At 40.3% G+C, this 63,231-nt stretch overlaps 1 protein-coding gene across 1 annotated transcript; it reads right to left on the reverse strand.

Moving 5' to 3' along the window:
- Positions 1-21,489: 21,489 nt before the first annotated feature.
- LOC128662760 (serine/threonine-protein kinase par-1-like) lies at positions 21,490-39,412 on the reverse strand. The gene is made up of 3 exons (XM_053716698.1): positions 39,135-39,412; positions 38,655-38,940; positions 21,490-21,576 (listed from the first exon to the last, which is right to left on the reverse strand). The coding sequence occupies exons 1-3, from the start codon at positions 39,410-39,412 to the stop codon at positions 21,490-21,492; spliced, it is 651 nt and encodes a 216-aa protein (XP_053572673.1).
- Positions 39,413-63,231: the final 23,819 nt, after the last annotated feature.

Genomic DNA, 63,231 nt, shown 5'->3' on the forward strand with positions numbered 1-63,231 from the left:
TATTTTGCTAGTGTATTTTTTTTTCATTTTCTATCAGGCCTGTGTCACACAGCATATACTCTGGTTCATTGCTCTGTGCCAGCCACCAGTGTTAATATCCGTTTGTAACATTATTTTAAATTTAAAAAAAAAAATATTTTGCTAGTGTAATCTAATTACATTTACTATCAGGCCTGTGTCTGTCAGGCTCACTCAGCATTAATATACCTCATTTTCTTTCAGTCTTTTGGTTAATTGGTCTGTGCCAGGCAGCCACCCAGCACTCATATCTTCTTCACCTTAATTTAAATATAAAAAAAAAAAGTTTAAATTTGTTTGATAGTGTAATCTAATATAATATTCTATCCGGCCTGTGTGTTTTGCTGACATACAGAGCCTACTGTGTTTACTTGCTGCCCTCCCTAGTCTATGAGCCACGACTCATATGTGTTTAACCTTTTTTTAATTCCCCCCCACAAAAAATAATTTCAATCATTTTTCTAGTGTAATCTAATAGTATTTTCTATCAGGCGTGTGTGTATCTGACTTACAGAGCCTACTGTTTTTAATAGCTGCCCTTCCAAGGCTATCAGCCACGACTCATATGTATGTGCTTAACCTTTGTTACAAACTGCTGTTTGTAACTGGCCCTTTAAATGAAAAATTGCCCTGCTTCCCTGGATTTTGGAGAAGCCTATTTGCCAGCCTCCTTCCACATGACTATGGCCCCTGGAAGATTGTGCCCCTGAGGACATATTGACTTTTGTTGGGTGTGTGTGGCCCTTTAAGAACCATCTGGGGACATATTGTGACTTTAATGAACAATGCCCCTTTAAGACTATGTCCCCAGACCTGTGAAATGACTTGTCCCTGGCTTTCTCCCACTTGGTTCAGTTTCATTGTGTGCCATTAAGAGTTAAATTTTGTTCAGCTTCAAGAAACCTATTCTAAATACAAGTCTGCTGGGATTAGCTCTAATTAGGTTTAGTGATCAACTTTCCCATTGTCTAATCAGACTAGTATTGATAAGGTGGACTGCATTGTTTTATTGTGTGTAATGTTATCTGCTGAAGTAAATGTTGTGGCCTGTCAAAGGGAGTGTCTCTATCTAATATCAAATGTGTGATGGGGGATTTTATGCCTCCCCCTGAGAGTGTCCTGTTTGCATGTAACCTCAATAAAAGCAGGCTGTGTGCTCCAGCACATCAGACCTATTTTCTGTCCCTCTAACTTGCAGCTTTGACTCATGTTTGTAGGGGACAGCTTCAGCTAATATCACTACAGGGATTGCTGACTATGGTGCTGATGATTCTTTGGTGAGCGCTAGGAGCATCCTTTTCTACGGTCCAACTTCCAGCCAGCCTGGAGGCAACCGTAACATTTGGCGGCAGCGGTGGGATTAGCGTCCTAGCGCAAGGAGCAGCACCACAACAGCACTGGTATCGTAGGAAAGTTATTGAGGGCAACGCTAGCCACTGCACAGCGTCCCTACCTACAGCAGCATGGAGCTGACAAGATACTGGTCAGAACCCTGTGAAGAGCACCTCAACCTGATCCGTCGCTATGAGGGCGCGGATTTCGTTCCAGAGGTAAAGAGGCGGCTAGTCCGATATGGTCCAGACCCTGCGCAGGAGGTAGTCAGTCGCCTCATCCGGGAATTGGCTACTGAGAACGAAGCAGCACGAGCCTTTGAGCGCCAACTGTGGAGTTTGAGGGTATGGACACCTGGTCTCTCTCCCCAGCCGCAGCATGTTCCACAGGGAGAGGAGAGCAGCGACCTCCCTCCCCAGCGGCAGTATACCGTGCAGAGGGAAGAGACAACCAGTCCCCTTCCCCAGCCAGAGATACCAGAGGCAGCAGGCCTCATAGACTGGTCCTGGGAGGACCCCCAGCAGGCAGGTGGAGATGGGACCGCAGTCTCTCTACCGGCCCTACAGGGATGCTGGGCAGGCGGCCCAGATCCCCAGCGACAGACCCAGCTACAGGGAGGGGAGAGCATCGACCTCCCTCCCCAGCCGGAGTGTGCCTTCCAGGGAGAGGAGACAACCGGTCTCTCTCCCCAGCCGCAGCATGTTCCACAGGAAGCGGAGAGCATCGACCTCCCTTCCCAACGGCCACCGGAGTATCAGGAGGAGGAGGTAAGCCAATCTCCCCCTCCCCAGCTAACTCCTAACTTGGGCCCAGGGTTAACAGTGGAGATGTTAACCCCCACTGACCCCCACGTTCCCTTTGCCACCGGGCAGGACTATGCCCCAATTCCCCCAGCAGAAGAGCTGGCATCAGAACAGAGCGCTGCTGGCCTCTGCCCTACAGACCCCCTTGTTACAGGACTGGCCTGCAAACCCCTCACCCCAGCAGAAGCGCTGGCACCAGGGCAGAGTGCCGCTGGCCTCTGCCCCACAAGTACCATCAGCTATTTGCCCAGCTGCGCCAGGAAGGCCGAGGATGCTGCACTTTCATCCTGCAACCTGGAACTTACAGGCCAGTACTACGTATTGTGGGGGGGCTACTTTGCTGCTAGCGATTATTTGTGGGTGGGTTGCGAGACTAACTTGGGCACTGACCGGCAGAAGGTCAGGTGCCTGGTTAGTCTCCCTCCAAAAGGGGAGATATGTTACAAACTGCTGTTTGTAACTGGCCCTTTAAATGAAAAATTGCCCTGCTTCCCTGGATTTTGGAGAAGCCTATTTGCCAGCCTCCTTCCACATGACTATGGCCCCTGGAAGATTGTGCCCCTGAGGACATATTGACTTTTGTTGGGTGTGTGTGGCCCTTTAAGAACCATCTGGGGACATATTGTGACTTTAATGAACAATGCCCCTTTAAGACTATGTCCCCAGACCTGTGAAATGACTTGTCCCTGGCTTTCTCCCACTTGGTTCAGTTTCATTGTGTGCCATTAAGAGTTAAATTTTGTTCAGCTTCAAGAAACCTATTCTAAATACAAGTCTGCTGGGATTAGCTCTAATTAGGTTTAGTGATCAACTTTCCCATTGTCTAATCAGACTAGTATTGATAAGGTGGACTGCATTGTTTTATTGTGTGTAATGTTATCTGCTGAAGTAAATGTTGTGGCCTGTCAAAGGGAGTGTCTCTATCTAATATCAAATGTGTGATGGGGGATTTTATGCCTCCCCCTGAGAGTGTCCTGTTTGCATGTAACCTCAATAAAAGCAGGCTGTGTGCTCCAGCACATCAGACCTATTTTCTGTCCCTCTAACTTGCAGCTTTGACTCATGTTTGTAGGGGACAGCTTCAGCTAATATCACTACAGGGATTGCTGACTATGGTGCTGATGATTCTTTGGTGAGCGCTAGGAGCATCCTTTTCTACGGTCCAACTTCCAGCCAGCCTGGAGGCAACCGTAACAACCTTTTTCTTTAAATTCCCAAAAAAAAGTCTTTAAATCATTATGCTAGTGTAATCTAATTTTATTTTCTATCAGGCCTGTGTCTAACTGTCTATCTGACTTACACAGCATACTGTTGTTAATTGCTGCCCTACGTAGCAGCCATCCAGTGCGACCACTCAGAGTCATATGTGCATTGCACTTCTTAACATAAATTTAATATTAAAATCTAAAATTTTAAAATATTTTGCTAGTGTAATCTAACTTAAAAAATTCTTGATTCTTCCTCAGTTTGCTCGTGCCCTAGAATTGCACTTTTCTACTGCCTTCCAAGCCTGTGTGCCAGGCCTACTTGAAAAATATTTACACCAATCATATTTGTTGTCACAGTATTCTTAGTAATTAAAAATTAAAAATTTTGGTAATAGTTGTTGTGAATCCTCAGTTTGCTGGTGCCAGTGAATTGCACTTTCCTCCTGCCTTGCAGCCTGCTGTGTGCCAAGCCCACCTAGCCAATTATTGCCAGCAATATTTCTTTTAACAGTATTGCAAAAATTGTCAATCATCACTGTTTTGACTGTCAGTATTCAGTCTCCTATTGTCCTTGAATTGCATTTACCTCCTGCCTGCCAGCCTTTTGTGCCAGGCCGTCTTGCCAACTATTTACACCAATCATAATTGTTGTCACAGTATAGTTACTAATTAAAATTAAAAAAAATTTGATTGTTGATCTTAATCCTTAGTTTGCTTGTGCCATTGAATTGCACTTTTCTACTGCCTGCCAGCCTGTGTGCCAGGCCCAACTATCCAATTAGTGCCAGCAATCATATTTCTTTTAACAGTATTGCAAAATTTGTCAATCATCACTGTTTTGACTGTCAATCTGCAGTCTACTAGTGCCCTTGAATTGCATTTTCCTCCTGCCTGTGTGCCAGTCCCAACTAGCCAATTAGTGCCACCAATCATATTTATTGTAACAGGATTGGAATTTTTGTTAATCATAACTGTTTTGACTGTGATTCTTCAGTCTCCTAGTGCCATTGAATTGCAGTTTCCTTTCTCCCAGCGTGTGTGCCAGACAGGCCCATTTGCCAACTAGTGCCAAACAATCATATTTGTTGTCACAGTACTTGTAATATTTTAAAAAATTAACAATTTGTGATTTTTAAAACATCTGTCTTTTTTGTTGTTGTCAGTCTCACAGCGTATACTGTGCCCACTTTCACAGTGCCACCACTCAATTGGTGTAATAGTATTGTTAGTGTCCATTTTGAAAAAAATGACAGGCAGAGGCAGGCCACACCGCAGGTTCCGTGGTCGTGGTGCTGTGATTCCTTTCGACCCTACAAATATGCACATTGTTCAGACGCCGGGTGCCAGAGGGGACGCTAAAACTTCTGAGGAGGACCTAGTTGAATGGCTAACACAGGACACCCAATCTTCTTCAGCTTCCGCTGCTAGTCCTCCTAACCTTGACGCACCATCTAAGTCCAGCTGTGCTTTGGGCAGGTCTCAAGTGACCAGTGCCACTCCCCCGCCTGTCGCCACCACCAACACTAGCACCACAGCCGCTTCACTTGATCTGTCACAAGAGTTATTGACACATCATTTGGAAGAAATGAGTGATGCGCAACCATCATTGACAGAGGATGTAGATAATAGTGATCAGTCTCAGTCAGGCAGCATTACCGACATGGAAGTATGGTGGGATGATGATGATGATGTTGTACCCGCTGCTGCTTCCTTTCTTGATGTTTCAGATACAAGTGAAGCGGTTGATGATGATGTGTCGGTGGATGTCACGTGGGTGCCTGCTAGAAGAGAAGAAGAAGAGGGGGAAAGTTCAGATGGGGAGACAGAGAGGAGGAGGAGACGATTTGGAAGCATGGGGAGGTCATCTCAAGGAGCTAGTGGCACAGTCAGACAGGGGTCAGCCAGACAGCACGCCGATGCCCATCAACGCATGCTGTTGCCACCACCAGAATGCCGTCATCACAGAGCTCAGAAGTGTGGCATTTTTTTGTGTGTCTGCCTCTGACAACAGCGATGCCATTTGCAACCTGTGCCAAAAGAAACTGAGTCGTGGGAAGTCCAACACCCACCTAGGTACAACTGCTTTGCGAAGGCACATGGTCTCCCATCACAAACGCCGATGGGAAGAACACATGAGTAGAAGCAGCACACAAAGTGAAAGCCGCCCTCCTCCTCCTGCTCCAGCATCTTCAGCCACGTCAACCAGTGCTGTCCTCCTTGCCCCCTCTCAACCATCCTCCACTCAGTCTCCCTTACGTAGCAGTTCCTGGTCATCTGCCCACAGTCAGGTGTCTGTCAAGGACATGTTTGAGCTTAAGAAGCCAATTTCTCAAAGTCACCCCCTTGCCCGGCGTCTGACAGCTGGCTTGTCTGAACTCTTAGCCCGCCAGCTTTTACCATACAAGCTGGTGGAGTCTGATGCTTTCAAAAAATTTGTATCTATTGGGACACCGCAGTGGAAGGTACCTGGCAGAAATTTCTTTTCACAAAAGGCAATCCCAAACCTGTACTCTGTTGTGAGAAAGGAAGTTATGGCATGTCTGGCACACAGCATTGGGGCAAAGGTCCATATGACCACAGATAGCTGGTCTGCAAAGCATGGTCAGGGCAGGTATATCACCTACACTGCGCATTGGGTAAACCTGCTGACTTCTGACAAGCATGGAATGCGTGGCTCTGCAGAAGAGTTGGTGACACCGCCACGACTTGCAGGCAGGCCTGCTGCTACCTCCTCTACTCCTCCTACTCCATCCTCTTCCATAACCTCTTCCTCGGCTGAGTCCTCTTCAACTTCTGCGTCTTGCTCCACATCTATGGCACCCCCCCAGCTCCCCAGGTACTATGCTACATCCCGGGTACGGCAGTTTCACGCCGTCTTGGGGTTGACTTGCTTGAAAGCGGAGAGTCACACTGCACCAGCACTCCTGACCGCCCTGAACGCACAGGTGGATCAGTGGCTGACTCTGCACCAACTGGAGATTGGCAAGGTTGTTTCTGACAATGGAAGTAATTTGGTGGCGGCATTGAAATTAGGCAAGTTGACACATGTGCCGTGCATGGCACATGTGTGTAATCTAATTGTACAGTGATTTGTCCATAAGTACCCAGGCTTACAGGACGTCCTGAAGCAGGCCAGGAAGGTGTGTGGCCATTTCAGGCGTTCCTACATGGCCATGGCGTACTTGTCCGATATCCAGCGTCGAAACAACCTGCCAGTGAGGCGCTTGATTTGCGACAGCCCGACACGGTGGAATTTAACACTCCTAATGTTTGACTGCCTGCTCCAACAAGAAAAAGCTGTTAATGAGTATTTGTATGACCGGGGTGCTAGGCCAGCCTCTGGAGAGCTGGGGATATTTTTTCCAAATTACTGGACGCTCATGCACAATGCCTGTAGGCTCATGCGTCCTTTTGAGGAGGTGACAAACCTTGTCAGTCGCACAGAAGGCACCATCAGCGACATCATACCATTTGTTTTCTTCCTGGAGCGTGCCCTGCGAAGAGTGCTGGATCAGGCAGTAGATGAGCGTGAAGAGGAAGCGGAAGAGTTGTGGTGTCCATCACCCCCACAAACAGCCTTATCAGCATCGCTTGCTGGACCTGCGGCAACGCAGGAAGAGGATTGTGAGGAAGAGGAGTCAGAGGAGGAATGTGGCTTTGAGGAGGAGGAGGAAGACCGAGCACAACAGGCATCCCAGGGTGCTCGTTGTTGTCACCTCTCTGGTACCCATTGTGTTGTACATGGCTGGGGGGAAGAAGATACCATCAGTGAGATCAGTGAGGAGGAGGAATGGGACATGATTAGCTCGGCATCCAACCTTGTTCAAATGGGTTCTTTCATGCTGACCCTCATATAAAAAAGCTGAAGGAGAACGACCTGTACTGGGTGTCCACGCTCCTCGACCCCCGGTATAAGCATAAAGTGCCTGAAATGTTACCAAATTCCCGCAAGTCGGAAAGGATGGAGCATTTTAAGAATAAATTAAAAACTATGCTTTACACAGCGTATAAGGGTGATGTCACAGCACCACGGGAATGTAACAGGGGAAGAGATGAAATTAATCCTCCTCCTCCCATGACCACGGCGGCAAGGACAGGACGCTTTCCTGACGTCTTGTTGATGGAGGACATGCGTACCTTTTTAACTCCCATGCACCATCAGAGCCTTTCGGGATCCAGCCTTAGAGAAAGACTCAATCGACAGGTAGCAGACTACCTAGCTTTAACTGCGGATCTCGACACTCTCAGGAGCGATGGACCCCTTGACTACTGGGTGTGCAGGCTGGACTTGTGGCCTGAGCTATCCCAATTTACAATGGAACTTCTGGCCTGCCCCGCTTCAAGTGTCCTGTCCAAAAGGACTTTCAGTGCAGCAGGAGGTTTTGTCACTGAGAAGAGAAGTCGCCTAGGTCAAAAAAGCCTTGACTATCTCACTTTTATAAAAATGAATGAGGGCTGGATCCCGAAGGGACTGACATTGGGCGATACATTTGAATAAAAAAGGCCTGATGATGAGATGAGCTGGCTTGAGCTACAACTGGTACACAGGCTGGCCTTTTTTTTTTTTATAAGCCGGAGGACTTGCTTGACTTATCCGCCAACAACTAGTGTTCAAGCCACAAGCTTTTAGGGCGCTTTATAAATGTTTTACAAACATCAATTTTTCTGGCCGCTGCTACAGCAGTTGCTACAACAATACCCACATTTTTCAGTCATTTGTACATTCCTAATTTTTCTGCTGCAGCTCTGTGGGTACAAAACTCAAATAAAAAAAATAAGGCACATGACACTAGTGATTAAACTGTTACGAATTGTACAACTTAGCACACCACTCATATCTGGTGGACCATTACATTGAACGCAAAATGCCACAAATTTGAAGGAGGAGGACTGACCAAGCATCTTTATCCGTCTCTTGGTTGCTCTAAATTATCTCCATGTTCCATCTATGCCATACCTGTACTCTATTGTGCAAAAGGGTGGCATATGTGGTGTTTCATGCTGTTGTGCCTGTTGCGGGTCGTGGCCCATGGTATAAAAAGGCTGAAGGAGAACGACCTGTAATGGGTGCCCCATCAAATTTTTAGAAAAATGTTCCTGGTTCCTCTCAATTATCTCTGGGTTTCTAAAATGAATGCCATACCTGTACTCGCTTGTGCAAAAGGATGGCATATGTGGTGGTGTTTCCTGCAGTTGTTTCTGTTGAGGGTGCTGGACCCTCTTATAAAAAGGCTGAAGGAGAACAACCTGAAGTGGGAGTCCAAGCATGGTTTTTGGGGCTATTTCACTGTTCCAAACAATTATCTGTGGGTTTCTAAAATCAATGCCGTACCAGTACTCTATTGTTCAAAAGGATGCCATATATTCTCTTTCCTGCTGGTATTTTGTTTGAGGGTCCTGGACCCTCTTATAAAAAGGCCTAAGGAGAAAGAGGTGTACTGGGTGTCCACTCAATTTTTTTTTTCTATTTCACATTTGACCAAAATTATCTCTGGGTTTGTAAAATCAATGCTGTACCTGTACTCTATTGTTCAAAAGGATGCCATACGTCCTCTTTCCTGCTGGTGTTTTTTTTGAGGGTCCTGGACCCTCTTATAAAAAGGCTGAAGGAGAACGAAGTGTATTGGGTGTCCATCGAATCATTTGTTTGATTCAAATTCCCGGTTGTAACAAATTATCTCCGGGTTTCTAAAATCAATGGCTTTCCTGTAATCTAATTTTCAAAAGGATGCCATATGTCCTCTTTCCTGCTGCTGGTTTTGTTGAGGGTCCTGGAGCCTCTGCTAAAAAGGCCTAAGGATAAATAAGTGTACTGGGTGTCTAATCAATGTTTTTTTAGATTTCACGGTTGCAACAAATTATCCCCGGGTTTCTAAAATCAATGCCTTTCCTGTAATCGATTATTCACAAGGATGCCATATGTCCTCTTTCATGCTGTTGTTTCTGTTGAGGCTCCGGGAGCCTCTTATAAAAAGGCCTAAGGATAAAGAAGTGTACTGGGTGTCTAATCAATGTTTTTTCAGATTTCACGGTTGCAGCAAATCATCCCCGGGTTTCTAAAATCAATGCCTTTCCTGTAATCTATTATTCACAAGGATGCCATATGTCCTCTTTCACGCTGTTGTTTCTGTTGAGGCTCCGGGAGCCTCTTATAAAAAGGCCTAAGGATAAAGAAGTGTACTGGGTGTCTAATCTATGTTTTTTTTAGATTTCACGGTTGCAACAAATTATCCCCAGGTTTCTAAAATCAATGCCTTTCCTGTAATCTAATTTTCAAAAGGATGCCATATGTCCTCTTTCCTGCTGCTGGTTTTGTTGAGGGTCCTGGAGCCTCTGCTAAAAAGGCCTAACGATAAATAAGTGTACTGGGTGTCTAATCAATGTTTTTTTAGATTTCACGGTTGCAACAAATTATCCCCGGGTTTCTAAAATCAATGCCTTTCCTGTAATCGATTATTCACAAGGATGCCATATGTCCTCTTTCATGCTGTTGTTTCTGTTGAGGCTCCGGGAGCCTCTGATAAAAAGGACTAAGGATAAAGAAGTGTACTGGGTGTCTAATCTATGTTTTTTTTAGATTTCACGGTTGCAACAAATTATCCCCGGGTTTCTAAAATCAATGCCTTTCCTGTAATCTATTATTCACAAGGATGCCATATGTCCTCTTTCATGCTGTTGTTTCTGTTTAGGGTCCTGGAGCCTCTGCTAAAAAGGCCTAAGGATAAATATGTGTACTGGGTGTCTAATCAATGTTTTTTTAGATTTCCCGGTTGAAACAAATTATCCCCGGTTTTCTAAAATCAATGCCTTTCCAGAAATCTATTTTTCAAAAGGATTCCATATGTCCTCTTTCCTGCTGCTGGTTTTGTTGAGGGTCCTGGAGCCTCTGCTAATAAGGCCTAAGGATAAATAAGTGTACTGGGTGTCTAATCAAGTTTTTTTAAGATTTCCCGGTTGCAACAAATTATCTCTGGGTTTCTCAAATCAATGCCTTAAATGTAATCTATTGTTCAAAAGGATGCCATATGTCCTCTTTCCTTTTTTTTTTTTTCTCTGTATTTTTGTTTATTTTAGAAAATGTAATGCACTTATAGGTTCACTAAGATTATGACTTTGTTAAAAAAAAAAAAATAATTTAACTTGAGTTACTAACTGAAGCATGACTTCAGGAGTCAGGTGTGGTCCTAGGTAGTGGTTGTTAGCAGATTCTTTTTAATGCAAATTGCAATTGCCACAGCGTGCATAAGTTGTGCGTCACTAGTCTCCAAATAAAGTTCGCTTAGGTAGCGTCCACAACCCTCGGTTCAGATGGACGAAATAATCCCCCAGGGTCAAACACTCCCCCACGGCTGTACTGTACCTCATCTAGTCGGCAGCTATGACTGAAGCTCCAGCCCACTCCGTGTCTGTCAAGTAGTCTCGCGCTAGCCCGAGCCGTAAGCACAAGGTAAGGAAGCTGCTTTCTGAGGGGGCTGAAAGCCTCTAACTGTTCAGGTTCCAATGGAGGGGTAAAGCCGTACTGAAGGAATGATGGTTTGGGCCACAGGTATCGAGAGCAGGCACCTTAATGATCTCGGTCGACCAATTGGCCCATGGGTCCAGGCTGTTATTCACGTTGAGCTGCAATGCCTGTAGCGCAATGTCCTTGACAGTCTTCTCCTTCTTTGGTTCACCGTAACATGTGTGAAAGGTGTCAAAGCTTAGTTTAGGTAGATAAGCCCCAGATGCATCCCCGGTAAGAGAAAAGATGGTCGGGAGATGTGTAAACAAGGGCTGTGGCTCCCAAACACTGTGGGGTGCTCCAGTGGCGTACGGCCCTCTGTCTGTCAGGGTAAGCTGCGACTTGCTGCCAAAGTATCTGGTGTTCCACTCCTCTTGAAGGGCTCACCCCCGCACACTCAGCGCCTATATGCACCGCAGCTCCCTGCTCCCAGTGAGCTGCTTGCTCCATCGCCTCTTCTGTATGTGGGCCGGTACCATCTTCTGACAGGGTCAGACGGATTGTGTCAACTTTGTAGATTTCAGGTGCCTGGGTCGAGTGCTTGTGTGGTTCAGGCAAAGGTTGTGCTCCTCTTACTGCTTTAGCGCAAGCCCCCTTTAGGGATGTGAATTCCTCCTGTAGTGCTTCATGCAGGCTGAGGAAGTGCACATCTAGCATGGCTTTCACTTTATTCAGGATTAGTTTGGTGTCCAGCGCCATATTGGAAAGACAAAATACAGGTCTCCGTACCCGTTGATATAAGGGGTGACTAGTGCTTTTCCTTCTCTTTGTCAATAGTTGTGATTAACGAGTTGTCCAGTTACTATAGAACTGGTTTGATAACCCAGGATCCTGGGGGGGTATATTGGCGGCAGCTTTGACAGCACTATTAGGCTAGAGAGGCCTCTCAGTCTCGCGGCTAGCTGTAACACAGTCAGCTGAGGAACATAGGTAAGCCGATATGAGTAAGGTATCTCCAGGCTCCTCTTGGATAGCCCCAGAAAGTGTGACTATGAATCCCAAAAAGAAAATTAAATTAAGGTTGAAAACTAACTCCAAAGTAACTTGTAAGACCTGGAGCTCCTCAAACACACGTCCTACCGCAACAGCTATAGGCTCCGCCCCTCCAAATCTTACCTTTTTAATGCCAATTGATATTGCCACAGCTGGAACAACAGTAAATAACATGTGCGTCACCACAGTCTCCGAAGCTGTTGTCGGATGTATACAAAAACACTGATAAAGTATTCCTTTCGGGGCGCAAAGAGATGGCTACCGGAAGACTTCCCAAGAGTCGCTGTCTTGTGTTTCTGGTGATGTTGGAGACATCTGGGTAGTGTACAGGGAGGCCCAAAATCCTCTCCATCTCTGTGCACCACAGGACAGGACGTCCTTGTCATCCATATGCACATGAAATTGCTTGCATTTTCCTTGCTTCAAGAAGTTCAGCTTTTGTGGTGATAGTACAGAATTAAATAAACTTTGGTTTCCTACCATACTCAAGACAATCTTGTAGTTCAAGCTTCGGACTTGCTGTGGGAAACAGTGGCCTGTCCATACCAGGAAGATGATTTAGACAGAAGTAACGAGCTCTGATTGCAGGTGACACATGTTTATCGTCAATCATCAAAGGGGTTGCGTGCAGAATATGGCTGATGGCCCCTTATTCACATGTTTGTCCAGAGCCACAACATTTGCAAACAGCCAGAAGAAAGGTCGGTTCTCACCAGCCTTAAGTTGAGCTTCATTTACCAAATGCTGATATTCAAAAAATAGACAAACAGTGCCTTAAAAAACACATTTGCGATATGGATTCACCAGAGCAAGGTCATTGCAAGTACTTCCCACGATAACAAAATTAAAATGCCACAACTCCGCAATCTTCCCCTTCACATTATTATTGTCACACTTCATTGTACTCCTATGCCCTGCTCCCTGCTCTTGTTTTTGTTGAGGGTCCTGGAGCCTCTGCTAAAAAGGCCTATGAATAAAGAAGTGTACTGTGTGTCTATTCAATTTTTTTTAGATTTCCCGGTTGCAACTAATTATCTCTGTGTTTCTAAAATCAATGCCTTTCCTGTAATCTATTATTCAAAAGGATGACATATGTCCTCTTTCATGCTGTTGTTTCGGTTGAGGCTCCGGGACCCTCTTATTAAAAAGGCCTAAGGATAAATAAGTGTACTGGGTGTCTAATCAATGTTTTTTTCTATTTCCCGGTTGCAAATAATGATCTGTGGGTTTCTAAAATCAATGCCTTTCATGTAATCTATTATTCAAAAGGATGACATATGTCCTCTTTCATGCTGTTGTTTCGGTTGAGGCTCCGGGACCCTCTTATTAAAAAGGCCTAAGGATAAATAAGTGTACTGGGTGTCTAATCAATGTTTTTTTCTATTTCCCGGTTGCAACTAATGATCTCTGGGTTTCTAAAATCAATGCCTTTCCTGTAATCTATTATTCAAAAGAATGACATATGTCCTCTTTCATGCTGTTGTTTCGGTTGAGGCTCCGGGACCCTCTTATTAAAAAGGCCTAAGGATAAAGAAGTGTACTGGGTGTCCAATCAATGTTTTTTTCTATTTCCCGGGTCATATAAATGATCTCTAGGATTCTAAAATCAATGCCTTAACTGTAATCAATTGTTCACAAGGATGCCATATGTCCTCTTTCATGCTGTTGTTTCTGTTGAGGCTCCGGGAGCCTCTTATAAAAAGGCCTAAGGATAAAGAAGTGTGCTGGGTGTCCAATCAATGTTTTTTTTTTATTTCACAGTTGCAAAAAAATTATCTATGGCTTTGTAAAATCTATGCCTTACCTGTCATCTATTGTTCAAAAGGCTGTCATATGTCCTCTTTCCTGCTGTTGTTTTTGTTGGGGGTCCGGAACACTATTCTAAAAAGGCCGAAGGAGAACGACCTGTACTGTACTGGGTGTCCAATCATGTTTTTGTTTTCAATTTCACGGTTCATAATAAATATTGCCGTGTAACTAAAATCAATGCCATACCTGTACTCTGTTGTTCAAAAGGATGGCATATGTGGTGTTTCATTCTGTTGTGGTTGTTGAGGGTCGTGGCCGTGGGACAGCGTATAAAACGGCTGAAGGAGAACAACCTGTACAGCCTTGCTCCTCTTTTTAGGCAGGCCAGCTCTTTGCATACATGCCCACAGACTCTGTAACGCATGCCTCTTTTAGGGAGAGGTGCAGCCATAATGCAGGGTCAGAACCTCTGCCTGCAACTGTTATACTCGATTTTGCGTAAGGAAGTAACCTTACCATGGTTCCCTGCACGCACGTATTGTTGTTATATTTTGGTGAGGGTAATCATGATGGCCATGTAGACCACCACCACTAAGAGTCCTGGAAGTAACATGGATGAGATGAAAGAGCTAAGAATAGTAGAACTTGAAACAACAGAGTTAGCCATGGGTGTTAGTGCAAGACCGCTTGGCTTTTTTTTGGCTTTGGGTGCGGCTATTCATGCAGGCCATATAGAGCTGCCACCATTCGGTGTTGTATCAGGTATTAAACTAATAAGAACAGTACTACCAAAATACAGCCAATGAAGGGCCTTATGAAGACTGAGCCAAGGTTGGATTGTAGTATTTGGTAAGGCTAATCATGATGGCCATGTAGACCACCACCAAGAGTCCTGGAAGTAACAGGGATGATGAGATGAAAGTGCTAAGAATAGTACTACTTGAAACAACAGAGTTAGCCATGGGTGTTAATCCAAGACCGCTTGGATTTATTTTTATTGGGTGCGGCTAATCATGCAGGCCATATAGAGCTGCCACCATTCGGTGTTGTATCAGCTATAAAAATAATAAGAACTGTACTATCAAAATACAGCCAATGAGGGGGCGGAGCCTGGCTGTGTTGGAGAATGGCCGCAGCTGAGTAGAGCTCCTGAGCCAAAAGCTGGTCAAATGCCCTTATAAGCCTATAAATGAGCTAAATTAAGCAAGAATATACCCTAACTGAGCCGAGGGGAATATCCTTCATTTATTTATTTCTGCCGATATTTGTGCTGAGGGGTGAGGAGTGTGCGCCATTACGGCTTCAGATTGCAGGCCTAAACTAAATTCTGAGATGCGCCAGAAGCTGAGCAAGCCACTGCCCTGAACATTGTACCGCTTTCACTGTACACTAGTGCAATATACCTACGGATCTCCGGCCACAGCATCGAGCCTTCAAACGCTGACTCGCTCCCAAACGGAGCAACGCACGGAGGAAACATCCAGTACCAACCCGCAGCAGGCCTAGCGTGCGGCTCCGGAGTCAGATCAGTGCAACCACGCGGCGAACCTCTATCACAGCAGCAACCGGGTAAGCCATAAAAGACAAAATCTGAAGGAATTTTTTAAAAAACCCGAAGGCGGCATACTATACATCCACACAGTGAAAGTGGGGGGTGTGGTAAAGAACCGATAGGAGGGCAATTGTCACTGAGGACATTAATAGTCACATTAACGCTTCCTGATACAAGCAAGTGAGACATAGGAAGCAGCCTGTTTTTGTGTTTTCTCTGACCGGGTGGCCTTCATCGATCAGCACATGTGAATAACATTAACACCACACTGCAGGCTTCTTTTATCATATGCACTGGGGGAGAAACTGTATATTTGAGACGCACATACTGTGGAAATTTACTCTGTCTCAAAATCCTGCTGGAGACAGGCCAAAAGGCAATAAAATAAAGAAATTAAATTAATAAGCAGTGATTACACAGGTTGTTACAAAAAGCCCAAAAGACTACTGACATCCCTGATTTGCTTGTTTGAACACAAGTCTGGTTATAAGATCTTTTCCTGGACACAATGGCTAATAAAAAAGCTGGTTTGGGCGACAAGGGCTCAAAGACTAGGAACATGAACCATTACCTAAAAGGCCCAGAGTCTCAATCTTCTACAGACCTTATACCCCCAAATGATCCCCTAGCTGTGGAACAAGACCACTCTCCCACGGGGACTTCCCCTCCTGCACAGTATGTCACAAAAGAAGATTTAAAAACCCTCTCTTCTAAACAAGATATTAAAGATGTTGTGTGTGAGATTAAAAACTTATTTTGAGAGCTGCGCAAAGATGTGTCAGATCTGACCCAAAGGGTCACAATTATTGAGCACGCTCAGAGCACCATGCAAGACCAAATAAAGGAGACAATTCCCCAGGTGCAGCAAAACACTAATACAATACACAGCTTGCTAGAAAGGATTGAGGACTTGGACAACCGCGATAGGCTGAATAACCTACGAATTAGGGGCATACCGGAAAGTGTTAATCCCACTGCTTTGCAGGGATATCTACAAGACCTATTCAGGGTTATTAAGGGCACCCCTATGTCACCAGAAATTGTCATAGAACGAGCTCATAGGGCTCTGCGCCCTAAGCCCTCAGCAAAAGCACCGCCTAGAGATGTGATCCTTAAACTCCTGAACTTTAGGGACAAGGAGGAAATTCTCAGACACAGCAGGAACAAGCAGCCAATTCAACATGTGGGCATCACTATACAAGTGTTTTCAGACCTTTGCCCTGCGACCCTTCAGAAACTCCGTGAAATGAAATTCCTCACTACTACTCTACAGCACAACAAAATCCAATACAGATGGGGTTTCCCAACCTGCATCGTGGCCGCCAATAATGGAAGCACGGCCATTTATAGAACCATTGAAGACTTGGAAGCCTTTTGTAATGCACTGGGAGTAACAGTCCCAGATTATGAGGATATACAACAACCTGGGAAGCCACAGGAAGATGTTCAGCAACAGTAATAGCCGGAGAGGACTGGTAATACTACTGTCTGGTTAAACTTTGATTTTTCCTTTATATAGGATCTGTAGAGATGGACTGCCTAATAACCCATACTTATACATAGTTCCTCAACAGGTAGAAGGGTAAGGGTTTTTATTTCTATGTCTATAGTATGTGATATTTAGATAAGTTTGCCTTTCATATGTTGTTTGTTTAAACACACCACTAATTGATCACATATGATGTATCTGTAGGCAATAGGACACCATCTAGCAGCCCTGTTCACACCTGTGTTGATATTCAAGGGCAATCCTAATTCCCCCCATTGTTTTAACATACTCCCCCCCCCCCTCGGTTCACTTATTATATTTTAATATACCTTAAAATACTTGTTTGTTAACTGGTATAGATGCCACTTTACAGTTTTCACCTATATTATAGCTCATCTACTTTTATGACTAGACCAGCCATAGGCACATTCCCCTTAGAGTTTGTATTACACAAAAGTTTTACTGTTGTTCTGCTTGTTCCACAAGAAACGTTATAGCTATATCTAAATTTGCCTTATCTGTATATGGTAAATAATCCACTTTGTATACCTGACCAGTGTTCAGACACGTTCTCTGTCTAACTTTTTCTCCATCACACTTCACTAACTTCTCCTCCTTTCTCCTATCTACTTACCCTCCTCTACACTCTCTTTGCTCATGTTCTACCTTTCTTCCCTTCCCCCTCCTCCTCTATACTCCCTTCTTTTTTGCCTACTCCCCCCTTACTTTTTTTTTTTTTCTCTCCATTATGGCACCCCGGGAAGAGACCCAAGGGTCCACCCGACTAAATTTGTTACTATAAATGTAAAGGGACTAAATAGTCCTAGGAAAAGATCCATAGTTACCAGGGAGTTGCATCGTTTACAGGGGGACCTATTTTTCCTCCAAGAAACCCACTTCGCCAGGCACAAAGAGCCAAAATGGCATGATCGCAGACACCCAGTTGCTCTCTTCGCATCTGGGCCTCACAAACACAGTGGGGTTGGAATTCTCATACATCACAGGGTCCCATTTCAAGTACAAACAGTGGAGCGGGATAGAGCAGGTAGATTCCTTATAGTGGTGGGACTCTTGTATGGCAGACTGGTTACACTGGTGAATGTTTACGCGCCAAACACGGCACAGCACATTTTTTTCAGGACACTCTCCACAAAGCTTCTGGAAATCTCCAGGGGAATAGTGATCCTGGCAGGTGATTTTAACGCGCTACTTGTCCCTAAAATGGACACCTCCAATGGTGTATCGAGTGTATCACATCATATTCTCAAACATATCAACAACACCATGAAAACACATTTATTACATGATATATGGCGCACAATGCACCCAGCAGAGACAGACTTCACTTACTATTCTAGTCCACATTCAAAATACTCACGTATCGACTACCTTTTCACAGACTCACAGGGCATAGAGTATGTCACACATAGCGATATCTCATCTATTACATGGACAGACCATGCACCGGTCTCATGCCTAATGGACTGGCCGGATACTCCGGCAACCCCCTATCTATGGCGTCTAGATGACACATTGCTGTCCTGCCCGCTTGTAGTGGAGGACATCAACACTAAGATGACAGAATATTTCACCTTAAACATGTCCGAGGACCTTGCAATGACCACGGTGTGGGAGGCCCACAAAAGTGTTATTCGGAGAATCCTAATAGATCACAAAAGTAGAATGGTGAGGCAAACTAGGGAAAAATACAATAACACTCTCAAGCAGATAAGGAGACTAGAAGAGCAACATAAAAAGTCCCTGGCTGATACTGACTTACTGACAAAACTAATCCAAGTAAGAGAGGACTTTAAGCAGCTCCTACAGGAAGAGAATCAAAGAAAGGCATTGCTTCTGAAACAAACATACTTTGAGGGTGGTGATAAAGCAGGGAAATTACTAGCTAGAGCCCTCAAGCGCTCCCAACTAAAATCATATGTATACACGATCAAAGATAAAGATGGCAGGACTCAAAAAGACAGCACAACCATAGCGGAGTCCTTCCGCAATTATTATAGCAAATTATACAACCTAAAGACTTCCCTGACATCCCCTACTCTATTGGACAGGCAGAAGACTACTAAAATAACGGAGTACTTAGCAGAAACACGCATGAACACTTTGACGAAAGAGACTGTAGATTATCTTGAGTCCCCCCTTACACAAGAAGAGATACAATCCGCATTGTTAGATCTGCCAAATGGGAAAAGCCCAGGTCCAGATGGGTTTGGAGCTAGATACTATAAAACTTTCCTACCTATCCTCCTCCCCTACATGCAAGCTCTATTTACTAATACCTCAGAAACGGAGACGTTGCCTGCTTCAATGCTGACTGCATATATAACAGTAATACCAAAACCAGGCAAACCCACAGACTTACCTCAGAGTTACAGACTGATTTCGCTACTAAACACTGACGTAAAGATACTGGCCAAGACCCTAGCAAACAGAGTGAATGGCATCCTCCCTGGACTGATTTCTCAGGATCAGGTGGGGTTTGTCCCTGGGAGGGAGGCGAGAGATAATACTTTGAAGGTTCTACAGCTAATTGAATACTCTAAAACTAACACCATTCAGCTTGCATTACTGTCAACCGACGCCGAAAAGGCGTTTGACAGAGTTAATTGGCAATTTCTTAGAGGTACAATGGAAAAGATAGGCTTTGGGGAAAAATTTTTGAGAATGGTTTTTTTTCTCTATATTCCACACCCAATGCTAGAGTTAAAGTGAATAACATTCTCTCGTCCCCCTTTGAGATCTCAAATGGCACTCGGCAGGGGTGCCCGCTGTCGCCCCTGTTGTTTGCTATATCGGTTGAGGCGCTGGCGTGTAATATCAGGGCCAACTGCCTGATTCGGGGAGATCAGATAGACGGTAATGAGTACAAAATTGCAATGTATGCAGATGATCTCATGTTTACCATCACTGAGATAGAAACTTCAATTCCTGCTTTGTTAATTGAATTTCGGAAATACGGGGAAGTATCATATTTTCATCTTAACAACACCAAATCTGAATTACTAAGCATTACGTTGTCCCCGAAAACTTTGCAATGGCTTAAAACTTATAGCCCATTTGTCATTAATTCTACCTCACTAAAATATCTGGGGGTAAAGCTCTCAGCCAAGGTTACAGATATATTTGAGGCCAACTATGTAGCTCTCAGGAAAGAGATTTCTAACGACTTATCTACTTGGACACATAAAACAATTTCATGGCTAGGGAGAAAAAATGTTCTCAAAATGAATGTCCTTCCCAGAGTACTATATGTCTTACAGACTCTGCCAATCCCTCTTCCACACTCCTTTCTTCCATCTCTACAGAGGCTGTTGGAGGAATATGTATGGAAAGGCATCAAACCTCGGGTGAATAGAAAGACAATGTACCTCCCTAGGGAGGCGGGGGGGCTAGGGCTCCCAGATATACTCTGTTACAGACGGGCGGTTCTTCTTCAGAGGGTAGTGGAATGGTGCCATAATGATCCCCAAAAAGATTGGATAAAGCTGGAAACTAGTATCCTTCGACTGGAGAATCTCGCCTCCCTCCCTTGGACTGACAAAAAATTTAGGACAGTGTTGATAGCCAGTTACCCCATGATTGGCGTAGTATTAGATGAATGGGACAGGACTGTGCAAATAGACTCACATATATCCACTGTGTACTCACCGTTGACCCCAGTCTTTGAGAACCCGGGAATCCCGATACAAGCCCAACTTACGACTGAACACACTCACCCCACACATAAGCTGATCGGACAATTTGTAGCCAATAGGACTATGAGAACTAGAGAGGACCTGCTAGCTAATGAACCCTTTCTTGAGGTCCCTTGGTTTGTGTATTTACAAATCAGTCATTATATTACAACACATAGACACAAACAATCATTTTTGCGAGATCACACGCCTTACGAGGGGCTTTGTACACAAAAAGCTATCCCAAGACACTTAATTTCAAAGATCTATCGGCTTCTCCTGACAGAAGAGGGCAGCCTTCCAACGTATGTTAGACAATGGCAGGCAGAGCTAGGGGTTGAGTTGGAGATGCGGGAATGGCAGCAGGTGTTTATGACTACCAAGACGGTTTCGGTATCTGCACACATACAGGAATCACAATATAAACTAATGAGCCGGTGGTATCTTACACCATCTTGTCTTAAAAAGATCTACCCAAACACATCGGATAAATGCTGGAGGGGGTGTGGAGGTATAGGTTCTGTAACGCACATTTGGTGGGATTGCCCCATGCTGGAAGACTTCTGGAGAGAAGTCTGGGAACACATGCAATCAACCTTGGAGACTGAGATCCCAAGGGTTGCTGAGTCGCTGCTGTTTCACTTCCCTGAGAAGATTAAGGACTCAACTAAAAGGTCTTTATTATTGCTAATGTTGACTTGTGCTAAGAATTTGATTCCGGCCAAGTGGAAAACACCTCAGATCCCCCTGATAACAGATTGGAAACAGGCGGTGAACAGATTACTAAGCCTGGAAAGATTCCATTATGCTAAGATTGGGAAGTTGGACAACTACGAGATGATGATCCAGCTATGGAGCGGCGAGCGCTCTGATGGGCAGTGACCATGGAGTGCTGGCATTTCCTCCCAATTGTATCTGGTGTCTTCCCCTCCCTCCCCCCCGTTTTTTTGTTTGTTTGTTTTTTCTTCTTTTCTCTCTCTCCCCCTCCTTCGAATCTTATTCTCAACCCCTTTCTCCCTCTTTTCTGTATACTCTCTTTCTCTCTCTATTATGACTGGACAGGCAATGTATATTTTAGGGTCTAGAATTGTTGTCTGTGGTAAGCTGGTAATAACTGTTACTGTTGATTTGAAGATTGAAATTGTTTTTCTTTTATGGAGTTTGCTCCCTGGAGCAACATGCTGAGCTCATGACATGTGAAGTATAAACTGTTTCTCTGTTAACACTCGGCAAGGAAATCTAAGAAAATGGAAGAAAATAGGAGTCTTGCATCTCATACACCCCCCGCTCCGTAGCTATTTGGCCTAAAAACTTAACAGACTTTTTTCATGTTGGGTAACGGGAGGCAAACTGTATGATTGTAAATGTATGCTGCTTCTTTATAAGGCACTGTTTGTGCATGTATGTTAACATTTTTATTTTTATTTTTGAAATAAAGCTCCTTTGAAAAAAAAAAATTAAAAAAAGATACAGCCAATGAAGGGCCTATGAAGACTGAGCAAAGGTTGGATTGTAGTATTTTGTTCGGCTAATCATGATGGCCATGTAGACCACCCATAACAGGGATGAAAGTGCTAAGAATAGTACAAATTGAAACAACCGAGTTAGCCATGGGTGTTAGTCTAAGACAACTCTGCTTTTTTTGGGGTTTGGGTGCAGCTAATCATGAAGGCCGGATAGACCTGCCACCATTTGGTGTTGTAACAGGTATTAAACTGCAAAGAACAGTACTACTTAACACAACCTACTTACCATGGGTCCCAGAGCATATGTTTGGTTATTATATTTTGCAAGGGTAATCATGCAGGCCATATAGACCTCCACCAATAGGGTGAGTATGAGTAACAGCTATTAAAATGCGAAGGACATTACTAATTAACACAACATAGTTACCATGGGTCGCAGACCAAGAGCAGATGTCTTATTATTATATTTTGTATGGGTAATCATCCAGGCCGTATAGACCTCACCAAATAGGGGGAGTTACAGAGATTAAAGTGCTAAGAATGGTAGTACTTAAAACACAACCTAGTTAAAATGGGTACCAGACCGCATGTCTTATTATATTTTTTCAGGGTAATCAGGCAGGCCATATAGAACACCCCCGATAGGGGGGGGGGGGGAACAGGGATTAAAGTGCTAAGAAAAGTACTAATTAACACAAGCTAGTTATCATGGGTCCAACACCGTGTGTCTTGATGTTATACTTTGTCAGGGTAATCATGCAGGCCATATAGACCTCCCTTGATAGGGGGAGTAACAGGGATTACAGTTATAAGAATAGTACTACTTAAACACAACCTAATTACCATGGGTCCAAGACCAGATGTTTTAATATTATACTTTGTCAGGCTAATCATGCAGGCCATATAGAGCTCCAACAAAAGGGGGGGTAAGAGGGATTCAAGTGATAAGAAAAGTTTTACTTAACACAACAAAATTACCATGGGTCTCAGACCGCGTGTCTTGTTGTTATACTTTGTCAGGGTAATCATAACCGCCATATAGACCTCCACCAATAGGGGGAGTTACAGGGCTGAAAGTGCGAAGAACAGTACTACTTAACACAACCTAGTTGGGTCCAAGAACGCATGTTTAATTATTAGACTTTATCAGGGTAATTATATATCTAACACATCTATCTATTTCTCTTCTATTGATTCTATCTAACTATCAATCTATGTATATCTATCTATCCTATCTATCAATCTATCTTCTGTCCGGGATGTTTTGAGACAGCCACTTTGGGAATGTTAGTTTATTTAGGCCCATTATGGCTTAAAAGCAGACTCTGCATAAACTATGTAATTTTCCATGGGAGTTTTGCCAGGGATCCCCCTCGAGCATGCGACAGTCCAGGTGTTAGTACCCTTGAAACAACTTTTCCATCACTATTGTGGCCAGAAAGAGTCCTTGTAGGTTTTAAAGTTCGCCTGCCTATTGAATTCAATGGCGGTTCGCGCGGTTTGCGGGTTCGCGAACAATACCGGAAGTTCGAGTCTGCCGTTCGCGAACCGAAAATTTTAGGTTTGCGACATCACTAGTTAATAGCACATGCAGTTAGAGACCAAGTTATAATGCTCTGTTCAATTTATCATCCCCAGATTGTATAAGGGGTTTAATGTGTAGATCTCATCCCATAGAGTAGCATTCACTCAGGTCCAATTGCACAAGGTCACGTTTTCCTCTTCTATCCCTTCCTCTTATTTTCACACTTTGTTTTGATTAAATTGTGCAATTTAGCGCTTCCTTTAGCCGGCTGAACTTTTTCCCCTTTTTTTTCCTTCTCTCCTTCCCACCTTCCACCAAGCAACCAATATGGGTTAAATTTATGCCTTTGTTTAGGGAAAGTTGAGACCTGAATTATGCCTCCCAATTATGCCTTTACTGAGGTTTTCCCTTTTTACCACCACTTTAACATAAGACACAAGCATCCAGAGGCACTTCTCTTTATCACTGACCCCTTTGGACACGATACTCTCCCAGCACTCCACAGATCCGCAGCGTAGCTTCACATCGAGCTTGAATCCTCCCTTTCAGCACCGGTGGGGGAGGGGGGCTACCGCAGTTGGTTTTCCACCCAAGCTCTCCAGCAGCAACGCCAAGACCCGCTGGCTCGTTTAGCCACAGCGTCAACTCCTAGCCAAACTCACCTCCTCCCACGCAGCACCGGTGGGGGAGGAGGGAACCAGTCACACGGCCCCACACTGAGCCGCCGGAGAGGTAAAAGGGGCAGACAGAAAAAGCTCCTTCAATCACAGCGGGCAGTACTCTTCTCTCCGCACCGGCAAGATAAATGACCAAAGTGAAGAGTTTACTGGAATCCGGAGGGTGATCAGGAGAAAAATGTATTTTCACAGTTTGGTGCAGCGCACCTTTGCACACACTTGTTCCTTTTCAGATAAGGTCGCTGGTGAGGGGGGGGGGAGGGTAATTAAGGGATTTTAGATACTTATTTGTAAGTAAGATTTGAGAGTTGTTCTGGGATAAGGGGTCTCAATGCAGTGGGATGGAGTTCCACTGCTCTGTGTTCCGGTGCGTTGAGTCTGCTGTCGAAGCAGCTACCCCAATTCCTCAGGGCCAGGCGAGGGAATTCACCACCAAGAGCTGTAGACTGGAGCACAACCACTCAGCCACCTGTGCTAAGCTCCTCCTCCGGCACCCAGAGTATGCCTAGGGCATGCAATTTTAAACAACTTCCCAATTTACTTTTATCACCAATTTTGCTTTGTTCTCTTGGTATTCTTAGTTGAAAGCTAAAACTAGGAGGTTCATATGCTAATTTATTAGACCTTGAAGACTGCCTCTAATCTGAATACATTTTGACCACTAGAGGGCATTAGTTCACATGTTTCATATAGATAACATTGAGCTCATGCATGTAAAGTGACCTAGGAGTGAGCACTGATTGGCTAAACTGCATGTCTGTCAAAAGAACTGAAATAAGGGGGCAGTCAGTGGGAAGCTAAGATACAAGATAATTACAGAGGTAAAACGTGTATTATTATAACTGTGTTGGTTATGCAAAACTGGGGAATGGGTAATAAAGGGATTATCTTTCTTTTTAAACAACAAAAATTCTGGTGTTGACTGTCCCTTTTAATACTCCTCCCACTCCCCTCATCCTCCAGTCATTCTGCCGAGGAAAAAGGAACAGTAGAAGAAATATCAGGGTGAAAGGTGCCAGAAGGATAATAAGGACGCCCCACATAAAATTACGTGTGGGGAGCTGTGGACTCTTTCCATCAGAAGAAAATGAAATTATCAGGTAAGCATAATTTATGTTTTTCTTCTTAAATGGAAAGAGTCCACAGCTGCATTCATTACTTTTGGGAAAACAATACCCAAGCTATAGAGGACACTGAATGCCAAGACGGGAGGGTACAATAGGTGGCCAATACTGAGGGCACCAGGCCTTAACCTCTACCCAATAAAAAAAAACCTGCTTTGTCCGAAGCTGAGAAATTATAAGAGGAAAAGCCCCAAAGACACTGACTTGCAGACAGTCCAGAAGCCAAACTAGAGACCGCAAACTGACTCGACTGAGCCAACAGTCCTCCAGGAGACACCGTGGCCCAACAGACGGTCCCCCACTGCTCATCCCCCACAGATGAAGGAGAAACCAGCTGAAACCCCCAAGGGGACAAGGCAAAGGAGAACCAAGGAAACCTGAAAGGTCCTCTATAACAAAAAAGAACACCTCCAAGAGGGAGCCCAGCTTACAGAGACCCAAAGGGGCTCAAACAGGAGAAGGAGGTCATGCCTATACCAAGTGAAACCCGGGATAAAACCGGGCACAGAGACAGAAAAGACATCTCTCCAACATCCTGCAAGCACAGAATGCAACTGAAGAGGCAAAGTCCTCCCAGTGACCATAGAATACCAAAGCATTCGCCATGAAAAAGTGTGTAATACAACCATGAGAAAAAAAACAAGGTTGAGAACACAGAGTCCATAACAGGACAACACAGAGGGTACTTGCGAGGAGGAAGAAGCAGTCAAGCAAGAATCAGACCACAAAAGCAACCCCCAGATAGAGGGCACACTCCAGGCAACCTAAGTCGCCAAGCCTACACACAGGTCCCTAAAAAGGGGAACACAAAACTTCAATCGAGGCCCCCCCAAGAAGGGGAGTATACCCTCAGAACCCAAAGGAAGAGTAAACCCTCTTCTGAAATCAATGGAGCAAGTTGAAAGGAAAATCTATACCCTAGCAGACTGAGATAAAAGGATAGACTCAACAAGGCTCACACATCCAGAGGAGACTGCAACCTGAACGCAGCACCTCAGACCAGTCGGCCATCCTGACCTGCAGACCCACACCCAGCTGGACCAACCCAGCCTCAGGGATTCAAGACCGGGGAACAAAGGAATCCCAAAACAGGTAAAGGAATGAGCGTAAGGATAGAACAGGCATCCCCACAGAGTAAAAGTACAACCCGAATCTGAAAACAGACAACAAGGCCATAGACCTAAGGATCTATCAAAATAAAGGCCCAACAAACTCTGACTTGGAGCCAGCAAGACCCCAGGGGGAACCAATCCTACCTTTCTACCTCCCATCCAGGAGAAGCCCCAAGCAAGGACTCTATCTCCATAGGGAGGAGAATATCCCCTAAAGAAAAGGGATGATGCCGGAAGGGCAACAACTGTCCTCAAGGCCCGGATCACCGGCTAATGGGAAGAGAAACTCCCAACACAGATGTCCTAGAAAAGGATCCCCCTACAAGTAGCTTGCTAAGCAGAGGCACAGCCAACCAATTCACCTGCAGAGCAGGGAATCCATGGGAACACTGGCAAGCTGACCAGGGGAATGCAACCCTAAGGTGCAGAAATTGGGCATCCATCACCAGCTGCTGGGTATGAACCAAAAACCCTTGAGGCACAAGCCACACAGCTAAACACTAATTAAATTTCCACATTGGAAGGCTTGCTGACACCAGAAGCACGCGTCAGATCAGAAAGCAGGAGCTTTGCCTGGGTTCAAACCCACAACCTTCTGCTTTGGGAGCTGTGGAGCTAACCACTAAGCCACATATCCCTTTGATGACATGGGCTACTCTGTGGAAAAGAGTAAAAAATACTCCAAAAATCTGGCCAACCATGACCAGGTTAGGTAGATGGACCAAGGACATAGCCCAAGTTCCCACTACTGTGGAACACCCAGCCCTGAGATCTAAGATTCCAAAACCACCCAAGACTGGGTCAGGAAAAAGGCCAAGCGAAGCTTCAGCAACCGGAAGTCTCAGGGAGAAAAACAGGTCTGGGCACCTAATAGTTCAGGCAAACCTTACCCTAGAACTAAACACCCCAGCTGACCAAAAAGCCAGACACAAGGGATATGGCTGCATATCCAGAAAATCTGGATAGTGATAAGAACTCGAAAGCCCGACCAAAGGAAGGAACCACCCCAAGCTAAAGTCCAATGCTCCAAGGAGCAAGGCTAGAAGTCATATGAAGATACTTCTCAGAGCCTCAGGACAACCAAGGGATACCTCAAGGTCAAAAAAATCCTACTAGCAGGACTAGACTCTCTATCACCTCCGCACAAGCAGAGGACACCAGGAAGAGAAAGGCACTAAGCCTACCCAGCTCCGGAAAAAAGTCCCTGCAGGGAACAACCATTACCCAGAATCAAAGATCCCTAAAAGGAGATCCAACTTACCCGGAGACAATGGAAGAAGACCCAAAGGTCTCTTATAACTCAGACAGACAGTACACATCAAAGAGTAATAGCTGTATCTACCTGCAAGGTATCAAGAGCTGCAAAAGGTTTCAAACTGCAAACCTTCTGCATGCTAGACAGCTATCCTGTACAAGCTGTTGGACCAAGCCCAAAAGGACAAATCCAGAGGCCTAAAAATGAAGGCCAAACCGCTCAACTGCGGTAAGGGGCGATAAGCCCTCCAACCCTCCTCCACATGGGGGAGGAAATTCTAAGTTCTGATGAAATCAGATGTCAGATAGAGTGACGCAGCGTAAAAACTCCCCTGCCCGGCCATCTATGACTAAAGGCTATAAGGACTGAAATAATCCTTCCCGCCTCACGGACCCACAGGTCCTCTCGAATACTTAGTTGAACATGAAAAACAATTATAACCTGAGCACTCGGAGCTTCTACCGAACCAGCAGAGCAGAACAGCGACACGTGTCTGAACAGCCGCAAGACAGAATAAACCCAACAGGACCGGCCTGCACCCAGGGTCCTAAACGGCAAGCTGCATAAATTCTCCCTCATAGGGGAAAAAATGGAAACCAGACATTTTTAACATAGGACTAACATGTCCAAAACAACTTCCGAAGAAGTAATAAAGAGTATCAATCCCAGAAGGTTCCCAAAGGAAACAAAAACAAATAAAAGACATCACATCGGAAATTAATAAAATATAGGGCAACCCGGAGGTTAACGCCCAAAAAGACACAGGCCTACCATCGGAAATTAATAAAATATAGGGCAACCCGGAGGTTAACGCCCAAAAAGACACAGGCCTACCCACAAGACCAGCCAAACGGAGCCCTATCTTTCAAAACTGGGAAAGATCTCAACAAATGACAGGAGATTACGTCATCACCACATGTCTAATGAGGTGCACCATTCGAATTAGCAGACTGAAAATCCCCATATCTGGTAATGATAGGATCATTCAATAACTGAAAAACATGTCTGAGCAATACGCAAAGGCGCACAATCCTTTAAAGAAAGGCACAACACTCAGGGACAGTTACACCCATGGGGAACTGTAGAGACCCTCCCTAAGGCGGAAGGCCCGGGACAATAGGGCACAAGCACATTCTCAAAGAAACATCTGGACTCTGCAGATGAAAAATCGCCAACATTATGTGGAAGGGAAAATGTGCTGCAACCTCCGGGGGGGAACACGCCACCCTGCATGGAGGAATCAGAAACTGGGTTACCCGCATGTGTATAAGTATGAATTGTTAGGGAACTCACCTCTCGGAGGACAGGACCCCCAGAGGCAGATGGCTCAGCAGTCCCTTGATTCCCCAAGCCTGAGGAACCAGGCGCTCTGAAATGGCATATGGAACAAAACTGGTTGACATTTGTCAACGAGGCCAATCCAGATTCGTCACCAGACACAGAATCTGAAATCAAAAAAGTCTCAGTGTCAGAATCCACCGTAACTGAATCTGAAACGAGCACAGTCTCAGCATCAGAATCCTCCATAACTGGATAGAGGAAATATCAATATGGACTAAAGTATGAAAAGAATAACGGCACCTGACACCCACAATAGCTGGGGCACTCACCACCACCTATGACCAGAGCCCTGCGGACTAGAATATCTCCTTCACCACATGGTCAGGAATGCGGAAATGGGGAACGGAACCACGCCCAAACACAAGGTGAACCCGAATAGGCCTCAAAGTTCCAACCACAAGCCCATAAACATCACACATAAGCAGGTTGAATCACATAACAAACATGATTATAAACTCCCCTGTTCAATAACCCCTCTCAGGAGATATTAACCCTCAATTCCAAGATACTAACAGAGACTCACTGAGACCCTTATGTCATATAGTTAGACCCGCAAAGGTGTGTAACCTGTCGGGAAAACATTCACATTACAGTACATTGACGATAAAGTAAAATGAAACTATCTTACCGGAATCTACACCGTGGAACAGGAACATGGCCTTTCAAGTGTGATGAATAGTGGCATAGCCTCCGCCATGGACTTGAGAGAAGAAAGCAGACAGCGGAGTGAAGTTCGACAACGCCGATTGCTTGAGGAGCTGTTAATATGAGTCAGGATGGTTTCGCAGAAAGACTCTCCCTGCATCGCCGGACTGACAGGACTACTTAAAACTCCTGTCCCATGCCAAAGAGTACTACCCTCCATAAGAGACAAAAAACAAAAATTAAAAAATTCTGACACGTCTCTGCTAACCTCCTGGGACGAAAGGCAAAGAATGACTGGGGGATGAGGGAAGTGGGAGGAGTATTTAAGCCTTTGGCTGGGGTGTCTTTGCCTCCTCCTGGTGGCCAGGTTCTTAATTCCCAAAAGTAATGAATGCAGCTGTGGACTCTTTCCATTTAAGAAGAAAATAGTATCTAGTGTTACAAGTCAGAAGCAACACATTTTTTTATTGAGGTCAGGACTAGTCGAGAACAAAAGTAAAGATTACATACTTAATGCCTGACACAGGAATCAGTCAGCTTACAAGGATATTGCTAAATCGTTATTGTGTATTGTAAATTTGTTCTTTTGAAGCCTTTCCCACCTAAATAGTACAAGTTTGACCTATTAAAGTCTTTCTCAGTTTTAGAGTGACGGTTTTAACTGCATGAATGAATCAACTAATTTTTTTTGTTGCATGGATTTGTTTTTTCCTTAAAGGGACATTTGTTTATCCTATTTCAGCCGAATGCAATAAATAGCCAAACATTTGCTGTTACATTTATCAGAAAACAAATGCACATGTTTAGTATATATCGTGTGTAAATACAGCTCTAGTAATGTGGACAGTAGATTAAGTTTTTTTTGTGTTTACTGCTTGCTCAGCTGTTTAACAATTCTTAATTTACATAGGTTTATTAACTCAGTTTAAAGTAATTATAATCTAAACACTGGTCACACCTAAATAATATTAGATGTAAATGGTTTAGTCAAAAAAAGATAAGTTTATTTCTTAATTGCTGCAGTTCTAGGAAGCTCTAATTACTGATAAAAAGCTTGAAGGCATAACTAAATTATGTAATTAATTATAAATTGTTAACAAGTTTTATAAGGAAAGTTATTACTCAAACTGAACTTTATCAGTTAGGTATAATCACACCATTTGTATTAAGATGGAAAATGAGGTATAATATCAATTTAGGATGAATACTAATAAGAAAATATATTAGTATTTATTGTATTAATGTTAAAATGATTCAGTTTTTAATTTATATTTAAGGAGTGTCGGTTGCAGAAAAGGCAAATACTTACGCTATAGAGGTCTGTGAAGGAACTATATCAGGGAAGTCTGTGAGTGGAGTTGCAGACATTCTGTAGGAGAAGTCAGTGCAGGCGGATGTAGAGTTGTGTGGTTTTTGTGCCCAGAGCTGGTTGATCAAGGGGCGGGGTTAGGTATTTCAGTTTGTGGCTAAGTATAACAGGATATGACTACGCTTAGCAGCAGGAACTATTTCCACCCTTCTCTGCCCAATGGGAGTGCAAAACATAGAACTGCCACTGGTTTTAATAAAGTGAAAGGGTAATTCACAATCCCCTTACCATCAAATATAAAATAAAACAGCAGGGTGTGTGGAAAACACAGAGAATCTCTGGTTTGTGATTGCCTCAATATTCATAAAATAGAACATACATATTTCCTACACATGCAAAATTATTTAGTAATATAAATATATATCTTCCTTTCTACAGTAACATCTGAAGAGACAAAAGTGCAACTACTTTTTAAAGATTTTTTTTCTACCTGAATAGAACACCATATGTAACTTATTTATAGTTAAATTTGTCATAATTTTCCATACTGTTATCCGTGTTTACCTTGTAAAATGATTACCGTGACATGATAAATTGGCATTAGAGTTGATGGAACATGTTTCTCCTAAGTGTCAGGCAAGTGATGCATCATTAAATAGATAACAGAGACATCAATTACTGAAAACCTGATAAAGCAAATATATCAGCAGGAGCATCGCCAGCAGAACAGCTGATGATATTAACATTTAATACATTAACAAATCAATCTTTATCCATTAGCTTAAATATATACCACAGTTTTATGACTCAGACTTGTTTGACCTAATTATCTAAATTGTTATCAATGAAACTGAATCAACTTGTAGTGAACTGATTCAGAGTAGGCAAATACTATATGATGATCTATTATTTGTACTCTGAATGACAAATAAAACCTTTGGGACACTTTCTTTCTTTCCCCTCTAATTTATTCCACTCAAGTTATTTTTTTTCTATGAACTTCACAAGGGATCTCAAAGGCCTGGCCTGTTTCAGGCCTATACCTAATTACTTCCATAATCATATATTTTTGTGTGTTTGAAACCAATGTTTGACTATTTTTCTCGATAAACTAATAAGTTATTAAATAATTTTAATTAACATATCAATTTCTCATTGAGTGGTCTTACATGGCTCCCCATAAATCAAGACTGAACTTTCATTAATTAATCTTAAAGTAAGCTTTATGTTTAACTCAAAACTTGTCAAATAATTCATTGGGAGCATCTACCACTATCATAATGCCATATTTTCATTTAGCAAAAACATTTACACTTTTTTTTGTTGACTGTTCATGGCAATAAATAGAAAAAAGAGAAGAAGGTAGCACTCTTGTAGCAGGAAACACCTTTTATTAGAGCAACGTTTCGAGGCTACTTGCCTCTTTCTCAAGCTTGCATATACTGAATTGTGAACAAGACTTTATTCACAAGGCAATTAGTGAAGGGCCAATCCCTAGGCTCACAAGGGGCGTGTGCAACAAAATGACATCACACAGCAACTGAGTGAAAAAAGTATCAATTATTAACCCATTAGAGACTGACTGGAAGATTGGTCCAACAACTGTGTACAATTAAAAACAATGTAGCTACACAGAATAGAGGAAAAGCAAAGTAGGATCAAAAAATATAACATTAAACTAAGAGAAAACCGTTTAAATTAATGGCATAAGGTCAAATTCTCTGTTAAGCCCCTTTGGTGACATAGTATCTAGTAACCAAATCCATTTGGCTTCCTTGTACAATAAATCTCTCATCCTGTCACCTCCTCTGGATTTTTTATTTGCATGGTCAATAACCATAAATCTTAATTGATTGACTTGATGGCCTTTATCCAAAAAGTCGGAGGGGACAGGAATATGGGATTGTTTATCGTTACCAATATTAGATTTGTGCTGACAGAAGCGGTCCTTGACCTTCTGGGTGGTCTTGCCTATATATAATAGGCCACATTGGCACTTAAGAGCGTACACCACATATGTGGAATTACATGTAAAATACCCTGGGATCTTAAATTTCTTGCCTGTATAGGGATGAGAGATTTCTCCTCCTTTAATTACGCTATTACATTGTGCACACCCCAGGCATGGGAAAGTCCCATTCCTAGTGGTGCCCAAAAACGTTTGACCCTTGGTAGTGGTATTGATATGTGCACGCACCAATTTCTTACCCATGGTGTTACCTTTACGGTAAGCTGCTCTAGGGAATTCTTTGAATTCCAATTTGTCAGGGCAGGCTTCCTTTAGCATAAACCAATTCTTTTTGATGATATGAAAAATACTGTTACTCATAGTACTAAATGTACTGAAAAATGAGATCCTATTAGGAAACCCTATAGTTTTAACCACAGCATCAACAGTAGGATCCACCTGAATCTGACTAAGTTCATGTGGGCTATACCCTCTCTTGATGAATTTCTCCACCATTTGGCCTGATCTTGCCTGACGTTTCTCTGGGTCACTAACAATTCTATTCACTCGTATGAGTTGGGACTTAGGTACGCTTCTGAATAGGATGGTGAAAACTGGATCTATGCAACAAAGTGTTGCGATTGGTCGGTTTCGTATACAGATCGGTCTGTAATCTGCCTTCAGAAACATATACCATGGTGTCAAGGAACTCAATATTAGTCATACTTGTTTTCACACTGAACCTTAAGAATGGGACTTCCCTCTCTATGTCACCTTTTAGTATGTCAAGTTCCTCAGGGGTGCCCCGCCACAAGATGAACAGGTCATCTATATAGCGGATCCACCCTATACACCTTTTCTGAAATAGAGGATGAATGTATACATATTTTTCCTCCACCCAATTCATGGTAAGACATGCATAAGATGGGGCCACATTCGACCCCATCGCCGTCCCCTTCTTTTGTAAAAAGAATTGATTGTCATACATGAAATAATTATTAGTTAATAATCTCAAGTAACTGGATCAAAAAATCACATTGTAAATCACTGTATAGACCACATTGGGACAAGACACTGTGTACACTCTCAACCCCCAAACCATGGGGGATGACAGTGTACACAGATGTCACGTCCCAAGTTGATAACATAACATCTTGTAAACCCTCATATTGTTGAATTTTAGAAATGAAATCCAAAGTATCTTTGACATAAGACGAGTGAATAGAATTGTTAGTGACCCAGAGAAACGTCAGGCAAGATCAGGCCAAATGGTGGAGAAATTCATCAAGAGAGGCTATAGCCCACATGAACTTAGTCAGATTCAGGTGGATCCTACTGTTGATGCTGTGGTTAAAACTACAGGGTTTCCTAATAGGATCTCATTTGTCAGTACATTTAGTACTATGAGTAACAGTATTTTTTATATCATCAAAAAGAATTGGTTTATGCTAAAGGAAGCCTGCCCTGACATATTGGAATTCAAAGAATTCCCTAGGGCAGCTTACCATAAAGGTAACACCATGGGTAAGAAATTGGTGCGTGCACATATCAATACCACTACCAAGGGTCAAACGTTTTTGGGCACCCCTAGGAATGGGACTTTCCCATGCCTGGGGTGTGCACAATGTAATAGCGTAATTAAAGGAGGAGAAATATCTCATCCCTATACAGGCAAGAAATTTAAGATCCCACAGTATTTTACATGTAATTCCACATATGTGGTGTACGCTCTTAAGTGCCTATGTGGCCTATTATATATAGGCGAGACCACCCAGAAGGTCAAGGACCGCTTCTGTCAGCACAAATCTAATATTGGTAACGATAAACAATCTCATCTTCCTGTCCCCTCCCACTTTTTGGATAAAGGCCATCGAGCCAATCAATTAAGATTTATGGTTATTGACTATGCAAATAAAAAATCCAGAGGAGGTGACAGGATGAGAGATTTATTGTACAAGGAAGCCAAATGGATTTGGTTTCTAGATACTATGTCACCAAAGGGGCTTAACAGAGAATTTGACCTTATGCCATTAATTTAAACGGTTTTCTCTTAGTTTAATGTTATATTTTTTGATCCTACTGTGCTTTTCCTCTATTCTGTGTAGCTACATTGTTTTTAATTGTACACAGTTGTTGGACCAATCTTCCAGTCAGTCTCTAATGGGTTAATAATTGATATTTTTTTCACTCAGTTGCTGTGTGATGTCATTTTTTTGAACACGCCCCTTGTGAGCCTGGGGATTGGCCCTTCACTAATTGCCTTGTGAATAAAGTCTTGTTCACAATTCAGTATATGCAAGCTTGAGAAAGAGGCAAGTAGCCTCGAAACGTTGCTCTAATAAAAGATGTTTCCTGCTACAAGAGTGCAACCTTCTTCTCTTTTTTCTATTTATTTCCTTAGACCTTGGAGGGGGGTCTTTGAAGGTTTGAGCACCTACTCTCTGCAAATCCTGCAGTGTTATATTTGGATGGGGATGACCCTGGAGTGCTGATCCAAACATTGACTTTACCTGTTCATGGCAATAAGACATCACCTGTATTAGTTATGTAACAGATAGCGCTAACACTAACACTTTATTTAGATGGATGACAAGTAAAAAGAATCTTCTAACAAAAATGTACCATAATATTAGTAACACAGCAAAAATGTGTGTGAGAAATAGAATGTGAAGACAGAAATGTGGGTGTTCACTGCTGTCAACCAGCACTGCCTTCTGCAGCTAAATCACCCTCTACAGGTTGCTTATATAAGAGTGCTTCACCCACTGCTGACATTTAGGGCAAGATTTATCATGAGGCAACTCCCTCGATTGGATAAATCTTGCCCTTTGTTCTTAAGACATGTGCATGCCCTTTTGGAAAGGATCTAAGTTTCAAACAATGGACACCAAGAGAAAGAGGTAGATTCCATAATAGAAGTAATATGGATTTTTTTAATATACTACTATATTATGTATATCAATCTGTATAATAAACTCTTAGTTTTACAAAAAAAGAGCAGAAGTATGTTTTTTACATCCCAAAGAAAGTTGCATATGCTGTTATATTTCTTCTTAAATTTCAAGATTTTTTATCATAACTTTGCATAATCTACTGATTTTTAATGTTGCAGCTAGCCCCGAGATCAAAATTCTGTTATCAGTAATAACACTACCATTATTATGGAATCAAGTTCCTTTTAAATTATGCACACACTGCAGGTGTGCATGCATGTGCAAAAGCACATTTCTGGCTACTATGGTAGTGTGCATGGTAGAGAGTCATGCACAATACATATAAAGATTATGTACCTCTACCCCCTAGACAAGTGTGGACTGTTTTATGTGACTGCTAGAACATGCGTTAGTCAAAAGCCATGTCTCTAAAACATACTGCTCATGCGAGCACGCTCAAATACTCCCAAAACTTTGTGCTACCTAATACACAGTAAAGAATGCAACTATCATATATGGTAAACCGGGGGGACTTTGTAAGAGAGCAAATGATCGCAAATATTAAGGGGTTAACTGTGGTTCTCAGCTTACAAATTTACAGGTACACTAATTAAATATCATACTTCACAATTGTGTTATTGTTACAAGATGTTTTGTTGCCCTTTAACAAACGCTAGGATTTACCATCACTAAAAATCAATGGGAGTTTCATTCATTGTTAAAAAGGTGCCAAACTCACCCTTTCTCTGCCGTTGCACAGCGCTAAATTCATCGTCTCCAGTCGCTCATAGCACAGTGATCTTCTACCAATGAGGTGCCGTTTGCACCTCTGAACCAATAGTGGTGCTTGCATACAGAAACAGTTGACACGCACCGCTATTGGTTCAGAGGTGCAAACGCCACCTCATTGAAGGAGATTGTTGTGCTGTGGGCGGCCAGAGCCACTAAATTTAGCACTGTGCAATAGCACAAAAAGGGTGAGTTTTTTACAAGGTTGATGAATGAAACTCCCTTTGATTTATAATGATGGTAAACCCTAGCGTTTGTTAAACGTTTGGATTTACCATCACAAGTTTTCAATATTCTTTCATTATTTCTTTTGTTCCCATTTCCTGTGATTTCATTCTAATAATTTTGGTTTTTCCAACTCTTGTTAGAAGTGGAAGTGCAGACTCCAGACTTAAAACTGCTATATTACACACTAGTTGTAAAGCCTGCCCAGAGGGCAGTCTATTGTGGTGACAGAACCTTTGCTCTCTCCCCCCCCCCTCTCTTTTGCTCTCTCTCTCCTCTCTTTTGCTCTCCCCCTCTCTTTTGCTCTTTCTCCTCCTTTCTTTTGCTCTCTCTCCCCCCATTTTGTTCTCTCTCTTCCCCCTCTTTTGCTCTCTCTCCCCCCTCTTTTGCTCTCTTTCCCCCCTCTCTTTTGCTCTCTCTCCCCCTCTCTTTTGCTCTCTCCCCCCTCTCCTTTGCTCTCTCTCCCCTCTCTTTTGCTCTTCGCCCCTATCTTTTGCTCTTTCCTCCCTCTCTTTTGCTCTCTCTTCCAACCTCTTTTGCTCTCTCTCCCCCCTCTTTTGCTCTCCCTCCCCCCTCTTTTGCTCTCTCCCCCCATCTTTTGCTCTCTCTTCCCACTCTCTTTTGCTCTCCCCCTTCTCTTTTGCTCTCTCCCCCCTCTTTTGCTCTCTTTCCCCCCTCTCTTTTGCTCTCTCTTCCCCCCTCTTTTGCTTCCTCCCCCCCTTTTTCTCTCTCTCCCCCCTCTCTTTTGCTCTATCACCCCCCTCTTTTGATCTCTCTCCCCCCTCTTTTGCTCTCTCCCTCACCCACTTTTGCTCTCTCCCACCCCTCTTTTGCTCTCTCTCCCCCTTCTCTTTTGCTCTCTGGTGGCTGCCCACGCAACTGATGATGGCGAGGGACGCATTACAAATGCTATTTTAGTATAGATAGTCATTAGCTGCATATACCTAGGTTCTAACATGTTGGGACCCACTGCTTTATGTATGCTAAATTGTATAGAAGAAGGATGTCCGGACTTCAGGGCAATGCCCTACAAAAGGCCCTTTTAAGGCTATTGGTAGTTTAGTGTTAGATTGGGGGTGTTTTTATTTTGGGCTGTTTTTTTTATTTTTTGTAATTTAATCTTAGTTTGTTTTTTATGTTAAGTTAGGTTTTTTATGTAAATATAGGATTTTTGTGGTAATTTTTAGTTAGTCTTTATTTATTTTATGTAATTGTAGTTAATTGAGGTTAATTTAGGGGGTGTTAGGTTAGGGGGCTTAGTTATTAGATTAATACTTTGCGTTGTGGGGGGATGGCGGTTTAGGGGTTATTTAGGTAGAATGCATTGGGGGGTTGGAAGATTAGGGCTTAATAGTTTTAATAGGTACTTTGTGATGTGAAGGGTTGGCGGATTAGGGGGTAATAGTGTTAATAGGTAGATTGCATTGTAGGGGGTTGGCGGATTAGGGGTTAATAGTGTTAATAGGTAGTTTGTGTTGTGGGGGGATGGTGGTTTAGGGGTTAATAGTGTTGATAGGTACTTTGCGTTGTGGGGGGATGGCGGATTAGGGATTAATACATTTATTAAGTAGTTTGCAATGTGGGGGTTGGCGGATTAGGGGTTAATAGTTAAATTAGGTAGATTGCCTTGTGGGGGGATGGCGGTTTAGAGTTTAATACATTTATTATTAGTTGTGATGTGGGGGGGATGACGGATATAGGGGTTTTGACGTGTTGTGTTCATTTTTGGGAGGTGGGTGAGACTTTTACGGGCGATTAAACATTTTTATTTTCTTAGGCGCCACCAGTTTATATACTGCCGTAAGTCACTGGCAACTCCAGAAAGGTCTATTTCTACACATTTCTGAATGTGGCTAGTTTATCCGACTTCCGGCAGTTTATGATCTGGTGGCACGTATATATGATTCACTCGATGTGCGAGGTGAACTTATGGGCAGCATGGGTTTCAGCAGTTGCGCTGAAACTTACACAATATATGTTATCTCGCCCAAAGAGTTTACTTAGCAGATCCTTACACTGATGAGACAGATATGAAGGGATGGGATACTGACTGTTCAGTACTTTATTTAAATGCTCCTTGCTGTCCTGTCCATTGTATGGCAGGGTGCCACAGACCGTTTTATACAGGGTAACACTGAGACTCCAAACATCAACCTCTGAGCCGTGGTATAAATTGCTTTGGAGAATCTCTGGTGCCATATGGGTAGGTGTTCCGCAGAATGTTGTTAGCTTGATACCAGGTATGAAGGTATCACTCAAACCAAAGGCAGTGAGTTTGATGTTATTGTTAGAGCCCAACAATAGATTCTCAGGCTTCAGATCCCTGTGTTCCACGTGTTTTTCATGACAGCAGAAACGACCTGACGGAACAGTTTACTCGCTTCTTTCTCTGGCATTGTCCTTTTATCACATAGATATTTAAAAACATCACCTTCACAGGCGAGCTACATCACCAGGTAAAGGTTGTCTGTTGTTTCAAAAGAATCAAACAACCTTATTATGTTAGCGTGATTGAGTTTCTGTAATATATGTATCTCCCGATACAGCTTCTTCAGTCCTAAGGGAATTTTAACAAGGATCTTGACAGCACACTCTTTGCCAGTCAGTGTGTGCAGGGCCAATTTCACTTTTCCAAAATTACCTTTCCCGATGGTCTTCCAAAGGCAATATTCTCCTGCATGAACATATGACAAGTTGCTGCCGCCACCACCATGTGTGCTAGTCATAATGACTGTATGACTTTTACCAAAATATATCAGATTCAATGTATAAATACACTAGGAAAAAATATGCTTCTGCTACGTGCAGACTCGAATAAGTTAAATTAGTTTTTCAGGTAATTTATTCCTGAATTTATACTATCCTGAAGATTTATGTCTTTGTGATGTCATAGAAGCACTGGCACCTATTCCACAGTGGCAATTATGACATCACATTAAGGTGAGATGAATGGCAATAATGAGCAGCAATATGGAGACCCTTGAACTCAGCCACCTTCAATTTTTTTCCTCCTTGGTTGGTTGTTAATATGTTGTACATATTATATCCCTCACAAACGCATGCCTATTGCACCTGTGTGTATAGCTCTAGTTGTGGATGCTAAGATTGCTGCCAGAGATGTTGCATGTGCATACAGTCCACTCTGAGATTTTAGTTACCAGGGGTTGCATTTGTTTCTAGAGAAGACACATCTAGCTAGAGATACATTCAAAAGTAAAAATAGAATGAATGGCTGCCTTTGGGCCTGAGGATGAATATCTATCGTTCCATTTTAACATGGCAGGAGTGACATTTTTATTTTTAATTTAGGAGTCAACTAATACTGAATGCTGAGAAGCCAGACACACACTTTTTAGAACACATGAAGGGAAATTTGTATATAGATGATGTTGAATAATTCAAAAAGCAATCGGCTAGATTACGAGTTGTGCGCTAGGCTGAAAAAGCAGCGTTAACAGGTCCTAACGCTGATTTTTCCCTACCGCTGCTATTACGAGTCTTGCAGGTTTAGGGGCACCGCACACTTCTTTGGCCTTCCTGCAAAACGACTTATGTAAACTTCGTAAAGTCTTTTTTCTATGGGACTTCCATAGCGCTGATATTGCGAGTCTGTCCTGGGAGGCCAAAAAGTGAGCGGTACACCCTCTACCTCCAAGATCCGTGACGCATTTAAAAGGCAGTAGTTAAGAGTTTTATGGTACAACGCTGTAGCATAAAACTCATAACTAAAGTGTTAAAAAGTACACTAACACCCATAAACTACCTATTAACCCCTAAACCGAGGCCCTCCCGCATCACAAACACTAAAATAAAATGTTTAACCCCTAATCTGCCGCTCTGGACATCGCCACAACTATAAAAAAAACATATTAACCCCTAAACCGCCTCACTCCCGCCTCACAAACACTAGTTAAATATTTTTAATCCCTAATCTGCCGTCCCTAACATCGCCACCACCTACCTACATTTATTAACCCCTAATCTGCCACCCCTAACGTCGCCGCCATTAAACTAAATGTATTAACCCCTAAACCTAAGTCTAACCCTAACCCTAACACCCCCTAATTTAAATATAATTACAATAAATCTAAATAAAAATTAATATTATTACCTAAATAATTCCTTTTTAAAACTAAATACTTACCTATAAAATAAACCCTAAGCTAGCTACAATATAACTAATAGTTACACTGTATCTAGCTTAGGGTTATTTGTATTTATTTTAACTAGGTAGAATAGTTATTAACTATTTAATAACTACCTAGCTAAAATAAATACAAAAGTACCTGTAAAATAAAACCTAACCTTAGTTACAATAACACCTAACCTAACCCTACAATTAAATAAATTAAATTAAAGTACAAAACAAAAACCCCACTAAATTACAGAAAATAATAAACAAATTACAAGATATTTAAGCTAATTATACCTAATCTAATAGCCCTATCAAAATAAAAAAAGCACCCCCAAAATAAAAAAAAACCTAGCCTAAACTAGACTATCAATAGCACTTAAAAAGGCCTTTTGTGGGGCATTGCCCCAAAGTAATCAGCTCTTTTACCTGTAAAAAAAAAATACAAACAACCACTCCAACAGTAAAACCCACCACCCACACAACCAACCCCCAAAATAAAATACTATCTAAAAAAAAATAATATCTAAAAAAAAAACATTGCCCTGAAAAGAGCATTTGGATGGGCATTGCCCTTAAAAGGGCAGTTAGCTCTTTTGAGGCCCAAACCCTAATCTAAAAAATAAAACCCACCAAATACACCCTTAAAAAACTAACCCCCTGAAGATCGACTTACTGTTCTGAAGACCGGACATCCATCCTCAAGGAAGCGGAAGAAGTCTTCATCCAACCGGGCCAAGGTCCTCAACGAAGCCGGGAGAAGTCTTCATCCAAGCCGGGCGAAGTGGTCCTCCAGACTGGCAGAAGTCTTCATCCAGACGGCATCTTCTATCTTCATCCATCCGACGCGGAGCGGGTCCATCTTTAAGACATCCGATGCGGAGCATCCTCTTCAAACAAAGTCTTCTTACTGAATGACGGTTCCTTTAAGTGACGTCATCCAAGATTGCGTCCTTTAGATTCCGATTGGCTGATAGAATTCTATCAGCCAATGAGAATTAAGGTAGAAAAAAATCCTATTGGCTGATGCAATCAGCCAATAGGATTGAAGTTCAATCCTTTTGGCTGATCCAATCAGCCAATAGGATTGAGCTCGCATTCTATTGGCTGATTGGAACAGTCCATCCCAGCCCCGAAATACCATGCAATCCCTCTCTGAACGAGAGAAACAGCAAAACCCCAGATGTACGTTTTGGCCTATTTTGGGCCTCATCAGTGAAGTGCAGCCTTATCCCTCTAGGCACACTAAGCAACAGGTCCATGTCTGGCTTCCCGCATCACCCTTAGGGAGACTTCCGTCAGGGTCATAATTTGCAGAAATAGAAAGAGAGAAGCGCTCAAGCAGGGAACGAACAATAGCATAATAGCTTATGTTGTATTGTGGCAATAGGGGTTTTAGTTACACAGAAGGGAATGGCCTTTGTATATGTTATTCTAAAACCTTTTTGCAATGTCCTTCAATGAGGATAATCTTATTAAGGTGGATAAGGTTTGAGTAAAAAAATGAAAATGTCTTATTATGTATACTATTTTAGACCTTGTAAATATGTCTTTCAATAGAGATTTATGTTTATATAGTTGTTGTGTCAAATGTAATGTCATTCAATGAAGATTTTCGATAGTATGTTCTACAATAAAAATTTATATTTATATTGTTTGTGTCAATTGTGGTGTCTTACAAAAAGATTCCTTTTCTTTGTATAATTGTTATATCTATTATCAAACCACTCCTAAACTTCTTATTCTGGCTTAGAAAAAATAAATAAATCAGTCTTTTAAGAATCCATATTTACTAATAATACTTGTTAAAAACAGAAATATATGCAATACATCGATCTAGAACAAAAAATACAATTTTTTAGACCTGTAACTACGATAAATATATGAACAGTAATTAAAACCACGGTTTACACTTAAACATTCTCTTATTTAAAAATCATGCATTTACTTTTTGCAAAAATTATGCTTGTATATAGTTCAGGAGCTCCTTGTATGTGCAATTGCAAAATATCAACAGTCCAAAATGATATAGCAGTGTTGCGATACCACCTTTTTCATATGGAATTTAAATGAATTAAGTGAAGAAGTCTCTCCTAGTATGTTGTATTAGTAACAATATAACGATGCCCCCTCTTCTTGACAGATGGAATGTCAATATATTTGGTAACAAAGTCTCTCCTAATGCGTTCTGTTGAAACAATAGAAAATAGTAGTGGCCAACTACTTTTTTACTTATTTGCCTCTCCAAAGTCACTACAGAGAGAAGTGTAAGTGATGGGGATGTTTAAAAATAATGGAAAGCACCGTACCTTTGGTATACTTTTCCGTAGTCCTGCTATGCAGGTAGTCTTACCCTTCTATTAGGCAGTTTCCTCCCAAGGACTTATGCTTGTTATACCGCTCTGACAACCAGACGGTTAAAGATATCCTTCCTTCGGTATTTCTAAACTTGCGCAAGAGAATCTGAGTATTTTAAAATTACTATCATACATTCAACAATAATACATTAGAAATAATCCCATTCATACTCATTTTTATATAAAGAAACATTGAACAATAAAAAAAAAAAATCTTCATATATTTAATAATACTACTAAAATCCTGTATCAAAATAATTTAAAATTATTCTATACCTTATATAATGGGCTATATTATTTATTAATTTTGTTATTTTTAGATTCGTTGAAAACCTTCTAATTGATATCTTATTTCTTCTGTGATTATGGATTGGTCATTGCTTAAAATTATATGTACTTAATATAATAGTGACAATAGATGAAAAAAACATATTAACAAATGTTGTACTAATAAATAAATCTATATGAAATTATATATATGAATTTAGATTTGGTTATTAGAGCCCTAAAATTGTTTAGGATTTTTATATTTTTCTTTATTTTTTGTGATGTATATGTGCGAATTATGACATCAAATTTCCTTAGTGACTATATATATCAAATCTACTTATACGTGTTGGTGCTATTTTTGGTTTTAATATTTTAATTAACTCTCTATATAAATCTTTATCAGTGTGCCTATATAATAAATTGGATCTGTGTCAATCGGTTGTTTTTAAAAATTATAATATTCAGTCTAAATATGTGTGTATTGATCTCCTAAGTGAATTACTAAAAATTAAAATTCATAATTAAATTAGATTTAGGTTGGAAGAAGAAGGGACTTTTTATTGGATTATGTGTATAGAAAAGGGGATAGGTCCAGTTCGGAATTTAGACCTTTTGGGTATATGGTGTCAAAATTAAATATGAATTCTGCTTCCTTTCTTAATAGACTTAGCTCAAAACTACCACCTCTCCAATTTTTCTTGACTATACATATGCCCCAATATTTTAAGTCTGATAATTTATTGTGATGTATTTCTCTGAAATGTTTATATAGTTGGGTTTCTAAATTGCCTTTTTTGATATTGCATAGGTGTTGTCTTATTCGATCTCTTAACATTCTGGTGGTCTTGCCTATATAGAACAAATTACACGTGCATTGCAACATGTACACCACCCCCTTACTGCTGCATCTAATAGTATCTTTGATTTGAAAACTATCTTTTTGTCCTGGGAAATTGATACTTTTCTTTTTTGAGCTGTATTTACAGGCCCTACAAAGATGGCAAGGGAAAAAAACTTTTAAATTTTGGCATACTAGGTCATATTGTATCTGTTTCCTATGGTTAGGTTTGAACTCACTGGGTGCCAATATAGATTTTAAATTCCTTGCATTTCTATAGATCGTTCTAGGATAAGGGGGTACTTTATCTCCCAATATTGGGTCAGTCTTCACTAGATGCCAATGTTTATGTAAAATTTTGATCATTGTTTTATGGTCTTGACTATAATCATTAATAAAAGGTATATCATATTCATTAAACTTTGCTGTAATTGGTTTTATTTTTGGTTTAAGTAATGCTCTTCTTTCTGTATCTTTGGCTCTGTTTATGGCTGTGTCTATAGTCTCAGATTTATATCCCCGTTCTCTAAATCTCTCCTCAAGAATGGCTATTTGAGTTTCAAAGTCTTCATAATTAGAACAATTTTTCTTTATTCAAAGGCACTGGCCCACTGGTATATTGTCTTTCCATTTTCTGAAATGACAGCTAGAGGCATGTATCAGGTTATTAGAATCGACAGGTTTAAAATTTGTGCTAGTCTCCAAAAGATCGGATACTACTTTTATATCTAAGTCCAGGAATGTAATGGTTTCCCGACTATAGTGATGGGTGAATTCAATCCCTCTGTCATTGTTGTTCATTGACAGAAGAAATTCTTTCAGATGTTCCTCATCACTCTTCCATATAAAAAAAATGTCGTCTATATATCTCTTAAATAGCACAAGGTTCGCGCCAAGCTCGCAGTTTTCAAGGAAACTCTGTTCCCATTCTCCCATAAAAATATTCGCATAGCTTGGCGCGAACCTTGTGCCCATAGACAATTATCTATTGCTTCAAGTCCTAAATTATGATCTATTGATGTATATAAGGAGGAAACATCGCAGGTCACCAGTATCATATTACTATCCCATTTTATTTCCTCTAAAATTCTAAGAAGACTGGTGGAGTCCTTCAGATAAGATTTTAAATTAATCACGTATTTCTGTAAAAATTTATCAACATATAAGGACAAATTGGAAGTCATTGATCCTATGCCAGATATAATGGGTCTCCCCGGTGGATTATTGATATTCTTATGAATTTTAGGTAGGTGATACATTACTGGTATTCTAGGAATCTTAACGTTAAGGAAATCAAATTCTTTTTCTTTTAATATTCCGATTTCCTTTCCTTTATCAAGGATCCGTATCATTTTCTTTTGAAATTTATCTGTAGGGTCTAATTCTAATTTTCTATATGTCTTTCTGTCCCCCAAAAGTCTATCTGCCTCCACACAATACTTATCTGTATTCATCAGGACTAGGCCTCCACCCTGATGGATACAGATAAGTATTGTGCGGAGGCAGATAGACTTTTGGGGGACAGAAAGACATATAGAAAATTAGAATTAGACCCTACAGATACATTTAAAAAGAAAATGATACGGATCCTTGATAAAGGAAAGGAAATCGGAATATTCAAAGAAAAAGAATTTGATTTCCTTAACATTAAGTTTCCTAGAATACCAGTAATGTATCACCTACCTAAAATTCATAAGAATATCAATAATCCACCAGGGAGACCCATTATATCTGGCATAGGATCAATGACTTCCAATTTGTCCTTATATGTTGATAAATTTTTACAGAAATACGTGATTAATTTAAAATCTTATCTGAAGGACTCCACCAGTCTTCTTAGAATTTTAGAGGAAATAAAATGGGATAGTAATATGATACTGGTGACCTGCGATGTTTCCTCCTTATATACATCAATAGACCATAATTTAGGACTTGAAGCAATAGATAATTGTCTATCCAGAGATAATGAAATGTTAAAGGAACAAAAGGAATTTCTGCTTGAGAGTATAAGATTCATCCTTGAGCATAATTATTTTTCATTTAATGGAAAATATTATATACAAATTGAAGGAACAGCAATGGGCACAAGGTTCGCGCCAAGCTAGGCGAATATTTTTATGGGAGAATGGGAACAGAGTTTCCTTGAAAACTGCGAGTTTGGCGCGAACCTTGTGCTATTTAAGAGATATATAGACATCTTTTTTATATGGAAGAGTGATGAGGAACATCTGAAAGAATGTCTTCTGTCAATGAACAACAATGACAGAGGGATTGAATTCACCCATCACTATAGTCGTGAAACCATTACATTCCTGGACTTAGATATAAAAAGTAGTATCCGATCTTTTGGAGACTAGCACACATTTTAAACCTGTCGATTCTAAAAACCTGATACATGCCTCTAGCTGTCATTTCAGAAAATGGAAAGACAATATACCAGTGGGCCAGTGCCTTCGAATAAAGAAAAATTGTTCTAATTATGAAGATTTTGAAACTCAACTAGCCATTCTTGAGGAGCGATTTAGAGAACAGGGATATAAATCTGAGACTGTAGACACAGCCATAAACAGAGCCAAAGATACAGAAAGAAGAGAATTACTTAAACCAAAAATAAAACCAATTACAGCAAAGTTTAATGAATATGATATACCTTTTATTAATGATTATAGTCAAGACCATAAAACAATGAACAAAATTTTACATAAACATTGGCATCTAGTGAAGACTGACCCAATATTGGGAGATAAAGTACCCCCTTATCCTAGAACGGTCTATAGAAAAGCAAGGAATTTAAAATCTATATTGGCACCCATTGAGTTCAAACCTAACCATAGGAAACAGATACAATATGACCTAGTAGGCCAAAATTTAAAAGTTTTTTTCCCTTGCCATCTTTGTAGGTCCTGTAAATACAGCTCAAAAAAGGAAAGTATCAATATCCCAGGACAAAAAGATAGTTTTCAAATCAAAGATACTATTAGATGCAGCAGTAAGGGGGTGGTGTACATGTTGCAATGCACGTGTAATTTGTTCTATATAGGCGAGACCACCAGAATGTTAAGAGATCGAATAAGAGAACACCTATGCATTATCAAAAAAGGCAATTTAGAAATCCAACTATATAAACATTTCAGAGAAATACATCACAATAAATTATCAGACTTAAAATATTGGGGCATATGTATAGTCAAGAAAAATTGGAGAGGTGGTAGTTTTGAGCTAAGTCTATTAAGAAAGGAAGCAGAATTCATATTTAATTTTGACACCATATACCCAAAAGGTCTAAATTCCGAACTGGACCTATCCCCTTTTCTATACACATAATCCAATAAAAAGTCCCTTCTTCTTCCAACCTAAATCTAATTTAATTATGAATTTTTAATTTTTAGTAATTCACTTAGGAGATCAATACACACATATTTAGACTGAAAAACAACCGATTGACACAGATCCAATTTATAATATAGGCACACTGATAAAGATTTATATAGAGAGTTAATTAAAATTTTAAAACCAAAAATAGCACCAACACGTATAAGTAGATTTGATATATATATATATAAAGTCACTAAGGAAATTAGATGTCATAATTCGCACATTTACGTCACAAAAAATAAAGAAAAATATAAAAATCCTAAACAATTTTAGGGTTCTAATAACCAAATCTAAATTCATATATATAATTTCATATAGATTTATTTATTAGTGCAACATTTGTTAATATGTTTTTTTCATCTATTGTCACTATTATATTAAGTACATTTAATTTTAAGCAATGACCAAACCATAATCACAGAAGAAATAAGATATCAATTAGGTTTTCAACGAATCTAATAATAACAAAATTAATAAATAACATTAGCCCATTATATCAAGGTATAGAATTGTTCCAAATTATTTTGAAGGTTTTCAATGAATCCAAAAATAACATAATTAATAAATAATATAGCCCATTATATAAGGTATAGAATCGTTTTAAATTATTTTGATACAGGATTTTAGTAGTATTATTAAAAATATGAAGAATTTTTTTTTTATTGTTCAATGTTTCTTTATATAAAAATGAGTATGAATGGGATTATTTCTAATGTATTATTGTTGAATGTATGATAGTAATTTTAAAATACTCAGATTCTCTTCATATAGCGATATGAAAGCAATCTATTTATTAATATCAAATGTAGGGAGAATTCTCTTTTAATTTTAATTTTTGGAATCTTTTTTAATCCTTTTAAATCTTTTTAAAAAAGTTCAAGGCCCCTTTTCAAAAAATACCAAAGCGATCTTTTAAATGTTCAAGGTCCCTTATCATAAAATACTATAGCGATCTTTTCATATTCCAAAGACAAAATTCAGGAAGCCCCGAGATGATAAGGAATTACACCCCCCCTCCCCCCTTCTGACGTGAAAACAATTCTGACCAATCAAATGAAGTGGAACAATATTTGAATGCTATAGCCAAGAAAACACAGCATCTTGAGAAAGCCCGTAATTAGGGTGAAACCGGTAGAAGCTGTGATTACTACTGAATAGCCAGGTGGATTGACGCTGTCCGTTGGGATTGTGCAGCTTGAATTTCTATCTGTGAGAAAAGACTGCCGAAAACTACACACAAATGGAGGCAGGAATAAACACCTGTAAATGAAAAAGTAAGAGACTGCAAACACCTATTTCCTTGCATACATCCAGTACTAACTGCAGGGGAAGGAGTCCGGAAAAAACTTGCGCAAGTTTAGAAATACCGAAGGAAGGATATCTTTAACCGTCTGGTTGTCAGAGCGGTATAACAAGCATAAGTCCTTGGGAGGAAACTGCCTAATAGAAGGCTAAGACTACCTGCATAGCAGGACTACGGAAAAGTCTACCTAAGGTACGGTGCTTTCCATTTAAGACTGTAATTATTTTTAAACATCACCATCACTTACACTTCTCTCTGTAGTGACTTTGGAGAGGCAAATAAGTTAAAAAGTAGTTGGCCACTACTGTTTTCTATTGTTTCAACAGAACGCATTAGGAGGGACTTGGTTACCAAATATATTGACATTCCATCTGTCAAGAAGAGGGGGCATCGTTATATTGTTACTAATACAACATACTAGGAGAGACTTCTTCACTTAATTCATTTAAATTCCATATGAAAAAGGTGGTATCGCAACACTGCTATATCATTTTGGGCTGTTGATATTTTGCAATTGCACATACAAGGAGCTCCTGAACTATATACAAGCATAATTTTTGCAAAAAGTACATGCATAATTTTTAAATAAGAGAATGTTTAAGTGTAAACCGTGGTTTTAATTACTGTTCATATATATATTGTAGTTACAGGTCTAAATTTTTTTATTTTTTGTTCTAGATCGATGTATTGCATATATTTCTGTTTTTAACAAGTATTATTAGTAAATATGGATTCTTAAAAGACTGATTTATTTATTTATTTTTTCTAAGCCAGAACAAGAAGTTTAGGAGTGGTTTGATAATAGATATAACAATTATACAAAGAAAAGGAATCTTTTTGTAAGACACCACAATTGACACAAACTATATAATTATAAATTTTCATTGTAGAACATACTATCGAAAATCTTCATTGAAAGACATTACATTTGACACAACAACTATATAAACATGAATCTCTATTGAAAGACATATTTACAAGGTCTAAAATAGTATACATAATAAGACATTTTCATTTTTTACTCAAACCTTATCCACCTTAATAAGATAATCCTCATTGAAGGATATTGCAAAAAGGTTTTAGAATAACATATACCAAGGCCATTCCCTTCTGTGTAACTAAAACCCCTATTGCCACAATACAACATATCCATGTCTTTCATGCTTAGAGCTTGTTTAGCGCCTTCTTAAAAGATTTTTTTATTTTTTTATTACTTTGTTTTCTGTCTAGGAGGAGGACAGTGATTAAGGAGGCTTAAGCATTTTATGTCCAGCGCTATATACACTATAAACGCTCTGTAAACTTTAATAGCATAATAGCTTGTTCTATAGGAAGTTACCACCCAAGAAGCAGCCTCTTTTTGCTCAACATATACCTTTCACAAAGAAGAACTTTCCTGAAGCACATCAGTCTGATCCTGACTTAACAGTACAGTCCAACCCAGCCCCGAAATACCATGCAATCCCTCTCTGAATGAGAGAAACGGCAAAACCCCAGATGTACGTTTCGGCCTATTTTGGGCCTCATCAGTGAAGTGCAGTCTTTTCCCTCTAGGCACACTGAGCAACAGGTCCATGTCTGGCTTCCCGCATCACCCTTAGGCAGGCTTTTGTCAGGGTCATAATTTGCAGAAATAAAAAGAGAGAAGTGCTCAACCAGGGAACGAACAATAGCATAATAGCTTGTTCTATGGCAAGTTACCATCCAGGAAGCAGCCTCTTTTTGCTCAAAATGTGCCTTTCACAGAGAGAAACATTCCTGTAGCATATCAGTCTGATTCTGACTTAATAGTGCAATCCAGTCCTGAAATACAAGGCAATCCCTCTCTGAACGAGAGAAACGGCAAAACCCCAGACGTACTTTTTCGTCTATTGTGGGCCTCGTCAGTAAGGTGCAGCTATATCCCTATAGGCACACTGAGCAACGGGTCCATTATCTGATGTATATTACAAAGACCTGAGGAACTCCACTTTGAGAAGAGTGTCGAATATAGTCCTGCTTGGAACTGAGGATTTCCCAGAAATGGAATATATCTTGACACCTGATGTTCTATGCCTAGCGATTTGCAGATCTTTATACAGGCCAGGATTGAATTATATATGGATCTTAATTTGTTTATTTCAGACGAAATGAGACTAATATCACAGTGAATAAGTGCAACTAGAGAAATAGGATATGTTATATTATTTTCCAGCTCATTGTCTGTAATGTAGTTGCGAGAGAATAGCCAGTCGGATACTACATGAGCTAAAAACACTAGATTATAGGCCATACGATCCGGAAGGGCCAGGCCACCATACTTCAGGGGGAGCGAAAGTTTACGAAGAGGGATTCTAGACCTTCTATTTTGCCAGATAAATTATCTCAACAAGGAGTTGGGATAAATAATATATTTCCTCTGTAGAAGCAAAAGGACATTTTGAAGTATATACAGCATTTTGGGAAGGAGAATCATCTTATAGGCAGCTATTCGCCCAGATAAGGAAAGGGGTAGATTTTGCAAATTTTTTAGAGTATCTTTCATTTTGTTTAAAATTGGGGTGATGTTAAGAGAATACCAGTGATCAGGGTTAGAGGAAATTATAATACCCAAATATCTAAAAGAATCTTGGGCTATAGAAAAAGGCAAGTTCAACAAAGAGTCTTCTGTCCGCTTAATCCAAAGTAGTTCAGATTTTGTAGTGTTGACCTTATAACCCGAGAATGATGCAAACTGTTGTATAATTAAAAGGAGCTTAGGTATGTTTATACGAGTATTAGCCATACATATGAGAATGTCATCCGCATAAAGCGCAATTTTTAGCTCTTTCTTATCTATTTTAATTCCCTCAAGTTGCTGCCTTACTAGTATGGCAAGTGGTTCAATAGAAATATTGAAAAGGAGCAGGGAAAGAGGGCATCCCTGCCTGGTTCCGTGCTGCAATTTTATGTCATGTGAAATATACCCATTCACCAGCATCTTTGTAGATGCCTTTGGATAAAGATTATTAATACATTTGATCAAGTTTCCTTTCAGGCCAAACTGATTTAAGGAAAATAAAAGATGATCATAATGAACCGAATCAAAAGCTTTTTCAGCGTCTATGGATATTATTGCCATATCAGAGGAGCCAACAGAGGACATGTAATTTTAAACAACTTTCCAATTTACTTTTATCACCAATTTTGCTTTGTTCTCTTGGTATTATTAGTTGAAAGCTAAACCTAGGAGGTTCATATGCTATTTTCTTAGACCTTTAAGGCCGCCTCTAAGCTGAATGCATTTTAACCACTAGAGGGCGTTAGTTCATTTGTTTTATATAGATAACATTGAGCTCATGCACGTGAATTTACCGAGGAGTGAGCACTGATTGGCTAAAATGCAAGTCTGTCAAAAGAACTGAAATGAGGGGGCAGTCTGCAGATGCTTAGATACAAGGTAATTAAAGGGGTAAAATGTGTCTTATTATAACTGTGTTGGTTATGCAAAACTGGGGAATTTTAAAACAACAAAAAATCTGGTGTTGACTGTCTCTTTAACATAACTAATATGCTGCTGATTACCAAAACAAAATTATTTAAAACCGCCGCTGTCACACACATCGCGGACACTAAATAAAGATATTAACCCCTAAACCACCATACCCCTACATCGCCAACACTAACTAAAGCTATTAACCCCTAAATTGCCACCCCCACATCGCTGACACAAAATAAACCTATTAACCCCTAAAGCGCAACACTCCCCGTCATTGCCAACACTAAATAAAGTTATTAACCCCTAAACCTTTACCCCCCACAACGCCAACACTAACTTAACCTATTAACCTCTAACGCTCCGTTCCCTCGACATCGCCGACACTATATAAAACACAAAATAAAGCTATTAACCCCTAAACTGCCATACCCCCACATCGCCAAAACTAATGAAACCTATTAACCCCTAAACTGCCGCCCCCACATCGCAACTAGCTAAATTAAACTATATTAACCCCTAAACCTAACACCCCCTAACTTTAACACAATTAAAATAGACCTAAATTAAAGTTACAATTATTAACTAACTACCTATTTAAAAATAAATACAAACTTACCTGTGAAATAAAAATAAAACCTAAGCTAGCGACAATATAACTATTTACTAACTACCTAGTTAAAATAAATACAAACTTGCCTGTGAAATAAAAATAAAACCTAAGCTTAAAGGGACACTCAGGTCAAATTAAAGTTTCATGATTCAAATACAGCATGTAATTTTAAACAACTTTCCAATATACTTCCATTAAAAAAAAATGTGCACGGTCTTATATTTACACTTTTTGAGTCACCAGACTATACGTATATGCATTTGTGATTGGCACATGGTACAGGGGGAGTGGAAATATACATAACTGAAATTTATTAGAAAAAATCTACTACTCATTTGAAATTCAGAGTAAATGCTATTGTATTGTCTTGTTATCTTGCATTTGTTGATTATGCAAATCCACTGTGTTTATTGGTCCTTTAAGGGACACTGAACCCAAAAATTTTCTTTCGTGATTCAGATAGAGAATGAAATTTTAAGCAACTTTCTAATTTACTCCTATTATCACATTTTCTTCATTCTCTTGGTATTTTTATTTGAAATTCAAGAATGTAAGTTTAGATGCCGGCCCATTTTTTTGTGAACAACCTGGGTTGTTCTTGCTGATTGGTGGATAAATTCATCCATCATTAAAAAAGTGCTGTCCAGAGTTCTGAACAAAAAAGCCTTAATGTCTTCTTTTTCAAATAAAGATAGCAAGAGAACGAAGAAAAATTGATAATAGGAGTAAATTAGAAAGTTGCTTAAAATTGCATGCTCTATCTGAACAAATTGATAATAGGAGTAATAGGAGTAAATTAGAAAGTTGCTTAAAATTGCATGCTCTTTCTGAAAAAAATTGGGTTCAGTGTCCCTTTAAACTAATAAAACCTAACAATACTAATAATGAAAAACCTAACACTAAAAAAAAAAAAACTACATTTACAAAAAATAATAAAGACTAAAATTAAAAAAAATTAAAAAAAATACCATTACAAAAAATAACAAACGAAATTATCCAAAATAATAAAAATATTCCTATTCTAATATGTTGTTTTAAAAAAAAAAACACCCCAAAATAAAAAAAAAAATAATCTATAATAAACAACCAAGGGCCCTTAAAAGGGCCTTTTGTAGGTCATTCCCCTAAAGTTAACAGCTCTTTTGCAAAAAAATAAAAACAAGTGCCCCCTAACATTACAAACCCCCAAAATAAAAAAAAAACTAATCTACCCATTGCCCCAAAAAAAGGGCATTAGTATGGGCATTCAGCTCTTTTAAAGCCTGTTAAAAATTAAAAAAGCCCTAATCCAAAACAAACAACCCAAAAATAAAAAAAATCCCATTACAAAAAATAACAAACACAATTATCCAAAATAATAAAAATGATTTATTCCTATTCTAATACCGGCCTAGATTTGGAGTTTTGTCGGTAACGACCCACGTAGCTAACGCCGGCTTTTTTCTGGCCGCACCATAAAAATAACTCTGGTATTGAGAGTCCACAAAAAGGCTGCGTTAGGCTCCAAAAAAGGAGCGTAGAGCACCAGAGTTGCTTACGGACGCGGCCAGCCTCAAAAACGTGCTCGTGCACGATTCCCCCATAGGAAACAATGGGGCTGTTTGAGCTGAAAAAAAACCTAACACCTGCAAAAAAGCTGCGTTCAGCTCTTAACGCAGCCCCATTGTTTGCTATGGGGAAACACTTCCTACGTCTGCACATAACACTCTAACATGTACCCCGAGTCTAAACATCCCTAACCTTACACTTATTAACCCCTAATCTGCCACCCCCGCTATCGCTGACCCCTGCATATTATTTTTAACCCCTAATCTGCCGCTCCGTAAACCGCCGCTACTTACATTATCCTTATGTACCCCTAATCTGCTGCCCCTAACACCGCCGACCCCTATATTATATTTATTAACCCCTAATCTGCCCCCCACAACGTCGCCTCCACCTAACTACACTTATTAACCCCTAATCTGCCGAGCGGACCTGAGCGCTACTATAATAAAGTTATTAACCCCTAATCCGCCTCACTAACCCTATAATAAATAGTATTAACCCCTAATCTGCCTTCCCTAACATCGCCGACACCTAACTTCAAACATTAACCCCTAATCTGCCGACCGGAGCTCACCGCTACTATAATAAATGTATTAACCCCTAAAGCTAAGTCTAACCCTAACACTAACACCCCCCTAAGTTAAATATAATTTTTATCTAACAAAATTAATTAACTCTTATTAAATAAATTATTCCTATTTAAAGCTAAATACTTACCTGTAAAATAAATCCTAATATAGTTACAATATAAATTATAATTACATTGTAGCTATTTTAGGATTAATATTTATTTTTACAGGCAACTTTGTAATTATTTTAACCAGGTACAATAGCTATTAAATAGTTAAGAACTATTTAATAGTTACCTAGTTAAAATAATTACATTACCTGTAAAATAAATCCTAACCTAAGTTACAATTAAACCTAACACTATACTATCATTAAATTAATTAAATAAAATACCTACAATTACCTACAATTAAACCTAACACTACACTATCAATAAATAAATTAAATACAATTCCTACAAATAACAACAATGAAATAAACTAACTAAAGTACAAAAAATAAAAAAGAACTAAGTTACAAAAAATAAAAAAATATTTACAAACATAAGAAAAATATTACAACAATTTTAAACTAATTGCACCTACTCTAAGCCCCCTAATAAAATAACAAAGACTCCCAAAATAACAAAATGCCCTACCCTATTCTAAATTACTACATTTCAAAACTCTTTAACCTTACCAGCCCTGAACAGGGCCCTTTGCGGGGCATGCCCCAAGAAATTCAGCTCTTTTGCTTGTAAAAAAAAACCATACAATACTCCCCCCCAACATTACAACCCACCACCCACATACCCCTAATCTAACCCAAACCCCCCTTAAATAAACCTAACACTAAGCCCGTGAAGATCTTCCTACCTTGTCTTCACCCTACCAGGTTCACCGATCCGTCCTGAAGAGCTCCTCCGATGTCCTGATCCAAGCCCAAGCGGCGGGCTGAAGAGGTCCATGATCCGGCTGAAGTCTTCATCCAAGCGGGAGCTGAAGAGGTCCATGATCCGGATAAAGTCTTCTATCAACGGCATCTTCAATCTTCTTTCTTCCGGATCCATCTTGCAGACCTCCGATGCGGAACATCCTCTTCTCCCGACGCCTACTAGCCGAATGACGGTTCCTTTAAGGGACGTCATCCAAGATGGCGTCCCTCGAATTCTGATTGGCTGATAGGATTCTATCAGCCAATCGGAATTAAGGTAGGAATATTCTGATTGGCTGATGGAATCAGCCAATCAGAATCAAGTTCAATCCGATTGGCTGATTCGATCGGCCAATCAGATTGAGCTTGCATTCTATTGGCTGTTCCGATCGATATTGGCTGTTCCCAATCGATATTAGGATTTATTTTACAGGTAAGTATTTAGCTTTAAATAGGAATAATTTATTTAATAAGAGTTAATTAATTTCGTTAGATAAAAATTATATTTAATTTAGGGGGGTGTTAGTGTTAGGGTTAGACTTAGCTTTAGGGGTTAATACATTTATTATAGTAGCGGTGAGCTCCGGTCGGCAGATTAGGGGTTAATGTTTGAAGTTAGGTGTCGGCGATGTTAGGGAGGGCAGATTAGGGGTTAATACTATTTATTATAGGGTTAGTGAGGCGGATTAGGGGTTAATAACTTTATAATAGTAGCGGTGAGGTGCGCTCGGCAGATTAGGGGTTAATAAGTGTAGGCAGGTGGAGGCGACGTTGTGGGGGGGCAGATTAGGGGTTAATAAATATAATATAGGGGTCGGCGATGTTAGGGCAGCAGATTAGAGGTACATAAGGATAACGTAGGTGGCGGCGCTTTGCGGTCGGCAAATTAGGGGTTAATAAGTGTAGGTAGGTAGCGGCGACGTTGTAGGGGGCAGATTAGCGGTTAATAAATATAATATAGGGGTCGACGGTGTTAGGGGCAGCAGATTAGGGGTACATAAGTATAACGTAGGTGGCGGTCGGCAGATTAGGGGTTAAAAAAATTTAATCGAGTGGCGGCGATGTGGGGGGGGGGCCTCAGTTTAGGGGTACATAGGTAGTTTATGGGTGTTAGTGTACTTTAGAGTACAGTAGTTAAGAGCTTTATGAACCGGCGTTAGTCCAGAAAGCTCTTAACTACTGACTTTTTTCCTGCGGCTGGAGTTTTGTCGTTAGATGTCTAACGCTCACTTCAGCCACGACTCTAAATACCGGAGTTAGAAAGATCCCATTGAAAAGATAGGATACGCAATTGACGTAAGGGGATTTGCGGTATGGAAAAGTCGCGGCTGAAAAGTGAGCGTTAGACCCTATTTTGAGTGACCCCAAATACCGGAGTTAGCCTAAAACCAGCGTTAGGAGACTCTAACGCTGGTTTTCACGGCTAACGCCAAACTCCAAATCTAGGCCACCCCGTTTAAAAAAACAAACAAACCTCAAAACAAAAAAAAAACAAATCTATAATAAACTACCAATTGCCCTTTAGAGGGCCTTTTGTAGGGCATTGCCCTAAAGTAAACAGCTCTTTTGCAAAAAATTAAAAACAAACACCCCCTAACATTACAAACCCCCACCCCCCAAACCCACAAAATAAAAAATAAATAAAAAAAACTAATCTACCTATTGCACTGAAAAGGGCATTTGTATAGGAATTGCCCTTAAAAGGGCAACCCCAAAATCGGTACTCACAGTTGCTGAAGTCCGGTAAAAGATCTTCATCCCAGCGGATGTAATTTTTTTAATGTTAGGTTTTTTATTTTTGTAATGTTAGGTTTTTTATTTTTATTAATGTTAAGTTTTATTAGTTTAAGCTTAGGTTTTATTTTTATTTCACAGGTAAGTTTGTATTTAATTTAACTAGGTAGTTAGTAAATAGTTATATTGTAGCTAGCTTAGGTTTTATTTTTATTTCACTGTTAAGTTTGTATTTATTTTTAAATAGGTAGTTAGTTAATAATTGTAACTTTAATTTAGGTCTATTTTAATTATGTTAAAATTAGGGTGTGTTAGATTTAGGGGTTAATATAGTTTAAATTAGGTAGTTACGATGTGGGTTGGTGGTTTAGGGGTTAATAGGTTTAGTTAGTGTTGGCGATGTGGGTGTACGGCGGTTTATGGGTTAATAGGTTTAGTTAGTGTTGGCGATGTGGGGGTATCGCTGTTTAGGAGTTAATAGCTTTATTTAGTGTTTTATTTAGTGTCGGCGATGTCGGGGAATGTCGGTTTAGAGGTTAATATGTTTAGTTAGTGTCGGCGATGTTTGGGAACTGCGATTTAGTGGTTAATAGGTTTAATTAGTGTTGGCTATGTTTGGGAACTGCGGTTTAGAGGTTAATAGGTTTAGTTAGTGTCAGCGATGTCGGGGGAACGGCGGTTTAGTGGTTAATATCTTTATTTAGTGTTTTAGTTAGTGTCAGCGATGTCGGGGAATGGCGGTTTAGGGGTTAATAGGTTTAGTTAGTGTTGGCAATGTTTGGGAACTGCGGTTTAGATTAGAACAATGAAAAATTCCAAATATAATTAAAGAATGGATCAGAAAATTCAGAAATTGATTTATTCATTATAGGAATTTTAGTTATGGTATATATTCGGAAATTCGGATTCATTCAAATCTCCAAATAGGCCAATGTATGAGAGATTTTGCCAATAACTATGCAGTGCTCTCACCAACTGCCTCTGCACTTGGAGCTTTCTCTGGGGGATTTAGTTTCATGCCTACATTACGGCCCTCGTTTCCTCTCTGTTTGCTCCTTCCCTTTGTGGTGCAGACATATAAGTGTGATGATATTCGAGAAAGTCTTATCCCAGATATAGCATAAATATTCCCTCCTGTCAATTATTTTCTAGAACATATATTTTTAAAGCTTTGATATTTAATGACTCAAATAAAGTGTAGTGTTGATGTACTGTAAAATATTTTTTCTTTTTGTGGAACACTGTAGAATCCATTGAAAGGTCCTGGCATAATGGACTGTGCCTTTTATTGCGTAACAACTACTTCCTTGTATAGCTTATGGACTGTGTTATGCCATACATTTGCTTTAACTTGTCATCATGGACTGTGACTTTTAATACAGATCAACTCCTTATATGGATTATGGACTGTGTTATTTCTTACTTTTGTTTCATCTTGGCATCATGGAATGTGTCTTTAATTGCAGATCAACTACCTCTTTGTATGACCTATGGACTTTGTTGATCCATACTTTTGCTTCAACTTGGCATTATTGACTGTGTCTTTTATTGCAGTTCACTACCTCCTTTTATAGCTTATGGCCTGTGTTATGCTATACTTTTGCTTCAATTTGACATTAAAGACTGTGCCTTTTAATGCAGATGAACTGCCTCCTTTTATGGCCTCTAGACTGTTATGCTATACTTTTGCTTCAACTTGGTATCGTGGATGGCATATTTTAATGCAGATCAAATGCATTCTAATATGGCTTATGGGCTGTGGTATGTCCTACTTTTGCTTCATCTTGGCATCATGGACTGTGTCTTTTATTGCAGATCAACTACCTCTTTGTATGGCCTATGGACTTTATTTTTCATATATCATATCATTTTTAAAGAATAAAACATTTGTCCCCTTATTTTTTTCTTTCTTTACATAGGTTACATACATTTTAAATAATTATAGGCCTAACACTTTTCCACCTATTAAAATAAAGGCCTTTTTCTTTAAAAATGGTACAGACATGTTGTTGTGATTGCCTGGTAAGTTATGAGTAAATAAATGCTTGTAAACATGTAATGATACTTATTTGCTCTTAACTAATGTTCAGTTAAATACATTGTTGTAAAAAAACAAAAACTTTTTCTGACATATATGGTTGTAAAGAAAGGTTGTAAGGATAATTGAATCATTACAGCTTAACAGCTGTTTAATAAAAAATAAGTGAATAATCTGTTTATTACCATATATGGCGTTAAGCAATGATTTATACAATAATTTAATTATTTATCATTCTGCGAATGGACAGGATTCACATGTTGTAAACCTCTATAGAATGGAGGTGCCATATCTCCCTTACTCAAATCAAACAGTCAAGTCTTCAACTTTCCTGGGAACAGCTCCGGAAAGAAAGGACACAATGTGCAGTATTGTCTAGCCAAACGATTCAATAAGTGCAATATACTCAATCAGATGTCTTTATTCAGAAACTGGAACAGTTTTGTAATTAAAAATCCAGCTTTACTGAAAGCATTTCCAAAATTACAATGATGACATTTCTAATGATTCACAAATGCTGAAAAAAGCTCAACTAGTTTCAGCTATTGCCTTTATCAAGAGCTATAAAACAGGTAATAAAACCAATAAAGGAGCTATAAAAAGCTGTATCTGTCTCTCAATTCCTCTGTGCTTTTATTACTACTTTAAACTCCTACCAATTTGAGGAGATTATCCCTTTTGTTTAAACCAGGGGAAATGTAACCATGAGGGACACTCAGGTTTTATTAATTTTTCATGATTCAGATACAGCATGTAATTTTAAACAACTTTCCAATTTATTTCTATTAAAAAAAATGTGCACAGTCTTTTATATTTATTATATTTTGAGTCACCAGCTCCTACTGAGCATGTGCAAGAACTCAGACTATACGTATATGCATTTGTGATTGGCTGATTGCTATCACGTGGTACAGGGGGAGTGGAAATATACATAACTTTGAAATGTGTTAGAAAAGAATCTACTACTCATTTGAAATTCAGAGTAAATGCTATTGTATTGTCTTGTTATCTTGCATTTGTTGATTATGCAAATCTGCTGTATTTACTGGTCCTTTAACCTCTTTGCTATAAACCATAAAAAACAAAACAATCTTCAAACATTTTTAATAAACTTATGTTCCCCATATTTACCAATGCAGCCCCCCCCCCCACTATCCTCATGCAAACTATTATGTGAGAGTAGGGCTTGTCAATCACCCCTTCTGATCATGGGTGCTGTCATTATGGAACCTAGGTTACACTGCAGGTATCTGAAGGAGAGTTGCTGCACATGTGCAAATATGTCAGCACTGGAATGTAGTGAAAGCTAGATTTCAACATGACAGCACCCATGACTAGAGGGAAGCAGGGCTAGATTACAAGTGTGGAGCAAACGGTTTTGCACTAGCACAATTCGTGATTTTGTGAGCCATTTTCCTTCCGCTGATATTATAAGTTCAGCGAACTCGCAATTTTGCTGGCGCAAAGAGAGGGGTAGGGAAAGAGAGGGAGAGGGGGAGAGAGGGAGGCAGGGAGGGAAAGAGAGAAAGAGAGAGAGTGGGAGGGAAAGAGAGAGGAAGGGAAAGAGAGAGAGGGAGGGAAAGACAGGGAGGGAAAGAGAGGGAGAGGGAGGGAAAGAGAGGTAGGGAAAGATAGAGAGGGGGAGGGAAAGAGAGAGAGGGGGAGGGAAAGAGAGAGGGGGGGGGAAAGAGAGTGACAGAGAGGGAAAGCGAGTGTGAGAGAGGGAGAGAGAGAGAGAGAGAGAGAGAGAGACGGAGGGAGGGAGGGAAAGAGAGAGAGAGGGAAGGAGAGAGAGAGGGGGAAGGAGAGGGAGAGAGACAGAGGAAAACACAGGGAGGGTAAGAGACAGAGGGAGGGAAAGAGAGTGATAGAGGGAGGGAAAGAGGGAGGGAAAGAGAGGGAGGGAAAGAGAGAGCCTGTGAAAGACCTGTTTGAAACTAAGACTTGCACATAGATTTTTAAGTATTTTTTTTTTCAACAGAAGGTGAAATAGAGGGCGCCACATAGTGCAGATCAAAACAACTTCAAATATGATAGCAATAAAGCTAATTAATCTTTTATTTTATTTTTTTAATAATTTTTATTGAGGTTACTTTCAAGACATATAAACATAGTATGAAAAATACAAGAAAACAATATAAAGTTAATTCAACATTAAAGTAAACTCCATGGTACATCACGTATGGTAAGTACAATAATTGGTAATGAAATAGGTCGTCTTTCAAAACTGAAACCTTCTAAATATAACAGAGGAGGTCACTCTTGAGCCTCAAAGATGTGAAACAATTATGGGAGCAGAAGGTGACTGAATTTAGGGAGACCACTCTTGGGCCTCACAATGCACACCTCTTTTTTCTAATTTGTATATGATCTCATGTGAATTTTTATAAATGATAGTGTAAATAATGCAGTGAAACAAAAGGAATAATAAGGATGCAGCAAATTTCTGGATCATATGGAAAATAATTATAGATACGTACAGATCCTGTGGAGAAAATAGTAATCTAAGGTACCCGATAAGGAGGGAGCCAGAACCATGGTATGGCACAAACCAGCTATTTAAACTGTGCTTCAGGAGACTAATATATTGGGGAATGTTCTAGCAGTAAGTATTATGCACCCATGTATACGATTATGAAAGGAACAATAAGGTATACTTTGCTTCTATAATTCCTCTTAGGCTATGCAAGGTTTTATGGAAGAAAGGGCTAGGCATATGATGTGGAGTAGGATTGTACCAAGAGGGGTTGCACTTGAATAGTATGGTAGGATAGAGAGATAAGCCGCTATAATGTCGCTATCACTGAGCTCATAGGAAATTTAAAATCTGTGTTGGCATATTGTACTCTCCTAACACAGGGATACACCTATATACATGTCACGCCACCCCGGCCGTAGGCAGCAAGACATCAACTAGAGTTGTTAAGGGGTACTGCGTATGTATTTGATAATGAGGTGGGCAAACTGTCTCTCCCAAGCCCAATCCCAGAAATCTGCATTCATTTAAGAGTGTAGCAGGTTAGATGCGGCAGTAAGTTAGGAATGAGGACACATATGACATTTAGAAATTCAATTCCCCCCTAAACACGGTACAATAAAAAAAACCACAAAAGACATTGCATTTATAGAGAGAAAACAGAACTTAAAAAACTTAGGATTAGGATAAACTTAGGATAAGTCAGAAACCTTAAACTTGCAATAAACATCCTAGATAGTCCTTGGATAGATTTAGTAACAAACAAACTGTAGAATATCTTAAGTCCAAAGTCCATAAAAGTCCCAGATTATAGAAAATTAGTCAATAGTGAAACAGTAGTCGCATTAGCCTATCCCTCTCCTAACTTGCAGACCAAGCTGCTTGATTTTATGTAACCCAGACACACGAGTCTTTATATTGAGGC

This window comes from Bombina bombina, chromosome 1 (assembly GCF_027579735.1).
Source record: "Bombina bombina isolate aBomBom1 chromosome 1, aBomBom1.pri, whole genome shotgun sequence".
Taxonomy (NCBI): domain Eukaryota; kingdom Metazoa; phylum Chordata; class Amphibia; order Anura; family Bombinatoridae; genus Bombina; species Bombina bombina.

What these genes read in the sequence shown, in the direction of transcription:
- LOC128662760 (XM_053716698.1), bottom strand. Translation starts at nt 39,412, where the DNA reads ATGACTAGCACACATGGTGGTGGCGGCAGCAACTTGTCATATGTTCAT. An exon ending in GACAACCTTTACCTGGTGAT is followed by an intron (nt 38,941 to 39,134) that starts GTAGCTCGCCTG and finishes CTTTGGTTTGAG; the next exon opens with TGATACCTTCATACCTGGTA. An exon ending in GGCGAGATAACATATATTGT is followed by an intron (nt 21,577 to 38,654) that starts GTAAGTTTCAGC and finishes CCATTTTCTTAG; the next exon opens with ATTTCCTTGCCGAGTGTTAA.